Below are 60,948 nucleotides of genomic sequence, written 5' to 3'. Positions count from 1 at the left end.
GTTAGGCTCCTAGGGTGGATTTAAACCCTGCATGCCCCTTGGTGTAGTACAAAAAGGATGCTCATAGTTAAGCATTTGAAAAAAGCCTAGCATCCAGCAGTACTTTATAATAAGGTTTCCTGATAAACTTCACCAACCATAGTTAAGATAGAGGAGCGGCTCATCCATACACCCAGTAAAGGTCTACACAACTGGACAAAATCTCAGCTTAAATCCAACATGAAGCTATGAAATTTAAAGTTTTGCTCTTTTACTTTTAGATACTTACTTAATTTTCTTTCTGGAAATCTCTTTTTACCATCTCCCACTAGGGGGAGCCTTTAATCATCGTTCATCCTCATAACAAGGATACTGTAGGCTGCAGTGGAAACTCAGACCACAAGAAAGCATACAGTAAGTGGAACCAATACTTTAGGATCAGCATAAGAACACCTCTATCAATTACAACTGTTTGTGTGTAAGCCTTATTTTGTAAAAAAAAAAAAAAAAAAAAAAAAAAAAAAGAACAAGAATTTAAAAAACTTTATTAAGCACGCAGTGTAAGGTATAAAAAGCAAACCTAAACCTTAAAATACAGGATAGACTTGAGGCTAATATTTTTTTCCATCTTATTTTAAAAAGGTTTGGGTGTCCATCTCTCTCTCCTGCTCCTCCTCCACCTCCTCCTTCTCTTCTCCTCTGCCTCCTCATCACAAATGGCACTTTTTGTCCTACCCTACTTGCAGCAGATTTTTTTTGCCTGTGACTTAATAAAAGATTTAAGTAAAATAGAGTTGCTTTTATTTGTAATATTATAGTACTTAGTGCATAATGAAAAAAACAGAATTAAAATACAGATACGCACAGGGCAATCTTATTTCCCTGGACTCTGTCCAATTTTCTTAAAATATTCCTTTTTCTTCATGCAATATAGTTTAGCATGCTTTTAAGGATAGAAATTGGTACTTTAAATAGAGTAATTCCATTATTTATGGTGATCCGGATTAATATCTGGCTGCAGGTGCATAAATGGGCTGATGCTTTCGATTGCCCTTCCAGTGCAGATGGAATATTGTCACTGCCAATCCTTCCAGCATGTCCAGAGAGTAAAACACTGCTTATCTAACACTGCTGATAGTGGGAGTGTAGATCTGTTCACCTTGGCTGCCCTTATAGAGGCGCTACAGGAGTATAGAGTCAGTGACTCAGTTCTCAGCTCCACTAATCTGGAACAAACTAGAAAATATAAGGCAACCCAAGTCGCTTTAAATCAAGTTAGAAAACATAATTATTTAGAGTGATATTTGACTACTATCCAAACATTATGTTTTTGTGACCGAGATAATGTTAAAGGAGAGACTTGGAGTAAAGATGCTTCTCCTTCTTACAAGAGGAGTCAGCTTAGGTGGCTCTGGCATCTGTGCCAGATGCCTTTTGGACGCCTCCTTCAGGAGACGTTCCAGACAAACCCCACCTGGAGGAGGCCCACAGGTCCAGCACATGCTGGAGGGAGTCTGCCTCCTGTCTGGAAATGGAATACAGCAGGATTTCCTCAGATGAGCCGAGAGAGGTGTCTAAGGAGAAGAAACTCTGCAAATGTATTCATATTTCCAGCAGTCTGCCACAAAAAGGACATACAGAGAAACAAAGAACTTCGATCCACCATTCAACATGAAACAGTTCCAGTGGAGTTTAACAAGTATGAGTTTTACATACAAACTTATCTCATGTTAATAAATGCTTAGAAAATTTTACTTTTTTATTAAGACTCTAAATACATCGTTTCTACCACTTTGTTCTATTGCAGTGGTCTGAGAAAACAGTTTGGTTTAACTCTAATAACATATGAAGGTAGACTGCAACTTTCCTGCAATCAGAATGTGGATGCCTAATCCAGTAGGTGGCGGTATATCGCTAATTTAAGACTGTTGTATGACCTGTGGATTCCCTTTCTCATAAATAAAGAGTCCAGCAAAATGTCATTATATTTGGCCTCCGGGCAAAATTTCTGTCCCCAGAATATAATTAAAATGAAGTGAATGTAGTTTCAGTGGCTATAATATTAAGTGATGCTTAATGGGAATTGTAACTTAATGAGTAAGCAAGTGAAATAAGGAATACGACATACTATTTTGGTATGTTGTTGTTAGATAAAATCTCAAATAACAACAAGCAAATATCTGATGTTCCTTTCAATTAAATAAAGTTTTCTTGTCATTGTCTCGGCACCATGGGCATTGTTTTACTCCTTCTCCTTTGCTCCTCCCTGGCCTCTCATCAGGTCCACCCGTTTCTCCTGCTATTTATGCCACTGGTGCCCTGCCCATGGTGCCAGATTATTCAAGCTGTTTTCAGTGAGAGTAACTCCAGTGTTCTGATCATATTTCAGATTTCCTGATTGTGACCTGTTTCTGTCAAGTGGATTCTGATTTTTAGTTTTGCCCCTGTCGACTCTGTTTATCTGATCTGTTTCTGGACTGATTCCTGGATTATACTGGCTACCGAACCTGGACTGTTCTTCTTACCTCGGCTTGGAATCCCCATCTCTACCTGATGGGCTCTCTGATCCTCTGGCCAGTGAACTTGGTTCTGCTACGACTACAGCTCTGGATATTCCCTTCTGGACACTGCTACTTCTCGGCGTCGGCTGGCATCAGCTCCGCTCATCTCTCAGTGGAATCTTCCACTTCCTCTGGGAACACTGACTGAACTGTTAACCAGGTCAGTGACCATAGATCTTAGTCGTTATCAGCCCATCATTCTTAGTCATTGACCTGAGTTTTCTATTCCAACAGAAGATCGGGTTTATCCGTTTCAGATGACGAGCAGCCGCACGCCCTTCCTAAATAAAGACCGTTTAAACTGTTTGATCTGTCTGTTTTGAATATTGGATCCAAAGTTTCGAGCTCCTGACAGAATAATTTGGTCCTTCACATTTCTACTTGAATGTCCCGATAAAAGATGAGATCCTAAACAACGTAAACAACTTTTTTATAAAAGCCTCTTATATAAAGAAGTGTCTGCATTTAAATGGTGCAATAAAAGCTTTTATTGGTTTATAAAGTTAGAAAACGAAGCTTATATTATACAACAGCTTTCAGTACAGTAATATATACATTTAAATGTTTCTAGGCACATATTGTCTCATTTCTTCTCAGGGACGGTCATCTCAGAAATAAATGTTTGATGGAAAAATTGTATTTTTGTTATGCATTGAATCTCATTTAACTGGTAATAAACAGAGAAATTTTATTTTAAGTTATTAAAAAGTATATTTACAGAAGAAAGGAAACTGATATACCACTAGGATTAAATTGGTGAAAAAAGTGTCCTTTCACAGTGAGATAGAAAAAAAAAAACTTTCTATAATAGCTGCAATTTTATATTAATATATATACATTCTCATAACAAATTAAAGTGAATAAATTCTATACAGGTCTGGTCAGGTGGACGGCGAATGGACAGCTGATGACATCACTGCCGGTTGTGATGGAGGATCTCTGCTATGGATGAAGCTCTGAAAACACAAACAGTTCAAATATCAAATCTCTGCTAATATCTATGTGATTTTTCATGAGGTGTGTTGTGAATTGTTTATTATAATAATATTTTATAATAAAAATATAGTTTAATACATATGAACTGAACTGATTTTACAGTGAATCAGATGTGATAATGTCTTTTTGGTTTGGTTAAAGACACTCTATTCTCTATGAACTTTAAAAAGATGACAGTTTCACCTGCTTTTGCTAGCCTTGTAATTTGTCTGGCCAGCGGAAGCATATCTCACTGTAAGGTCCTATGTCATGGGGTCTGATGGTTGGTTTCACCTCATCATGGCAGGCATGGATTTACAAGGCAACTGACAGTGTTTCCTTTATTTAATCTCTTTTCTTTTATACTCTGAAAGTCAAACAAAGCTGTTGGCATTTCTATGTCACTAGGTTCCCAGAGATGGAACCAGTGTTGGAACACCACCACCTCCTCGAGAGGGTAGGTCTCCATGATACTGACCCAGTACCCACCGGTACTGTGACCGAGTTCGATGGCCTGCTGGCCCACATTGGAGAATGAATCACCCATAAAACAGAGCGTTAGGTGAGATGGCATTCTGGAGCAGGAGGAAATGAGTGCCAGAACACCTGCAGAAAGAGAACCAGACCCAGGAAGAAGCTGCCAGCTGTGTACCGATCTGGAACTAAGGAACCACAGCAGGAGAATGGAGAGGCCTGCAGGGGAAAGACCACACTAGGGTGGGAAGAAATAGCAGCAGCTTCCCAGTCTAAACTAAGAAAAAGAACAGAGAAGCACAGTGGTAGATAGGGGAAGCTCACTGGGAAAACAGCTCCAGTGTGAAAAAGCTATATAGTGTTGTGGCTAGCTACAGAGGCAAACTGCGATGGCTCATAAGAGCACCACAGCAGATCGGTCAACTCCACTGGGCGACAGAATGCTAAGGACAGGGTAGGAAGGCTGCCCAGAACTATGCCAGTGGTACAATGGAGAAGCCTGTTAGTGAGTCAGAGCTACGAGAGGCGAAGGCTGGCAGGAGTTAGCCTCCAGAGGCCAACTGTGGGAGAGGAAAGGATTGCCACGGAGGACCAGTAAGGCTCCCCCAGCAAACAGCAGTAGAGCTGAGAAGAGAAGGCATCAGCTGACCGGTGTACGCCCTGGAGGTAGGACGAACAAACACTTCTTCGAACTAAATCAAAAGAGCTTTTATATCCCACTTAAAATCCTCTTAAAAGCATTTCAACTTCATCTTGTTAGGAATCCAGTTTGTGTGGGTTGTGTTTTTTTTTGTGTCTGTGTCTTTCTCTTCCTCTGCCCACCAGGTGGTGCCCTGTTCTCATTGGTCCTCTTGCACACCTGCGGCTGGTTGGCTCATCACTGAGGACTACTTAAGCTGTGGACTGTCAGTACCTCGACGCCAGAGTGTTTGCCAGTTTTGGGAAGCCATCCTGCAAGCTGGATGTTTTTGGCCTTCTTCCCGTGGAAGGATTGTTTTAGTCTCACACTGAGCAGGGGATTTACCTCCACAAGTTCCGTTCAAGACCTACTGGATTCCAAGTGACAGTCTGCTCCATAGTGCCTCAGGAACCAACCAAATCAAAACCTGTCCGCCCTCCAACGAGGTCCTCCCTCTGGTTAACCCACACAAGACTGGATTCTGGGAAGAAATTTTTCTCAACTATCAGGTTCACCAGATCCCTTAAGAAAATCATCACACATCTGTGTACATTATTTTCTCTATTTTCCATTTTAATCAAAAAAAACTTTGTCTTGTTGTGCAGCTTCACTGTAACTCAGAGCTACATCTAGTCCTGGGTTGGATTTGGCTACATAAACGTTAACAAAAGTTGTGATTTTTCGTCGGAAAACAAATTTCAGGGAATCCTCTAGAATTGTGCCATTTGCTTCGTTAAATTTGTGACCTGTGTTTTACTCAGCTTCAGTTCACTCCCAGAGCCGCCCTTGTACATAGAGATCACAGGGGAATATTTCGCTCCAGCTCCACATAGTTATTCTGCCCTTGGCCAACAAACTTCACCTGCATTGCCCGATGGTGGTCAAAGAATCTGGTGGCACTAGTGTGTGGCAACCTCAACTTTGTCCATGAGCTTGAGCACAGCTGTGGCTACAAAGAAGTGTACCACTATCACTGTGTGGACAGGTAATGAACGAATTTAATGTAGAGCACTTTCGGGTCTCCTGACTTAAAAAGGTTCTATATAAGTACAGGGAATTAACCATCTATATGTATTATGGTAAACTGAAAAAAGGTGCCAGCATCCCTGAGATACCAGATCCTGTATGTATATTCCCAGCATCTGAAACTGTTGTCCGGCAAACAGGAGGATTACTGTGGACACCATAGTTAAAGCGAGGAGTGGCTGGAGCTCAGGCAGAAGCATGGAGATTACACCTAGAGACTAGGCACAGAGAGCACAAGCAGCGGTGGCAGGTGGCTGAGTTTTTAAAACCCCACAAACCTTTAAGAGTTTCCCACACATCACTGCATGTCAACAAGTTTTTTTGTCTTTCATAATGATTAAAACTGCTTCATCTTGGCTGTACAACTTCACTTTACACTTTCCTCCCATCCCTTTACTCTTGAAGGTGATCCGGGAAGGATAACATGTTAATCACTTGCCCCGGCTGAGTCATTCATATGTGGTGTACATGCCATGATATGAGGTCATCAATCTGAGAAGTTATATAGTGTTCTTAGATAAAACCAGTATGAAGCTAAAGAGGTTTACTGTTAAACACGTTCATCACACACTTTTTATTTAACCTAGGCATGAGGCAAAAATGTTCAGTTCACTAAGTAATGATCTGCCGGATCCCCTTAGATGCCAAAAGGTACTGTTGCAGGTCTACTTTGAGCTCTTTATCCAATGACACTCTATGTCTAAGGAAGAGTTAGGGCATATACTGGTGAGGATTCTCAGTCATCTGGGTCATAATCATTCCAGAAAAGTTAAAACAAATCAACTGGACTTTGTTTCCAAGTTTAAAGACGTTTTGCTTCCCATCCAGAAAGGTTTTTCTATTTATAATATCAGAATTAGAGTTGAGTTCGAAGCTTTATAGAGTGGCTTCTGTAAAAGTAAAAAAAAAAATCCACTGGACTTGGTTTCCAAGATTTGACGACGTTTTGCTACCCCTCCAGGAAGCTTTCTCAATTCAAATGTCTGGATCCGCAGTGAGTTTGAGTCTTTATATAGACAAGGCCTTGTATTGCTTGGAAACATGTAAATGGTAACCGATGAGCGGGTGGTTTGGTTCCATTGTTAGCCTGTAATACCTGCAACCTGTCTATGATTGTTAAGGGTCGGTCATTAAGGAGGTATTGTTCACCGGCTGGAGCGGGGAGGTACTTTGTTCCTCTGTGATGGGGTGGGGGTTGTGGTTTCCATTTGCATGTTTCCAAGCAATACAAGGCTTTGTCTATGTAAAGACTCAAACTCACTGCGGATCCAGACATTTGCATTGAGAAAGCTTCCTGGAGAGGTAGCGAAACGTCTTCAAATTTTGGAATATCAAGTCCAGTGGATTTTTTTTAACTTCCCCCCTTTGGAATCGGGAGTCGTTTGGGTTCTTTGTTAGTCTGTAATACCCGATACTGGTCAATGCCTCTGCGGGGGGGTGGGGGGTCAAAAGTCGGGATTGTTGGGCTGGCTGTCAACAAATTAGGTGCATAGTAGGTTTACAAAAGCTTGTTAACATAAATGGCTTTCTTCACACCCCTTTCAAACCACCTGTCTTCTTTGTCCAAATTCAATGCCCAAATCTAGAATAGGGTTGCTTTGGTTTGATCCTTTCTCCATGATCATAAATGAAGTCTAGAATGTAAAAGGAACAGTATACTTCAACCTCCATTCAACTATCTCTCATTAAATCACAAAATCAGTTGAAGTTCTCTTCCTGAGGCAGAGACCACCTACTCCGTAACTCCATGAGGAGTTTCTTTCTTGTTCCAGTTTAGAAAAATGATTTTACACCATTGTCTCTATGGCAACCCTTTGACCTCCTGCCCAAGAATACCCCAAATAGGATCTATGAGCATTGACCCCACTTGGGAGGGTCTAATCTGGTCCAAAACAGATAGAGAGTAAATATTAGGCTCCCACCAGTCATCCTTAACCAGAGTGAATAAGGCAGGTTAATCTTTATCTTCAGCTTTTAGAGCTCATTTCCTTTACCTTTATGGACTATGGAGTTCTGTTGAATATTCTCCAATTGTCATGATCTGGCCTGTTTGCTCTCCCCTAATTAGTAATTCCTCTCACCTGCCCTCTTCCTTCCCAGCCTCAATTATAATTTATTCCTCTCACCTGTATCCTCTGGTTTATATTCAGTTCAGCCTGAGCATTCAGTGCCAGATCATTGCTTGTCTTTCTGTTAGTCTGTCTGTTTGGTTTTTTTGTCATGGTCCTAGCAGCCAGTGGAAAGAGGGTTTTTGTGTTTGTCTCGTCTTCTGATCGTCCACTGTTCCTCCCCTGCGGAGTCCTCTGGGTTTTTGGCTCATTATGGGGGGGGGTTCAGTTTTTATCTAAGTAAGCCTGGCTCCAGGGTGGAGACCAGTTTAAAGTCTGCTTCAAGTTCCGGTTCCTTTCGTCCTGTCTCGGCTACCCTCTTCCACTGTGCCTGCCTGTCTACACCTGATCCTGTCTGCTCCTGTGCATGACCACCTGGTCATGCTTCTGGTCCCAGTCTGACTCTGAACCCTCCTGGAAGCCTGTGCATGTCTGGAAGTCTGGATCCTGCCACCTGTCTCTGTTCCTGCCTTATCTGGATCCTGCCTGTTCCTGCCTGTTCCTGTCTGTTCTGGATCCCTCACCAGGATCAGCTTCCAGCATCACCTCTGGGACTGCAGCACTGGGGACTCTCGTGGTCTGGACTGTTAAACCAGAGTGTCTGAGATTGGGCGGTGCCCCGCCCCCCCGCCTGCAGTGTCCGCGAGCCACAGCTCCGCTTTTGTTTTGTTTTTATTTTAATAAACCTTTTGAACTTTCCTACTGACTGTCTCTCCTGAATACTGGGTCCATCTGTCCTCGATCCATGACAGAATGATCTGGCCACAACAGGACCCATCGGGGAACAGTCAGTAGGATAAGGTTGGTTTTTCTTTTTGGATTAGTTTTTCGTCCCGGTTCTGACATGCGGGAGCTTCTGTTTCTAGTCTGTGTTTTGGGTCTGTGTCTCCCGATGTCAGAAGCCTGTGTTTTTTTTTGATCTGTGTTCTGTCTTGACCCCACCCGCCCTGCTTGGTTTACTTTTTTCGTGTTATTTGGTTCTGGTTTGGGCGTCTGGAATCTGCCCTTGAGGGGGGGGCTCTGTCATGATCTGGCCTGTTTGCTCTCCCCTAATTAGTAATTCCTCTCACCTGCCCTCTTCCTTCCCTGCCCCAATCATAATTTATTCCTCTCAGCTGTTTCCTGTGGTTTATATTCAGTTCAGCCTGAGCATTCAGTGTCAGATCATTGCTTGTCTTTCTGTCAGTCTTTCTGTTCAGTTTTTATTTGGTTCATGTCCTGGATCCTAGCTGCCAGTGGAAAGAGGGTTTTAGTGTTTGTCTCGTCTCCTGATCGTCCACTGTTCCTCCCCTGCGGAGTCCTCTGGGATTTTGGCTCATTATGGGGGGAGGTTCAGTTTTTATCTAAGTAAGCCTGGCTCCAGGGTGGAGACCAGTTTAAAGTCTGCTTCAAGTTCCGGTTCCTACGTCCTGTCTCGGCTACCCTCTTCCACTGAGCCTGCCTGTCTTCACCTGATCCTGTCTGCTCCTGTGCGTGACCACCTGGTCATGCTTCTGGTCCCAGTCTGACTCTGAACCCTCCTGGGAGCCTGTGGATGCCTGGAAGTCTGGATCCTGCAACCTGTTTCTGTTCCTGTCTGATCTGGATCCTGCCTGTTCCTGTCTGTTCCTGTCTGTTCTGGATCCCTCACCAGGATCAGCTTCCAGCATCACCTCTGGGACTGCAGCACTGCGGACACTCATGGTCTGGACTGTTAAACCAGAGTGTCTGAGATTGGACGGTGCCCCGCCCCCCCGCCTGCAGTGTCCGCGAGCCACAGCTCCGCTTTTGTTTTGTTTTTATTTTTAATAAACCTTTTGAACTTTCCTACTGACTGTCTCTCCTGAATACTGGGTCCATCTGTCCTCGGTTCATGACACCAATATAATGATCAGCTCATGTTTCTGGTGTTTTTTTATGATACCTCATTATGAGCAATAACATGCATTTTTCATGAACTGTAAACTACACATGAGGCCTTTAACCTGGAGCTGTGGAATTTCATGTTTTATCATCCAATATCAGCTGTGAAATTCTACTTAGGTTTGATTTAAGTTATAGAAATACAAAAATTTGTTTTGTCAACAAACTGAATAAAGGTTTTTATATGATGGGAGTAGTTTTACCTACCGTACTTTGGTTTGGTTTGTCGATGTTTCCTTTTCTCACGCATGCATAAAGCACACATGATCCATCCCCTGAAAATGGAAATAAATATGAGTTAGAGTCATGCAGATTGAACGAAGAGGGAATTAGATCTCTAACAACAGATTTTTTTTTTCTCATAATAAGGATGCACAATGTTAAAAATCTCAGGAAGGCGATAACAAATAGAAATATTGTGATGATATACAGTAGTAGCCATTAAAAATGTCCCCACTGTCCTTAATGGACCTTTAGTTAGTCCTTGGCTGGTACCCTGAGATTCCTTTTTTAAACATCAATCTTGGCACTAAAATATTCTCTACATTAAGGTTTTTAGAAGATTGACCTCTCCTGGCCAGACCCTGTAATTCAGTTAAAGGGTGGAAGTAGGCTGACATTTACTGGGAAGGGCCATTTTAAATGGTGGCTACTGTAAGCTGTAATATAAAGCGATTTTCTTGTTTTATCTCTTCCATCAGTGCAAAGATCAGTCTGTGACCTTAAATCTGTTGGGTGGTTTCATTGTTTTGAGACTCCTCTGCCATGAGACCTTTGATTAAATGGTTAAATACTAAATTAGTTTTAAAAATACAAGTTCATACCATGTAAAATATATATTATAATAATTCTTTTTAATAGGTATATTGAGCATCATGATGTTGCCTTGACAACACTTTGGATTAGCATGTCAGGTAAATATTTTCTCTATAAAATGCCTTGAGATGACTTGCGTTGTGAACTGGCACTTTGTAAAATAACTGTATTGGGGGAACAAAAAGGAGTATTTCAGAACTATCTAAACATTAATAGATTAACTGGTTGTTTTTCATCTTCTGCCGTTACCAAACAATAAAGCATTTTAACATGTTAGAAGTTCTCTTGAAACGGATGCAGAGACCACAGTGATGCACTTCTGCCTCAAAACAATGAAGTGAAAGTTCACAGGATAAAAAACCACAGCAACAGTTTGATGCTGTTGTGGTTTTTCATAAATATTACAGGGACTTTTTTTTTTTACTTTTTAAATCTAAGTGTTAAATAAACTGTCAAAACTTTGTTGTTTTAATTCTCTTTGGTCTTTCTTTTCAATGTATCCTTTTTTTTAAACTGGAAAGTATTTTCTTTTCTGAGATGTGATTTTTTTTTTTTATGCATGACGTAAACCTTATGTGTTTGACAGAGAGAAATGAGGACAGATCTTAGATGGAGATAAAGTAGAGCCGCTTTGTCTCACCATCTGTCTGTCCGATGTTTATCTGTTCATCTCTGGTGTCATCCGTTCTCACTGCTGAGTAAATTGAAGCCTGGTCGCTGTCTGGGAGATAAAACCCACACATGACATTAATGCACAAGCAGCAGTTGGTCCAGAATCTGCTGGTCCAGAACCTGCTGGTCCTTACACTACTGCAGGAATTACGAATAACATCATTAAGGTAATCAACTGTCCAACTGTTATAATGAGTAAATATTCATTGTCCACTTGGTTCTGATTGACATCGTGGTTAGTCATTGGTTTCAGCTGCTGCTGCTAAAGAACCATCTGCTGCTGAAACCATGAAAGACAGTCTTAGGTTTGCTTTAGAGGAAATGTGAAAAATAAACCACAAAGCTGCAGACATATTCTGCAAACAGAGTTTCATAAGATCAAGACACAGGAAACCAAAGGTTTTTAGCTCACACGGCATTTATCTCCATTTACTGACACATTGACAACGAACTGAAAACGTTTGCAGTTACTCAATTAAACTGCTAATAATAAAAATCTATGTTTTAGCACACAGGCAGAACATTTCATTAGCAGACGATGGAAGATCTGGATCCCCCCCTGTCCCAAATCATGCAGGAAGAAACTAGTTCTGTCTTGATTTACCTTACGTTTCCTTCTGTGGTAAAACCTGTCACTACATCAAGAGGTGTGAATAAACACCAAACCCACGAAGTTTGCCAAAAAAAAGCTATAAATTTCTTGCTTAGTAATAATAAAAGATCCAATCAAACATGGTGTTTGACTCCATCTTTCAACCCATCCATCCATCCATCCATCATTATGATATTTCTAATGAAACTTTTATTTGTACAGCCCTTCTGAGATTGAACACTTGATGGCCGATGTAGTTAAATTCCCCCATTATTTCATATAATGTTTGCTGCTACATCCTTTTATCACAGCCTTGTGTTGCCATATAAATACGATGCACTTCAACCTAAACCTCTAAAGCGAGGCATCCTGTCCTCTGCTGCCTTGATAGCACTGGGTTAAGGCAACGCTGAGTCAGCGCCTCGAAGCAGGCAGCTAGAACTAATACGGCTTCGGGCTCCACAGAACCTTCTTCAACCTCTGAGGGGGTGAAAAATCCCCCACCTCAAAAGCTTTGAATGTGGCATATCCACCTCTGCTCTCTGTTAATGTTTATGTGTCGCTAAGCTTGTCTCCACTGCTCATCCCCACATTTCCCACCGAGCAAAGATTGGTTGAAAAGACGACATGATTTATGTCCAAACAACGTCTGCATTCGGCTGAAAAGCGAATGGTGAAAAGCCCTAATATTTAGATCGTTTAAAAGACATGGAAACATGGGTTTACATCATTGAATCTATGTCTATTATTGGACTAAAATGGGACTAAATCAGATCAACCAAACATGATCCAATTTTCAACTACTATTTCAGGACTAAATCAAATATGACGGACCAACCAGATTTAACCCACTCCTAAATGACTTCTGGTGTTTGGGGGGGTTAGCCCTGCCATTCAAGCTCTCTAAGCACCATCATTTTTTTTCTTTTTTCTACGTACACTTCAAAGCATAAATCATGATCATCCCAATGCCCTACTTTCACTTAAATTTAACTTAAAAATGCACTGTAGAGGTCGTCCATTCTAAAAAAAACCAGCAACAGTTACCGGTACTCCTTTCGCCTCTGACATGTTTCTTTTGGTTTGACTATGGGCATGGCAGCTCTTGCTTTCAACAGAGATATATCCTTCAACCATGATACTGCAACATGATTGGGTGACCTGTTTTGGATCAGTCTCTAACAGTTTAAGCTGGAGTGGTAATACACTGATTCTCATGTGTTTGTAAAAGCACAAATACCACAAGAATTCAGCATGTGGGTGAAGTTAATGGGCCTCACAAAGATGGAAAACTTTACCTTTCCTGAATCTGGTTGGTTGTAGTTGCGTTTGTACATCACTGTATAGAAGCTCTTCATCTCCACCTTCATTTTCAATAACTAGAAACAGACCAAAGGAAGGTGGTGAATTTATAATCTGAGGAGTAGATTACAGAGAAGACCCAATATGTCTGAAAATGGAGTGTTTTTGTTCTGTCTGGTATTTACCTTCAGGATTCCTCTGGACATGACGTCTCACCAGTAGAAACAGAAGCAAAAGAATTACAAACAAAGGGATACATAGAAGAACAATAAGGAGAGGAAAACGTGAAGAAGTATCCTGAGGAGATAGAGAACTGGACAAAGATGTGGATGGAGGAGGGTGGGAGGTGGTTGGTTTCCCTGAAATGAACCAAAGATAATTATTCAGTTTTTATCTCATAATGAAGGTTGAAGCAGAGAGAGAAGCTGCTGACCTTCAACAGAGATCCAGCTGGATGGAGACTCTCCATGACCCCTGATGTTACACCTGTAGAGGCCTTCATCAGAGCTGGTCACATGGTGGAGGGTCATGTGACCTTTGGGCTCAGTCCCAATGAAGGAGCCATCTTTATAGAAAGCAGCTGGGAGGTTGGAGGGAGTGGTCTTTGTTAGACAGCTCAGAGTGACGTCATCTCCCTCCATCACAGGGAGGACAGGACTCTGCAGGATCACTGATCCACCTCAACACAGAGACAAACTACAGCATTTCATCCATTTCCACACAGCTTCATCAACACTAACTCCACAGTCTGATCTTACCAGTGACAGTGAGCTGGATGCTGCTGCTGGCTGCTCCCTCTCTGGACGAACACCAGTAAACTCCACTGTCTGATGGGATGAGGTAGCTGTTGGTACAGGTAGAACCATTTAGTTTCCCCCATCCATCTCCACACTGAGTCCCGGTTCCATTTGTGTTCCTGCATACAGTCCATCCAGCAGAGCTGTTGTTCTCCTCACAGCTCAGAGACACAGAGTCTCCTTTAAAGAACTGAGATCTGCTGGGACTCACAGTCAGACCAGCTGGGAGGACTGAAATATAAAAAATATAATAAAGCATTGATCATGTTTGTTCCTGCAACCTGATGCTAGCATGTTAATGTTCTTTGCAAATCTTTAACTTGTTTTCCTGTGAGTATTTAGCCTCATTAAAAAGTTAAAGTAGAAATGCCTGACCTGGGTTTATCGTGCAGAACAGCATCAGGCTTAAATCTGCAGAGAAACACAAACTGACTTTAAGAGAAGCGATTCACAATAGTATTTCAGACATTTATAATCCAATTATTGTCTGAGGGGAGCTGTGATAATTTAACACTTCCTTGTATTTTGTCAAAATCATACAGAGGGCAAACCTAATGTCATAGTATGTGTTTTAATGCAGTTTTAGGCAGAAATAAAGAGACGGTTCTTACCAAGCAGACATCTGACTGATGCTTCCTTCATTTCCTCTTCTTAGTGATTGACCTCTTTACATTGATGTTACTGAGACCAAGTGCCGCCCGCCCTCTTCCTCTGAGCCTGTTTTTTTTTCTTCTACTTCCTCCTCTGTTGGCACAGTGGTTGACAGTCAAAACTATCATATGTCATATGAAAATGTGTTTCTTTTTCTTAGAAACACCAGAGCCCTGTTTGAGCCATAAAGCCTGCATGTTTTAAAAGACCACTGATGCAAACTGACACTTATGATAAAAAAACAGATTCAACAACTGGTTTAGCATTAGATATCATTTATTGGAGTTTGTATCAGTGTACGACTACAAAGGACATGAATCACACATTAATACTGATGCAGTAAAGGCTTACACATATCTAGGAAAGGACATAGGTTAAAAGTATTATTTTGCTTAATCAGTTGGCTGACATCTAGTGGTCATAACCTAGACTTCAATTTAAATTTCTCCTTTAATTTTACAAATGCTTTTGTTTGTGTGCTTTGTTTGACAGTTACTTTTTAGCTAGTTTGGATTTCTTCGATGTGCTCTGCTCCATATCCAGTTGTGTATTCTTGGGCTTTTTTCCATTTGATTTAATGTTTCAATCAAGGATACATCCACTAAACAGCCAAAGTAGGGGGTAACCACTTGCCAATCGCTCAGCTATGTGGATCAGCTGTAACACCAGGAGAGTGATACAGCAAGTAATAATAGAAAATTTATAGTTGGGCTTTAGATGAGGGTAGTGGTGATGTGAGAATCCGTACTAAAATATGGATACCTCAGATACAAGAACTAAAGGCTCTTAAATGATTTTGTCAGGGTGCTTCGATGACGTGGCTGATGTGATCAGAACAGCATACCGCGTCGGACCAGTATACACATAGTTATATGCATAAATGTCGTCAGTGGAGGCGTCAGGCTGATCCGCCGGAGAGGGAGTGGTCTTCTTGCCTCGGCGGTGGTTCCTACGCCTGGAGGAGGCAGATGGCAGGGGGGAACCAACAGCAGCAGAAGGTGGAGGTGCGGGTTCGGAGGTTTGTGTTAATATTAAGAGAGGTGGTCTGGGTGGTGAAGGTTTATTGGATAGTTTTGCAAAGGTGTCCTGAATGTTCCAATTAATTTGATCAATGTATCCGGTTTGTTGAAGAAAGATCTGGTGTCCTGGATATTTTTTTGAGTTCGGTGAGAAGTGAACTTGCTGCTGAAATCCGCTCCCAGGGTGGAGTGATGGTGGAGAGGTCTTCTATGGACTGTCTGAGGAGTTTAAGAAATCGATTGAATGGTTCTGCTGGGTCCATGTTGGCTGGATCGTTCTGTCATGAAATGGTGGTGTTGGTTTGAGGACCCAAATGCAGAGACGAGTGACTGAGATAAATTTAAGTAGTTTAATTAAGGTTCTCAGGCACATAGGCTGAAGGTTCACAGGCGCAGAGGCAGGAGTCAAAAATCCAACAAAAATATCTCTTGAACCAGAATCTAGGAGACATCAGGGAAAAACCAAAACCAGGAAGAGAAGTAAGACGGACAGAAGATTGATCAGAGGTTGAAGGGAAGTTAGACGACGATCCAGCAAACAGGAACCGAAGAGGAAGGGCTTTTAAAGGGGACAGAGACAGGGAGAGGCTAATGAGGGAAATTGAAAACAGGTGAGAGCAAAACAGAAAACAGATCAAGAGAAAGAGGACACAAGAGGGCAGCAGAGGATAACAAATGAAAAGCTGGAAGACAGGAACTAATAAGAAAACAAAATAATAACCAAATAACTAGGATAATGAAACATGGTGAACAGGAAACTAAATACTAGAAATCAAGGAGCAAAAGAAAAACATAACAGAAACAGAAATCTAACAGCTGAGGGCTACTTCATGGCTATCGAATCATAGGAAGGGCTACCAATACTGACGATGAACAAGAGGGGTCAGCGTTCACCTAAACTTAATCCAAATTAAACACATTTTTATTGTTAACTTTTAATTTCTTATTTTCCTTTACACATTATAATTTTAAAATCTCTATAAATGCTAAAATGCCCTATATGATTACTATGATGAAATGCTCTATAAATGATTAAAAAGAAGAGTCACAGAATAAAATAAAATTTCAAACTTAGCCCACTGCTGAGTTGCTGTTTTCAGAAGGCGTTGAGGGCACCCCATGTGGTCCTTGAGGGCCCCGCGTTGGTGACCCCTGTTATAGCACATGCATTTTGACTATGGGTATGCTGGGTTTACTCTGGGCGTTTCTTGTCAGTCCAAGGCTTTCCTCTCATTGTCAAAATGCTCAGAACGTAAAGCAGTTTGCTTCTTTTAACTCTTTGGCAGTTGCAATTTACATAGTGATAGCAGTGGAACTACAATGAATGACAAAAACCTAAGCTCAGTGGATGCATAGACATTAGAGGTAAGCAAGTGCAGCGAGGGCACACGCTTTGGCATTAGCGGAACACATCTCACAGACGACACGAAGAACATCAAAAAGATCAGATAATGTCCTTTATAATTCAAAGCTCAAAGGCTGTCCTCTATCTATAATTTAAGTCAACATGTATGTATGAATATTTGCAAATTGTAATGATTTGTAACGGACATGATTGTAGAGCGTGTTAGACAGTTAACATTTATGGACGTTGGAGATCGGCCGGTTTCCGGTGTAGGCCTGTTTCTCTGACTGTAATGTGCTCTCTTTGTCCTCTGGCATGGGAGCTGTTTCGGAGCTCGTCTGCCTGGCTGTGTGTTTCCTGGACGGGGCCGCCTTTTACAGCTGCTTTTTGTGTCTCTGCTTCCGTCTCCTTGAACCCCAGTCGGCCTCAGCAGATGGCCGCTCACACTGAGCCTGGTTCTGCTGGAGGTTTCTTCCTGTTAAAAGGGAGTTTTTCCTCTCCACTGTCGCTAAAAGCATGCTTAGTGTGAGGGATTGCTGAAGAGTCAATGAGCTGATGCAATCAACTTGTTTTCCATAGATAAAAAACTTGGAATCAATTTGACTGAATGATCTGGTGATAAAGTGCCTTGAAATCACATGTGTTGTTAAATGGGGGTAACCACTTACCAATCACTCAGCTGTGTGGATCAGCTGTAACACCAGCAGAGTGATACAGTAAGTAAAAATAGAAAGTTAATAGTTGGGCTGTTTTTACATTTATTAAAAGCACTCTCCTCTCTGTAATTCAATTTGTAGATCACTAAAATAAGATTCTTCCTGTTAAAAATCCCATTCCTAATCAGAACCAGAGGTGGGTAGTTGTAATTATTCAGTTACATAAAAAAAAAAAAACATACTTGTAGAATCCTTTAACTACTGAGTTTTGTCATTTTTATAACTCAAAAAATATTAGATCAGTTGATATGATCATGGATCTTAAGCTGACCAGTTAGCTTTTTTACTCTAATTTGAGTAACTTCTTTAAAGAGTATTTTACTTTTAACTGATTACAATCAGGATGAAGTAGTGCTACTCTTACTGAACTACCATTTTTGGGTACTCAACCTACCTCTTGTGAGAACTGTAATAATAGAGGTTCTAATTTACATCTTTTCCACAGAAACTGAATTTCAGAAGGTAAAAAAAATTAGTTGTACTAGTAAGAAATAAGTTTTATATATCTAGAAATGTTTACATACTTTAAGTGGATGTTTTGACATTTATCAGCTTGATTTATTATTCATTTATGATATCTGAAATAAATGTATTCATAGCCAAAATAATACAAATGATGACCAGTAACATTAGGAATAGGGAGATCTGACATCTATTTCTAGACATCCAGAATGTTTATTCCAGATGTGAAGAATGTAATTCTGTTTGAAATTGTCATTTTGACAAGGAAAATAGTTTTTTTTTTTTTTTCGCAGATATCAGGAATACATATTCAGTACTAGTACATATCAAAACATTGTTCTAATAGATGAAATAGATTGATGTTACCATGCCAATAAATGGTCATTATTAGCGACTATCAGTCCCATAGAATGGCTTCAACATGTGTCAGTAGACTCCGAAGATTGTTATCACCAAGTAAATCCTAATCCTAAAGTAATTCCTTTCTCTCTGTGGAATTAATGAATTCATCTATGTGTAATCTGAAAACAATTTCAGAAGTTCTTCATCTAATGTAAAAAAAAAAAAATATATATATATATATATATATATATATATATATATATATCTGCATCTCACTCATATCAAACAAACTAAACACAAGTAATCGCATGCCCTGTCAATGAGTTGTAGAATCGTCTCCCTACAAATACTTAATTCTCTATGAAAAGGGGTTGATAATTCTTTAATAAGATCCTGGTCTAATGGACATGCAATGTTTATTTTTAAAACTATTGTGTCTAACAGACCTAGTGAATGATTTTTTTTTTTTAATGCAAAAAATTACAACAAAAATCTGACTAAATCAAGAAATAAAACAACGTGATTGGCTGTAAGGAGAGCAGACAGAGGACACTGAGTTTACTGAAGAAAACATGCTGCTGACCAGGTTAGCTCTGAGGAGAATGTTACTATGGCAACAGAAACAAAGGTTGAGTAATCTCTACTGGTGAAACAATAGTCAGAAGCTGGCTGCGAATTTAGACGCAGCTGGGGGTTTCCCTGATTTCAGATTTAGAAAACTTCACTAAGCCTGCTTCTTGAAACGAACCCCAGTACAGAGTGAACAATGAGCTTTGGACTCCGCCACTCCAAAGAAGTTTGATACTGGCGACATCTGCTGGAGAGAAGAAGTATTGCACACAGAAATGCTTGAACCCTGAGAAACTTTAGTTAAAATTAACTAATTATTTAATGTAAATATAATCTAAAAAAAAATGTATATTAACTGAATATAAAATATTATTAAAAACTGCTCTTAACATTTTTTTTCCATTTGGGATCAAATAAATAAATAGTTTCTAATTCAAAAATGTTCTAATGTGTTGAAGGTTTAGATAAAATAGTTTGTTTATAATAAATAACCATGATCAGGTTTGACCAGTCAGGTTTGACACGCCAGTTAGGTTTGACCAGTCAGGTTTGACACGCCAGTTAGGTTTACGTTGTTTTTCCTGTTGTTGGGGCGACAGTGGCGTTGGATGTGGCTTGCCACCATCAGTGTGTGAGTGTGTGTGTGAATGGGTGAATGAATGTAGTGTAAAGTTCTTTGGTCAAGTCTCCTGACTTGAAAAAAGGCGCTATATAAGTACATACCATTTACGTTCTAATGTTAAACAGCTAATTGTTTTGACCATTCATCTGTTGTTTTAGTCTTTAAATTCGGTAAAGCTGAAATAAAACCCTCCCTTAGTGATGATCTAAGGGCCTCTTATTCAAATGAGAATCCCTCACAGCCAAACTGTTTTTTTGCAGCTGCCAGTTGGAACTAGTCCTGCTAAATGTAAGGAGCTGCTCTTACGTCCTCATGGCTGCTTTAGCACTGCTGTTAGTCTGGGTTCTGGTGTCAACATACTCTGATGGTTCAACAAATCCTGGTAAGTTCTGCTAAACACATGAAAAACTCTTTGAACTAACATTTATCGCTGTGGCTTAAACTAAGCGGGAAATTGTTACAGAAATGTTGTTTTAAGCAGAAATGTTCACTTATTGGTGTTGATGCAACACTTGGTTCTGGTAGAGTCCAAATGGACTGACAGAATGAGTTGATGCACAGGTTAATGGAGGTCAGACAGATCTTAACCTGTGCAGGTTATGTTTTCTTACCCGAAAGCAAAAGTTGGAAGAAGCAGAAACTGAATTGGCTCCATCTTAATTTCTTCTTTTCATTTTCATGAAAACAAATCTTCTGCTTGTTTTTTTCTGCTGAGAAACAAAAGCTAGGTTTATTGATGTATCAAGAAAAATTTATACATTTTGCAAACTTACTGAGATGGCAAAAAAAAAGCAACAGTGCTGAATAATAACAATTGTTTAATTAAATCTAAGCTGACTTTGAACAATTTAACAAATTGTAATTAAAACAAACAATTATCTGTTATTTTTAGCTTTTATTATTGTGTGTTGTCCTTATATTTTAGCAGTGAAATAGTAAAGTTTAGACTAACTCTAACAGCTAAGGCTTTAATGTTCTCACCTTTTACTAAAGTTAGAAAAACATGTATGAACAGATCTTGCTTTTCAAGGGAATAATCCAATATAATGTGAACATGTCTGAACCAAGCCTAGAGCCAGTGAGTCAGATCGCACAAGCCTCAGGTGACTGACTAGAAATCAACTCAAACTGAAAGAGTTTAGGTGCATTTTCAATCTGGAAGATTTCCTCGATAAAATGGCCATTTCCAGATGGCCATGTTATTGAAATATCTCGCCAAAGTTCTTCTGATCTCCACGCCTCCTAGGCAGCCAATAGCAGCCAAGATTCATTTATAATTATTCATATATGGTCAAGTGTGACAGCCTTCAAATCAACAGTTTATCGTCCAGTCCACCAACAGTATTCAGGACATTTCCAATCTCATAAATAATCTTTTTTTCTTTAGCAATGCTCAGCTCCACATCTTCTGCTGGTGTCTGTGCACTAGAATCTATACAGTAGCAGCAATTCAAATCTGACCAGGAGATTATGCTTCTCTTTAGAGGTTAATGCTCACAAAATATGACACAAAGAATATTCTAGTGCAAATATTGATGTTTAAAAAGGAATAGTAGGGGACCAGCCAAGGACCCATCAAGGAAAGTGGGGAAATTTGAATGGCTACTATTGATAATTTATTAAATGTCAACAAATCCTCTATTTGCCCCATTTTTTCATTGTTAGTCTCTCTAGGTTAGATAGTTATCATCAACTTTTTAATAAATGTCAGTTTTTATCATTTGTTATTACTGTGTGAGCTTTTATTGAAAAGAAGAAAAAAAACATCAATCACACTGACACAATACAAAACTTAACTAAAAAAAATAAAACGTTTAATAGCCACCTTAATATTTTAAACAAGATGCCAACCTTAGTTGTCTTTATCTGTAAAATAAAAAATGTTTATAATTTTTAGCTCGGAGCAGAGGTCTGACTGACAGGAACAGGAACAGATTGATTAAATCTAAAGGTTGGGCAATAAAATATTTAGTTAACTTCATGAGTTTAATTTTTATAATTCCGTTAAAGCATGATTGAAAAGCAATGTCTGACTTTCATTTGTTTATTTACATAAAATTTGTTAAATCTAAACACTTCTGAGACCATTGAACTTATATTTTATTAAATGAGGGGTACCTCACCAACTATTTTGTCCATGTTTGTGGCACATTTCAGTAGCAAGACATTTTTAAGGGCTGTACATGAGGAAAAAAGGTAAAAAGAAGTAAACTGCTTAAAGGTTTTTAAATAATTAATTAACAAACATCGTTAAAGAAAATACAAATTAAATGATTGAAATAAAGAAAAGAATATAGAAAAATAATAAAATGGCTGATCAGATAAAATAGGAAAGTTGGAAGGAAACTTAATATCTGAGTAGCTCAGCAAAAGGCCAATTTAATCAAGTGCATTTTTAATCTAGATTAAAAACAGCTGAAGGTTTAAGCACCAGATTAATGGACCATATCCAGCGAGCAAACGTTGGTTGAAATGACATGATTATGTTCAAACACCGTCTGCATTTGGTTGAAAAGTAAAAGGAGAAAAGCTATAATTTTTAGATCATAGAAAAGACGTTTTTTCAACATATATTATTCGACTAAAGTGGGACAAAATCAGGCTGACCAAACAGCCTAATTTTCAACAACTTTTTCTGGACTAAATTAAAAAAAAGGGACCAACAACATTTAGCCTAAAAAACAACATCTAAATGACGACTGGTGTTTTTTAGAGGTTAGAACTAAAAGCTGCTTTTCCTTTTTTGGTTCTGGAGATTCCAAGTAGATTTGATCCAGAAGACCTGATAGGTCTGGCTGTTGATTCACTGACATCGAGTCTGCAGTGTATTTACCAGCTCAGCCATTCAGAGATTTCTAGACTAACAAGGATTTTAAAGTCTGTTCTCTGAGATAAAGGGATCCAGAGGAAAGACTGTAGAGCTGAGCGGATTTGCTGTACTTGCTTAGTTCTAGAGAGAACAAGGGCAGCAGCGCTCTGGATCAGCTGCAGCTCTGATCCACTTTCTAGGCAGACCTTTGAAGACACCACTGCAGGAATCAATTCTACTAAAGATGAATGAATTAATTTATCAACATCAGTCCTTTAATCCTGCAGATGTTCTTTAGGTGATAGAAGGTGTTCCTGTCTCTACGATCCTCTGAAGGTTCAGGTCTGAGTCCATCACTACACCCAGATTTACAGCCTGATTGCTGCTTTCTAGCTGGATTAGCTGAAGCTGGCTGCTAACTTTAGAGCAGTCTTCTTTTGGTCCAAAAATTATTAAATCTTTCTTTTTTTTTTTTGTGGGGTAAAAACCTTTATTGGATCACACTGCCTTCACTGACCATCACTGCTGCAAAGAGAAGCTCATATTAAACAGATCATATATACATATATTCTATATGTAGCTTATTTCACTTCAGATGTCAGCTTTTAGTTATTATTTTCTTCTTCTTTTTCTCATACTGATGTGGAGGTTTACTGCAGGATTCTACTCTGACCTCTTTGCTCTCTGTTATTTCCTCTCCTGCAGTTCTGGAGAACATCAATGTAAAACTTGGAGAGGACACCCTTCTGCCATGTCAGATTAACGCCAGCCAAATTATCAATGCTGTATCTTGGTCCAAGAAAAATCTGGACCCAGATGGTGTCTTTTTGTATAGAGATGGACACATTGATGACTCAGAGCAGCATTCCTCTTTCAAGAACCGGGTGGAACTAAAGCACAAAAAGATGATGAATAATAGCGTGTCTTTGGTTCTGAGAAACATTTCGGCTGGTGACAAAGGGACATATGAATGTAGGGTTACGCTGCGACAAAAAAGTGTTTTTCCTAACTGCATCATCAACCTGAACGTCGCTCCACGTAAGTCTGACAGTGTGTGTTTGTCTGGATCATAGGGTTCAGCAGCTTCCTTGTTGCTGAAGTGAGGCTGAAACATTCATGTTTATGCTTTCCCATAATACTGTAAAGACCCTGTGTTATGGCTCTGTGGTGGGGTTTATTTTGTTACATGTTCTTATTGGTGCGCATATTAGACTTAGACTTTAGACTTAGACAAATTTTATTGTCAATTTGTATACACAGAATGTATTCCAAACGAGATTGGGATGCATACAGCTTTTTAAAAGTGATGAGCAGCTTATAATGGTAAAATTAACATTTTCATTTATAAAGTCCAGCAATGATCAGAAATATAAACATTGAGTTGAGTTCTACTTAAAGGGACTGGAACATACACCATGTAGTGAAAATATGGTGTTTTCAAGTATGATGCAGAATCTTGATTTGTGTCTTGATTAGAGTTTCAACGTTTCAACAGTCTGATAGCAGTGGGGAAAAGCTGTTGCAGAAGCTGCTAGTCTTGCACTGAATTTTGTGAAGCCTCTAAATGATTTAAGCCATGCTTCATCAGGATGACAGCACAGCAGTTACTTATCTCCTCCTTTGAAGAATGTTCGACTTTTAGATGATCCATTTTGTTGTCCAATGAGAGTAGTTGTATTTACGATAGGGATGGAACGGTTTATGAAAACCGTCCGAACCGTTCGGTTCGACTGTCTCGGTTCGGTTCGCGTGTTTCATTCGGTTCATGCGCTGCTCCTTTTTCTCATAGGCGAAGCGTTTACACTCCAGAGCAGAAGGTGGGGGTACTGCGACCAAAGCCAACCAACAGTAGTAAACAAGAAGAAACAGAAGCGAAGCAGCGTAGCCGGGTGTAGCAGAAAAAAATCAGTTGTTGTGGAGAATTGTGTGGGTATGGCGAGTGGGAAAGAACAGGAGTTGGAAGTTGCATTTAGAGTGACCTACGATGACGGCGGAAAGAAAGTGGTGGATAAAAGTGCAACAGTGTGCAAGCATTGTGCAACACGTGTTGTACTATACAAAACACAATAGATTTTCCTAACAATCAACACAACCGAAACGAAAACCGTGACCACGAAACCGTGAACCGAACCGAACCGTGGATTTTGTGAACCGTTCAACCCCTAATTTACGAGTCCAGAGAAAACGCTTGATAACTGTAACATCAGCAGGTGGTAACTGATCCTGAACTGATGCTTATTTTGCAGCATGCTAGGTGGCATATTTGGGAAGAAATCCTTGCAGTGCCCCTTTACTGGCCAGCCGCCGCTGACTGAGCCTCCACTGTTTCAGAGGTCAACAGCTGCCACTGCTGGGAATTCTAGCTAGAAACAAATAGAACTGGACCAAGGAGGATGCTGAGTGATAAAAGAAGCATTTTGAGGCTAATATCTAGTCCTTGTGCTCTGTGTTTTTTTTTGCAGTCAGTGAATTACTGGAGCTTATCTTTACTATTGTGATGATATGAAGGGGATTGTGTTCTGTATATAGATGCCTTTATAGATTTAGAGAAGCCTAATGGCCTTTTGGGTTCCAGATCAAATGTGTTTCCTTTGCACAGATTAGAGTCTGGGGTGAAAACCAAAGACAGCAGTTTGATACTAAAAGGGATTCTATTGAGTTCTCCAGTCACCATCTCTTGACACCTCATAATGACCGCTGTTTTTACTCTACAGGATCAAGTGCCGTTAGCAGAGAACCCAGACCTGGATCTGCTGGATTGATTGCGGCTCTGACCATCCTGCTCTGTATTAGATAGTGATTTTTAATTTTATTTTTCCTGATAGTATTACATTTCACAATCATTGGTATAGTCTATATAATTTTCTTGATACACTTTACTTGCTTGTTTTCTCCTATAAAACTTCAAGTTTCAGAAGGAATCAAGAATCGTTTATAATGAAACATTTTAATGTAAACTATGTATATTTTTGCATAGTTGATATCTTTTCAATTGCTTTAAACAACATATGATGGGACACACTTTAAAAATTAACAAGTCAAGAAGAACAGGACTCATGCCTGGATACTAGTTTGACTGAGATGCCTCGTTGAGGAACATCTGCCTCTGGATCCAGGCTTTGTCTTATTGCCATGTATTTTCCAGACTTTTTATAAACTCTACAACTTTCTGTTGTCTCCGCATCAGATTTGACGTTACTGATATCTTGGATCGATCTACTCATCTTTGTTCAAAAGATGTTCAAAATATTATTGTGATGTTGCGCCATATGCCAGGATCATACTTTTTGGATATTGGGAACCAATGTCCATATTTGATATTGACATGATGATGTGGAATCAGCTGTGGAATCTCTGCAACAACCCCCGTTTAAGGCAAGGCCTCCACAGGCAAGACATATGGAAAGTCACAGAGGTGTGAACAACCACCCCCCCCCCCCCCCCCCCCCCCCCCCGTCTGTGCGAGGACAGACAAAACCACAGAGCACAGAGCATTCTCCCCTTTTTGGCTCCTTCTCTCCTTGCCTCCTCTCCCTTACCCAGGGAGCTAAGGTCCACCTTGGCTGTTTCACCACCACAGTGGATATGCGGGCCCCAGAGGAACCAGATCCCCAGAACCATCAAGGATAGGTCAGAACCTTTCAGAACCAAACTGCTGCAAAACAGACCTTTTTGCAACACATTTCTCTTGAGTTTCAGAACTTATAGAGCCAGACTGGATGAAAGAAGGACTGCCTTGACAAAGAACCCCTGCTGTGCCCTGACTGCAGATTTCTTTTGATGATATTAATCATATCACGTGTTTACTGCTGAGTAAAGACAACGCTAATTGATGCTAAGGAATGGACTGCATGCTACGCTATGCTACAGGAATACGTGTTAAGCTGTTGCTAAAGCTTAGACAAACTTTATTCACTAAGGATTTAAATACTGATATAACATTAGTGTTCATGTGTTCCTCAGATGCTTATTACATTTCAATTACCAAGTATGACCAAGAGTCATTTAATCGAATCCTGATGTCTATTCGCTGCTAGCTATTTCAAGGAAGGTAAAGAATCATTTAACTAAAGGTTATTGGTTCTTGATTAAGCAAATCTTTTAATAAAACATTATTTGGCCAAATAATGTTTTATTCACCTCATGGATTTGCATTGTGAATTGATCTGAAAACATTCCAATTTCTTTAAAATTAGTGAAAAGCTAATTTGATCATATCCCAAATTTTTCCAGATAAACTTTGGTTTCAAACACAAAATCCATCTTAAACTGTAATATGTTTTTCAGCCATGTTTCCCTTCCTCTTTGTACATAGTAGTTAGTTTAGTTTAGTTGAGTTTTACTAGTCTTAGTTCAGAGTGTTAAACTGAAATATGTTTGACTTGGAGCTGAATGATTTTTGTTAATAAACTCTTATAGTATATAACAGCTGAAATAATATCTGATTAAATAAGATATTTTACCCCCCCCCCACACCCCCACACCCCCCCCACCCCCACCCCCCTACAGGGGAAGGCAATAAACATCTTAAAGTATCAGAAATATAAATTCCCGGCTGGCTGGGAATTGAATTGAACATAAAATCACAACAGTCATTAACTCTAAAAACTATGGAGGACCGATCCTGCCATAATTAAAAATATGTACAGAAATAAATGAAGGACTTAATATAAATTGCTTGAAAAAGTAGCTAATAATATGAATTTGTGTGCCATTAACTGTGACAAAATCATAAAAAGAAGATATTTCTTCAACAACTGATCAATTATTCATCAAAAAATATATATTTTAACTTTTTTGATAAATAATTGATCAATTGTTGAAGAAATGTCTTCTTTTTATTGTTTTCTCACATTTAATGGCACACAAATTCATATTATTATCTACTTTTTCAATTAATTTTATATTATTCAGTCCTTCATTTATTTCAGTACGTATTTTTAATCATGGCAGGATCGGTCCTCCTTAAAAAACAGGTCAGTTTGCAGTTAATGTTTGCCATTAATGTGGTTCCATCTATAGTTTCTCCTATTTACTGGTAGAAGATCATAACTGTGATAATGAATATTCCAAGAAAAAAATTCTGTTTTATTTTCCGTTCCTGTTGAACGGCTTACCTGCCTCTAGTTTCCATTTTCAGCTTCTGTGAAATCGAGCGACGTTCCATAAAGTGCCTCCAGGCTGCAGGTTGGAACAGGTTTTCTGCCTGCAGCTCATCCTGTTCCTATAATTTTTATGTGTTGATCAAAAGATTTTATCTGAATCTGGTTTAGGGAAATTCCTATGCTGCTACTGTAAACATGTCTGAACTTGTGGAGGCTTTTCTTTTTCCTGTTTTAAAAAAGATGAAAAGTTTTTTAAAGTTCATTAAATGTAATTTTTCTTTTAACTCTGTGATTCTTCTCCTTTATACTTAGACCGATTTATTTTGTCATTTTGTAGACACAAGTGTAAATAAAAAGAAATTTCGTTTAAAACAGCTCTAGACAATTTCATTTTTAAAGTGCAACATACAACATATAACAGAATGAAAAACTGTGTGAAGCTATTTTTTGTGTCTGTTTTACTTTAACTCAAGTCTTCTTGTTCAGTTTCTTTACCAAAGCAGTGAAGCCTCAATTCACAAAACTTAATTCTTATGTTCTTCTGTTTCTCTGACCCAGAAAAGTTGGACCAAATCTAAAACATGCAAAGGAATCACAAGATTTTATCTAAAAAAATGAAACTACAGCCATTTGCAATGATTCAGCTTGCAGTTTTAATTAATTTTTTTTTTTTTTTCTGTCCAGAGCAACAATCAGAGCATTGATGCATGGTGATTTGGAAATGCACATTATGAATGATAATAGAATCAAATAAAAATATAATTATATATTTTTGCAGCTTAAAGCCTTTAAAGACTAAAGTTTCAGTTAAAACCTTGCTTTCCTATTGTTCCTTCAGGTTTTAATCAGTCTGATCTCTAGCTTTGTGCATAGAAACATATACTGTAAAATCTTGGCATAATTTCCTTTGATAAACAGCTTCCTAAAGTATACCTGTTTTGGGTTTTTATTTCACCCAGTGTGGATAGATAGTGGGGATATATTATTCTTACAGAACATAGTGAAGCTCTTAGTGTTTTAAAATTATTTACTTCTAATTTGTAGGACTATCTGGGAATTAATGTAATGAAAAATATGAAAATAAATGATATTTAGCTCTGACTTTAAAAAATAAAAGTTTTCATAAATTGTCTGCATATGATACATCTGCAGGAAATAAGCAGCACATTTAAACAAACCTGTTGTTTTGACTCAGTTTTTCAAAACAGAAATGACATGAAATTAGTCGGAGATCTCCAAAACTTTTGTCATTTTTCATGAGTTGAGTTTCTTGTTCACTTTGTGATATTTCCATTGTCTTTGTACAGGTTTCAATTTACAAAGTACATGAAGGCAAGTGATTTAGTACATGTAGCTTACAATTTGTATAGTAAGCCTGCTTTTAGCAAATCTCTCAATAAAAAATATTCTGTATAAACTGTTTGGTTCTCTCTGAGTCTAACGGTTTTCCTCTCAAAACCTCATCAGCATATTTTCATTTTTTAAGTCAAAATATGCAAAATACTCAATGTCAATTCTTAAAAATAATTAAAAAACATGATATCATCAAACTCCTATGGGTTTCAATGAATTGATAAATTGACAGTCTGGTGACGCTAAAACTTAACTAAAAAGAAGAGTTTTCTGGATCTCAGACAACCAATCAGATGGTATATTTATTTATTGTCATGATTTATCTAAAGATCTGACCCACATGCAGAAGACCAAACAGAGAGACCAGGGAAAAGTTTAACAAGTTTTTATTTAGAGTGAATGAGATGAGTCCAGTGCTGCTCTGAACACTGTCAAACCGGAACTGGAAAGTGAGGGGAAGACACTGCGGTTAGTTCAGGCTCAGTGGGAAATTAGTGTCTTAGACTTGAGGAAGAGGAAATAGGTTGCAGACTCACGTTTCCAGAAAAAGGTGTCTCTTACTGAATCCAGTCGGTGTGGGTTGTACCAGTGAATGTCTTCGTTGGAGGGCGGACAGGGTTTACCCAGAATGCTGCTGTTCCTTGGTGAACGGAGAAGCTGACTGCCACTTAGTTTTCCTGCGGTACTTGAACAGGTTATTGTGGAGATGAAAACCCTGCTCAGAGAGAAGCCCAAAAACAATCTTTGGGGGGAAAAGTTGATCCAAACCACAAACTTGAATCCTCAGCTCAGATTGGTGCTCAGAGAATCCTTCCAGGGGGGAGAAGGTCCAAAACATCCAGTTTGGGGGTTGACTTCCTGCCGAGAGGCAAAGACAAAATCAGCAAGGTTAAAACTCAGGCAGAAAAAAACTCAGTTGCAATCAGCAAAACTCAGCTTCGCTAGAGTACCAAAAACTGGCAAACACTCTGGCGTCGAGGTAGTGGCAGTCAGCAGCTTAAGAGTCCTCCGTTAATGAGGTAACCATCCGCAGGTGTGTGAGGAGGCGGACCAGAACCAGGCGCCGCCTGCTGGTGGAGGGAAGACAAACAAAAACACAACCAACACAAACTGGAATCCTAACATTTACCTTACCGATAATTGTGAGCCTCCCCTTTTTCAGCAGCTGCCACTGCTGGGAATTGTAGCTAGAAACATGGAGAACTGGAACAAAGAGGATGCTGAGTGATAAAAGAAGCATTTGGAGGCTAATATCTAGTCTTTGTGTTCTGTGGGTTTTTAGCAGACAGTGAATCACTGAAGCTGTTCTTTACTGTTGTGACGTCATGAAGGGGATTGTGGGAGTTTATTGTTCTGTCTACAGGTGCTTTTATAGATCTTTAGAAGCCTAAGGACCTCTGGGGGTATTTGTGTCATTTTAAAGGAAAATCTCTTCCTGTATAATCAAAGGCAAAATCAGCATTCTTGGCTCCAGATCAAACATATCTCCTGTGCATTGATCAGAGTGTGGGGTGATAACTAAAGACAGCAGTTTGATGATAAAATAGATTCTATTGAGTTCTTCAGTCACCATCTCTACAGGATTAAGAGCCGTAAGCAGAGGAAACAGACCTGGATCTGCTGGACTGATCATTTCTCTGACCATCCAGCTCTATATTAGATACTGATTTTGTGATATTTTTTAATCTGGATGCAGGAGTTCATTCTACACTGAGACGTAGATGCTTTTCAGCCTAGCTTTTTTTGTCTCTGCCGTTATGTCCTTGGGCAACACAACTTATCCAACTTACCTACTGATGATGGTCAGAGGGCCCAGTAGCACCTGTTTATTGCAGCCTCTCTTCTTTCATTGAGCTTCAGGACAGCTGTGGCTACAGTGTAGCTCATCAATATAGGTGTGATAGCTAATGAGTGAATGTATTGTAAAGCCCTTTGGAATCCTGTGGCTCTAAGGAGGTTTGTAGTCACACTATTAACCATATTTTTAGCTTTTACTACTCAGGTTTTATACATCCTGAAATGTCCACTATGAACTGTGAAACATAATTCAAATATTTGACGTCAAAAAGGCGATAAACACCAGTAACGCTTCGAATAATGTATGAAGCTGAAGCCTCTGAAGCTGGGGAGTTAATGGACACAAAAAATAACACTATTGTGATGAACACTTGGCATATATTGGTTTATTTTATTTAAAGACATCAAATATGACTGTTCCCTTTAGAACTACATTTTTCAGTACTTAAAACTCCAGCTGGGTTTGTCGCCAAGCAAAGGATGAATATGTAGAAAAAAGCCTCATCTTCATAGTTAAGAACAGATCTGTGATTCATGAAAGTAATTAAAAGCAGACATGTTGAGTAAAAACATGTTGGACTATGTAAGGACCCAGAAAAAGGGACGCCACTAAGCAGGATGCTGATCTTAAAACACAGAGATGTTTGATTTTCTGTCTCAGTTTTCCATCTATTCATCCAATCAAAGGCGTTTTTCATGAGAGTCTTAGCATTGGTGTGTCTGGGAGAATCCTAACCAATCAGCTCACATCCTGTGATTTCTGTAAAACATCTGGAGCTGATTTCTAAGCATTTCTACGGGTCTTTTTTATCCATGTTCCCTAAAGTTACATAATGGATCAGCTTTGCTTAAACTGCTGCAAGTCGCCCTGCAGACTTTTGATTGTTTGAAATAATCAGTCTTAATGGAAATAAAATCTCCTGATATGAACTGACGTTGAATCAAACATGTGGCGAAAAAAATAAAATGAAAGAATTAGAGTTTTCTTCTCTCACACTAATCTACACTCCATTGGGTGCCTGTGGAGGAGCTGTGGTGGGTTTCTCTGATGGAACAAAACATTATATTTAGTTTTTGTTTCATAATGAAGGTTAAAGCAGAGAGAGAATCTGCTGACCTTGAACAGAGATCCAGCTGGATGGAGACTCTCCATGATCCCTGATGTTACACCTGTAGAGGCCTTCATCAGAGCTGGTCACATGGTGGAGGGTCATGTGACCTCTGCGCTCAGTCCCGATGAAGGAGCCATCTTTATAGAAAGCAGCTGGGAGGTTGGAGGGAGTGGTCTTTGTTAGACAGCTCAGAGTGACGTCATCTCCCTCCATCACAGGGAGGACAGGACTCCGCAGGATCACTGATCCACCTCAACACAGAGACAAACTACAGCATTTCATCCATTTCCACACAGCTTCATCAACACTAACTCCACAGTCTGATCTTACCAGTGACAGTGAGCTGGATGCTGCTGCTGGCTGCTCCCTCTCTGGAGGAACACCAGTAAACTCCACTGTCTGCTGGATATAAGGTGATCTTACAGGTAGAACCAGCTAGTTTCCCCCATCCATCTCCACACTGAGTCCTGGTTTCTCTGGTTGTGTTCCTCCATACAGTCCATCCAGCAGAGCTGCTGTTCTCCTCACAGCTCAGAGACACAGAGTCTCCTTCAAAGAACTGAGATCTTCTGGGACTCACAGTCAGAGCAGCTGGGAGGAGTTAAAAAAACAAACAGCTGCTTAGTTTTGACCTTCTCAGGGCTCCAAAACACTAAATCCTCAGCTGCACTGTTGCTGTATGAAATGTAATCTTTTAAGACTCTATGTATTTTGAAGGAAGTCAAAATTCTTTCCATCAATCCTTAAACTATCAAAGATTTTATAGGATGTATGGCGTATTACAGCCACAATGAAAATCATAGTTGTTCCTTCAAATAATCAGAAAATCTGTGTTCCTTCCATCTTATAAACACTATAAATGTTCTGAATCAGACGGATAAAATACCTTTTAAGACATCAGTAAAAAACAGGAAGTTAACCAACCTTGTTTAGTAGAGCAGCTCGGTACAGCAGCCACAACTACAGAGAAAACAAAAAACATTTGGATGAATATTTCCACTTTTATTAATTTACTCTTTGACCTGCAAAAATTGTTTTATGTGCTTAAAATAGCTTTAGTTTTCCATTGTGGATTCCATCCATTTTCTCCCACTTAGTCCTTATCTGCGTCATGGTGGGGGCGGTGCCTATCTCAAGCTGTCAATGGGTGAGGGGCGGGGTCATCCTGGACAGGTCACTAGTCTGTTGCAGGTTTACACAGAGACACACAAAGACACACAACCATGCGCCAACACACTCACAGCTATGGAGGATTAAGAGAAGCCAATAATGCTAACATGTTATTAGACTGTGGGAGGAAGCCAAACACCTGGAGAGGACCAAGCATGCTCAGGGACAACCTGCAAACTGTATGCAGAAAGAGCCCGGTCCAGGAATCGAACCCAGAACCTTCTTGTAGCAAGGCAACAGTGCTACCCCCTGGATCACCTTGCAGCCCTCCATTATTTCACACCATACTTTTAATCAGCAGAAGAACTTCTCACAATCTCAGCTTTGTTATTACGAGGTTAACTTGCTAATTCCCACTTCTTTAAGGTGGTAGCGATTCTGGAATAGCGCCCCCTTCATTTCCAGAGTGCAATGATGTCTCATTCATTGCTTCTTTCTGTTTACTGCAGTGAGGTTCTTGTCATTTCTGTCTTTGCTGGGGTTTGGTTCAATATAAGTTAGTGATTGTCTCCCTCTAGTGGTCTGGAGCAGTTCTGCTATGTAGAGCCATTCTGCAGCCTTTCTTGACTTGCAGTTGTTTTTGTGACTAGTTGCATTTTCTCTTTGCACGTATTTTTTTATTTGTGTCTTATCCTCTTTTATGTATTAGCGAGGGGAGTTGGACTTGCAGTCCATTTGCATGTTGCTACATTTTTTTCTCTAAATTTCATTATTTGTCTTCCACAACAACAGACTCATCTACTAATTCAGACAAAAGCAAACCTTATATAGGTGTAAGAACGTCCTAAAATACCCATTCACAAGCTGTAGTGCGAGGTCTTCAACAGGGGGTCCGCGAACCCCAGGGGGTCCACGGAGGTACTGCATGGGGGTTGCGAAAGTTTTGGTTGATTAGACTTTTTTTTTATATACTTCTTTCCACTATTTGAAATGTCTTCAAATCCACTTTGACATGAATTCAACACACTGCAGTAAAGATAAAGTCATCAATGCACACATTCAGCGACACACAGGAGCTCTTTCAAGCTGGACACCGTTTCATTCACAACACCTGTCCCATCAACCAGGAATCAGAATCAGAAATACTTTAATAATCCCAGGGAGAAATTACTTTCGTTACATGAATTCCTATCTAATAGAGTGACTATAGGACCAGTTTGACATAAAACCATTTCTTACAATATATATGATAAGGGGGCCCCGCTCCATTTCGCCATCAGTTTGGGGGTCCTTGGCCTGAAAAACATTGAAGACCCCTGCTCTAGTGTATGAACACTCTGGTATATAGAGGGAGTTTGATTATATTAGGGTTCTATTTTGACTGATTACATTTCTGTGCTGCTTTTTTACACTTTTCTATTAGTAAACAGGTACACAGTAAACAAAGTTTTTTATTTCTTTACCAAAATAAGACCGTGTGATATAGATGCATGTAAAAAGTAAACAATGAAGCAATGGAGCTTAGCAACTCCCAGTGGAAATCTGAGAAAAAAGTGGAAACATCCAAGATGGACTTAAACATGAGGTTATTTGACATCAAAAAGGCGATCAACACGAGTAACGCTTGGAATACAATATGAAGCTAAGGCCTCTGAAGCTGGTGAGTCAATGGACACATCCTGCCAGCAGATAATACAGAGTACAATTAGGTTTATGTTGATTGTTGCTAAGATGCAAACATGTTTTATTTTAAAAAAATAACGCTATTGTGATGAACACTTGGCATATATTGGTTTATTTTATTTAAAGACTTCAAATATAACTGTTCCCTTTAGAACTACATTTTTCAGTAAACTCCAGCTGGGTTTGTCGGCAAGCAAAGGATGAATATGTAGAAAAAACGCCTCATCTTCATATTTAAGAAAAGATCTGTGATTCCCGAAAGTAATTAAAAGTAGACATCTTGAATAAAAACATGTTGGACTATGTAAGGACCGAGAAAAAAGGGACTCCACTAAGCAGGATGCTGATCTTAAAACACTGAGATGTTTGATTTTCTGTCTCAGTTTTCCATCTATTCATCCAATCAAAGGCATTTTCATGAGAGTCTTAGCATTGGTGTGTCTGGGAGAATCCTAACCAATCAGCTCACATCCTGTAATTTCTGTAAAACATCTGGAGCTGATTTCTAAACATTTCTACTGGTCTTTTTTATCCAAGTTCCCTAAAGTTACATAATGGATCAGCTTTGCTTAAACTGCTGCAAGTCGCCCTGCAGACTTTTGATTGTTTGAAATAATCAGTCTTAATGGAAATAAAATCTCCTGATATGAACTGACGTTGAATCAAACATGTGGCGAAAAAAAATAAAATGAAAGAATTAGAGTTTTCTTCTCTCACACTAATCTACACTCCATTGGGTGCCTGTGGAGGAGCTGTGGTGGGTTTCTCTGATGGAACAAAACATTATATTTAGTTTTTGTTTCATAATGAAGATTGAAGCAGAGAGAGAAGCTGCTGACCTTCAACAGAGATCCAGCTGGATGGAGACTCTCCATGACCCCTGATGTTACACCTGTAGAGGCCTTCATCAGAGCTGGTCACATGGTGGAGGGTCATGTGACCTTTGGGCTCAGTCCCGATGAAGGAGCCATCTTTATAGAAAGCAGCTGGGAGGTTGGAGGGAGTGGTCTCTGTTAGACAGCTCAGAGTGACGTCATCTCCCTCCATCACAGGGAGGACAGGACTCTGCAGGATCACTGATCCACCTCAACACAGAGACAAACTACAGCATTTCATCCATTTCCACACAGCTTCATCAACACTAACTCCACAGTCTGATCTTACCAGTGACAGTGAGCTGGATGCTGCTGCTGGCTGCTCCCTCTCTGGACGACCAGCACCAGTAAACTCCACTGTCTAAGGGATATAAGGTGATCTTACAGGTAGAACCAGCTAGTTTCCCCCATCCATCTCCACACTGAGTCCTGGTTTCTCTGGTTGTGTTCCTCCATACAGTCCATCCAGCAGAGCTGTTGTTCTCCTCACAGCTCAGAGACACAGAGTCTCCTTTAAAGAACTGAGATCTGCTGGGACTCACAGTCAGAGCAGCTGGGAGGACTAAAGAAAAACAAAACAAGAAAAGAAACAGCTGCTTAGTTTTGACCTTCTCAGGGCCCCAGGGTCCTGAACATCTTATTGAACGTTTAACCCTAAGATGCACAATTGCTGTATGACATTTAACTCTAAATGTATTTTTAAGGAAGTTGAAATGCTCTCCATCCATTCTTAAATTATCAGTTTTTATAACATGGTGTATTAGAGCAAGAATGAAAATTGTAGTTGTTCCTTCTAATGATAAAAATATCTGGGTTCCTTCCGTCTTATTACTATTAAATATTCTGAATAAACACATTGGCGTAATTTTGCATAGGGACCATAGGGACGTGTCCCTACCAACATTTTGGACCAACCTACTTTTCCCTACCAACTTTTTTGCAGCAGTAGAGGAGCTCTGGATGGATAATGTTGACAGACAAAAACAATTTTGGTCTAAAATGCATTTTTTTTTTTTACAATTTTGTTATAGTTCCTGCTGTAAGTGGGTCCCTCTGTGAGCTAAAGACATGTTTTAGAGTCTCTATACTCCAGTTAACGATTAATCGATTAAAAGATTTATTGACATTTCAATAATCGATTATTCCAATGAATTGGTTGAGCCCAAGATAAAATACATGATATGGGTTAAATAGAGTAACTACAGCCTAGATGACTTAAACAGTGAAATTGATATTTTAAATGTTTAGTGTCAGTTCCACTGATCATGTAAATGCAATACATTTATTTGGTGTCCCTCAAATCTATTATTTTGCTTTGTTTCATGAGCATGTTCACATAGCGAATATTTAAAAGATAAGAGTGGGTTTTACCTCTGCACATTTGTATATCTTCAAAAGAAAAAACAGGATAAATCCACATATTTAGACTATATTTTAGACTATATTTTGTTAAATAGGCACAGATTTACTTTATGTCTTAGTCGCTGGTAATGTCAAATGCAAACCTTTTCAAAGTGGAAAAAAGTCTAATTCCACATCAGAGCTAGTGATGTTTCAAACATTGATAAACAGCATCTAGTTTGTGTAGTGCTTATAAAATTTGCACAAATGTAGCAAGAAATGCTGTTTTTCTCTTTAAACAAAATACACCCTGATTTTCACGTCAAGCATAAAAAAAATGGCAATGCATATTTTTGCATAGGACGAATGACATCAGACCAAAAGTGCCCCTACCAAAGTTTAAATCAAAGCTATGCCCTTGGATAAACAAACTCTTTAAGACATCAGCATAAAACAGAAAGTTAACCAACCTTGTTTAGTAGAGAAGCTCAGTACTGCAGCCACAACTACAGAGAGAAAAAAAGGTCTTAGGAAAAACTCCTAGATGTCATTACTGCTCCTCTTCTAGTTTTCTGCATCATATGCATGAGGAAACCTTAACAACAGAGAAAATATCTACTTACTGAGCAGAACTCTGACCGATGCTTCCTCCATGGTGCCTCTCAGGGATCTGGATTGCTGGCTCATACCTCCTGTTATACAGTCCATCTAAAACCCCCCCTCTTCCTCTGTGGTTCAGACATTTCCCCCTGTTTTTAGAAGTTAAATATTACCTGCTGCCGCCCCCAAGTGTTGATCAATTGCGTAGCGACACAACAATAGATCCGTAAGCAACATTATCTTGGTTGGCCCCGTATGAAGTACAACACGTCATAAAGGTTCAGGATAGAGCAACAGCTTTATAAATAGGCCAAGAAGATACAATTATACAATTCTTAGTAGTATATTATAACACATCACTCACGGAAAAACAGTGACTACGCACCTTGGATGGAACTATTGGTGCACCACAAAACGTTATAGACATCCCAAGTTTCAAAAACTCATTTCAGGGAGATGCTCACCAATAATTACGCAATGAGTGTTAATGTGAGGCACTCAGAATGCTGGACCCAGAATTAAATAGACAGATCAGTTTGAGAAACAAGCATTTATTTATCGAGGCATGCGGCTGCTCGTCGCCTGGGGGGGACTGTTTGAGTTCTGAAGTCACTGACCTGAGACTCTGCTCCTCCAGGTCAGTGACTTCAGAACTCAAACAGTCACCAACCTGGTAAAGTTCAGTCCAAGCTCTGAAGATGGGGTCAAAACCAGAGGAGTGGTTACTCCATAGCTTGTTACGGAGCTGATTCCAGACATCCCGGAGAGAAGTGGTACAGAGGGTTAAATCTAAAGCTGGGGTCAGAACACAGGTCCGAGATCGATAACAAGTGGAACAAGCAAACAGAGCATTACAGGATTGGATTATATATATATATATATATATATATATATATATATATATATATATATATATATATATATATATATATATATATATATATATATATATATATATATATATATATATATATATATATGTATATTTATATACATATACAGTGGGGCAAAAAAGTATTTAGTCAGCCACCAACAGTGCAAGTTCTCCCACTTAAAAAGATGAGAGAGGCCAGTAATTTTCATCATAGATATACCTCAACTATGAGAGACAAAATGAGAAAAAAAAAATCCAGAAAATCACATTGTCTGATTTTTAAAGAATTTATTTGCAAAATATGGTGGAAAATAAGTATTTGGTCAATAACAAAAGTTCATCTCAATACTTTGTTATATACCCTTTGTTGGCAATGACAGAGATCAAACGTTTTCTGTAAGTCTTCACAAGGTTTTCACACACTGTTGCTGGTATTTTGGCCCATTCCTCCATGCAGATCTCCTCTAGAGCAGTGATGTTCTTGGGCTGTCGCTGGGCAACACGGACTTTCAACTCCCTCCAAAGATTTTCTATGGGGTTGAGATCTGGAGACTGGCTAGGCCACTCCAGGACCTTGAAATGCTTCTTACGAAGCCACTCCTTCGTTACCCGGGTGGTGTGTTTGGGATCATTGTCATGCTGAAAGACCCAGCCAAGTTTCATCTTCAATGCCCTTGCTGATGGAAGGAGGTTTTCACTCAAAATTTGACGATACATGGCCCCATTCATTCTTTCCTTCACACGGATCAGCATTCTCTCTCCTCCAAACACGACGAGTAGAGTTTTTACCAAAAAGTTCTATTTTGGTTTCATCTGACCATATGATATTCTCCCAGTCATCGTCTGGATCATCCAAATGCTCTCTAGCAAACTTGAGACGGGCCTTGACATGTACTGGCTTAAGCAGGGGGACACGTCTGGCACTGCAGGATTTGAGTCCCTGGCGGCGTAGTGTGTTACTGATGGTAGCCTTTGTTACTTTGGTCCCAGCTCTCTGCAGGTCATTCACTAGGTCCCGCCGTGTGGTTCTGGGATTTTTACTCACCGTTCTTGTGATCATTTTGACCCCACGGGGTGAGATCTTGCGTGGAGCCCCAGATCGCGGAAGATTATCACTTTTATTTCTGTCAGGCTTAACTGACAAAAGTTGGAAAAAGACAGATTCCCTTGATCTTTAAAATTACACAAAACAGCATAAGAAGACCTTGTTTGTTTATTTATTTTAAGGTTTTGTAAACAACCATTGCAGATAAAACTGGATGTTACAACCTTAACATGATTACCGGTATACAAATTGTTTTTACTCAGAAATGATCAGAAGCTCAGTGGAAATGATCAGGTCCGCCTCTCTGGCTGATGTGTGCTCCCGACACGGGAGAACAGATTTTCACAGGGGAACAGAATTTGGCAAAAAACCGAAACATGGTCTCCGTTACAGCCGGAATAAAGTTAAGTAATGCCTATGCTTCTGTAATCTGTTCAGCAGATAGATGAGCAATAAAAAAAGCTTTTCAGTCGTGTATATGAAAGTTTTTTAGTGGTCTATATGAAAGCCTTTCAGTAGTGTTTATGAAAGGTTTCCAGTTGTGTATATGGGATTACTGTGTTTTCATTATTTTATGATGAGTGAGCTGGTAAACATCATGAATGCTGTGTAATGTTAAAATGTATCACATTCGACTTCAGCTTTTAAACATACAAGGTATTTTTTTGGTGATGAGGTACAACACAGCAATGGAGGCTGTTGCTTGATGCCTCCACCACCGTAGAAGAAGGATGTATGCTAGAGAAGAATAAGGAGAATCAAAGAAAGTGATTTTCCTTTTGTTTGAATGCGCTATATTGCAAATGTTTTATTTTTATTTTTATATGTTCTATGTTATTAGCTTTGCTACTATCTAATGTCGGACTGGTAAATCGTTATATTAAGTTTTTTTTACATTTGGCTGACGTACTTTTGGGCAAATATGAGACAAGCCACATGCTTCAATACCTCAACTGTGCGGCAAATTGACCGAGATGAGTGAAGAAATCCATGGTAACTTACAGTATGTTGATAAAACAAGAACATCAACATTTTTTACTAGATATGTAAAATGTGAAATTCCTACTAAATATAAATAATTACATTCTAAAGTAATAAAAAACATCCCTCAAAGGAGTTTATAAGGGAAAGACTTTAATTAATTTAGGTAATTTCAGTGTCTGAGAAACACATCAAGAAACAACTAAACATGTTTTATGAGTGAAATTTGTGGACATTTCTAGATATTTAAGTTAATAACTTAATTACAAATCCCTCGACGTGTTTTTTTTTTTTTTTTGAACATATCCAGGTTAGCTTATTCCTAAAATTAAATAATTTTGAATTAATGGTCAATGCTGTATACATAAATGTAGATTTATTAAATACCCTCTTTTTCTTCCTGCTGTCAAAAATTATACATGTATATACACAGTGCCCTCTACAAGTATTGGCAACCCTGTTTAAGATTTGGTCGAGGACTTCTAAAATTTCTCCTTTTATTTTAAACGGCCTAGAACTCAAATGCAAAAAAAGAAAATAATCCAGCCTTTTATTTAAGTCCATTATTTTGGTGGTAAAAATAAGATAAAGTGAAATCATGTGTCCCATAATTATTTGCACTCCTAACAATTCTGCAGAAAAGATTTCCTTTAAATATATTTTCCTGTAGTTGCTGAAGTTGGTCAGGGTATCTGGGGATTTTCAAATAATAAGGCACTACTTCCTGTCTCCCCTGAGGTATAAATATGACATGAACTCAGAGGCCTAATTCTTTTGCCCATTTGTCAACATGGCAAAGACAAGAGAACACACCATTCAAGTAAGGCAGATCGGTGTCGACCTTCATTAGTCATGCAATGGCTACAAGAAAATAGCCCCCACCTTAACTTGCCCGCATCTACAGTCAGAGGTATCCTTAAGAAGTTTAAAACAAGTGGAACAGTGACAAACAAGGCTGGAAGAGCTCCCAAGTTTATCTTGCCAGAACTGACAATGATTAGGTTGGAAAGAGAGGTTAAAACAAGTCCTAAACTCACTGTCAAAGAATACCAGCAATTAGTGGAATCTTGGAAACAGCCATCAGATGCTCTCTACATGTCAACAAGCTGTTTTCGATGCATGCAAGGAAAAAGCATTTTTTCACAAATGTAAAAGTCTGGAGTTTGCAAAGTGGCACTGGGACTTCACCTGGCATCCTGTACTTTTGTCAGATGATTGAGCTTTTTACCAACAAACATTATAAGTGGGTCTGGTGTAAAACAAGAGATTAGTATGCCGCAAAAAACCTAATGCCCACTGAGAAGTACGGTTGAGGAGCTGTGATGCTGTGGGCCGGTTTCTCTCCCAAAGGCCCAGGAAACCTTATTAGGGTGCATGGTATGATGAACTCTTTGAAAAACCAGGACATTTTAAATAAAAACTTAATGACCTCTGCCAGAAAGCTGAAAATGGGTTGTGACTGGGTCTTTCAGCAAGAGAATGATCCAACGCATGGGGCAAAATCTACACAAAAAAACTTCAGCTTTCACAAACGTAAGGTCCGCAAATGGCCATCCCAGTCCCCAGACCTCAGCCCAATCTCTAGGGGCGAGATAAAGAGGTGAGTATTAGAGCATCTCTTATGCACTTATAACAGTATAAGAGAAGGCCTAGGACTGTGGATAATCTAGGAAGATTTCTCTGTGTTCTCCAATCTTGTGAAATGTTATAAGAGGAGATTAAGTGCTTTATTTTTGGCAAAAGGGGGTTGCACAAGTATTAACATCAGGGGTGCCAATTCTTTTTCTAAATGTGTGATTTTATTTTTACCACAAAAGTAATGTAAGTAAATAAAAGGTTAGATTTTTCTCTTTTTTTTTTGCATTTGGGTTCCATGTTGTTTTTAAAAAAAATGAACATTTTTAGAAGTCCTCTACCACATTTTACACAGATTTCTAGAGGAAGCTGAGATAATGCCAGGACTGGGAATTGGGGTATGTTGCTTGCCATTGGCTTTTCTTTTTCTTTTTTTTTTTTTACTGTTTTCTCCCTCCTTACTTTAATAAGTTACCTGGCTAATGATGAAAAAGAGACAAGCTAGACTGGTATAAGACAGTTGAGCCATTAGTAAGATTTAAAATATTTAACAGACTTTATAAGCAGCTAGATAAAGTTAGATGAATTATTGTTAGTATTGTTATTACTACAGCTCCCCCTGCTGGGAGCTGGGAATAACGACATATTAAGAATTATCAGTCTGATAAAACCACAACTTCCTTATCTTCAGGACATCATATCTATAATTTTATGAAATTTGACAGATTACAATGAAAACGTAGAACTCACAGGTGATCTAAATGTAGTTTTAACAGTTTTTTCATTTAAACAAAAAATTTATCAAATAAAAACAGGAAAGTTTCTCGGTTTCAAGTGATAACTTACCATTATATTAAGATTAATATCTTGTTTAAAGGAGAAAATGTGCAAAGTGTTGATGTCATTTTCAATGGCAACAACTTGGGGAAAGTTTCAGTTTCACCAAACATACAAGGGGAACCAGAGTGAGGGCTTTTATGTTTTTAAGCAGCCATAATTTGCCAAAAGAATGCATTTCTGCACTGAGAAGCAATAAAGTAAGTGATTCTTATCCTAAATAACATTTGAAATGACGGTTTATATTCGCACCGTTAACTAACCTAGTTTCACTCACTGACATGCTTTATAAAGTGGAGAACTAAATACTAATTGTGCAATTATCACAACTGTATATACAATTAGTTTTTTTCTTCTAATGTCCAGAAGCACTCCATCTTACTCCAAAACACACACACACAAACTTATCCCACTATCATCGCGGGCACTTTCCATTGACTTACCCTTACAGTAACCATAACAGGTTCATACCTAACCCTAACCCCAACCTAAACACAGTTAACATATTAGTCCTAAACGTGACCTCTGACACCAAAGCAATTCTTTACATGGGGTCCAGGCATTTGGCTCCACAAGGAGCAGAAAACCCACAACGTGCCATATTTCCTGAAAATGGGCCCACAAAGTACTTAAAACAAGAGCATACACACACACACGTGTTGTGTCACACTATCTTTGTGGGGACTTTCCATTGATTTCCCACTCATTTCTATTGTTTAACCATGAAGCCTAACCTAAAGTTAGTTCCTACCTTAGACCTTAACCTAAACCCAAGAAGAGAAGCTTTATAAAAAGCTTTGAAAGCTTCTTAAAAAAACACAGTGGTTAAAATACATGTAGTTTGTATAAACGTAATGCCTGATTTTATCAACCAAGACATCCACACACAAAACTAGACTGCAAAATGAATGCAAACAAAACTGATCATGATAGTGTGACAGCAAATGTTGAAAACCGCACGCTAGTTTAAAATAATGACAGAAAAAAAGGGCATGTGGAGAGGAAGAGGGCGGGCTTTGCTTTCAGCTTCACAGCTAAAAGGAGAAACAGTCAAAGTACTGAGAAGGACGATGAGGGAAACACCTCTGCTCTGTAAGTAAAGAACTAGCTTTTATAAGTTCTAAATAGTGATTTGAAATTTGACCTGTTCTTTTTTTATTCATTAATAGTGTCTTATTCTGTTATATGACTGTAAAAGTAATTATGGGGAAGGTTTTGCTTTCTTGGAAGCTGATAATATGAATTCCTTTTTTGGGAAATCTAATAATGCTTCATCACCTATTTAAAGCTGTGTCTCTGTGCCCAAGTTCAAAGCAGAGTATATTTACCATAAAACCAATTCAGAGCTTAGAGATATAAAAACAGTAAGGAAATTGTCATATAGAGTGTATATGACCTGGAGCTGCATTTCTATGATCATTTGTAGAAGGAGCTACATGTTAATTTGGTGGTGTTAATTAAATGAACTTAAACATGTTATTTTTCTCTAGTTGTGATCATTCTGCTTTGCTGCACAATAAATCAAGGTTAGTATCATGTTTTTCCTTATAAGCAAAGTTTTTTTCAGAAGTCAGTGGTAAAAGTTTTCTATTTTAAGAACAGTCAAGGCATTACAATAACAAACAATAATTACAAAAAAAGGCACAGTTAATACAACCTGTTAGATAAGAGTGCAAAAAGCGATTATCTATATAATTATATACATGTTTATATTAATAATATGTATTCAGTCCTCCCAGCTGCTCTGACTGTGAGTCCCAGCAGATCCCAGTTCTTTGATGCAGAATCTGTGTCTCTGAGCTGTGAGGAGAACAACAGCTCTGCTGGATGGACTGTATGGAGGAACACAACCAAACGTCAGTCAGAGTGTAAGGATGGATGGGGAGAACCAGTTGGATCTACCTGTAACATCAGCAGCCTCTATAAACATGACAGTGGAGTTTACTGGTGTTCGTCCAGAGAGGGAGCAGCCAGCAGCAGCATCCAGCTCACTGTCACTGGTAAGATCAGACTGTGGAGTTACTGTTGATGAAGCTGTGTGGAAATGGATGAAATGCTGTAGTTTGTCTCTGTGTTGAGGTGGATCAGTGATCCTGCAGAGTCCTGTCCTCCCTGTGATGGAGGGAGATGACGTCACTCTGAGCTGTCTAACAAAGACCACTCCCTCCAACCTCCCAGCTGCTTTCTATAAAGATGGCTCCCTCATCAGGACTGAGCCCAAAGGTCACATGACCCTCCACCATGTGACCAGCTCTGATGAAGGCCTCTACAGGTGTAACATCAGTGGTCATGGAGAGTCTCCATCCAGCTGGATCTCTGTTGAAGGTCAGGATCAATAATCTTCAGCTCTTTGGTTCCTGACTTCAATTCATAAAATCGTATTGTTTGTTGATCGGATGATTAACTATTGCTTTTATTTCAGGGATTCCCACCCCTGCTCCTTCAACCACAGCTCCTCCTACTCCTCCTGCCTCCTCTTCATCTCTTAATGCTATCTTGTTACCTCTTACATCTTTATTCATTGTGGTTCTACTGGTGTTAGTGCTTCTGCTGGTGAAGAGACATTGTCACAATTCAAAAGGTGAGAAATGAACATCTTGAGTTTCTAAATACTACTTTTATGTCAACAATGCAATCACTGATGCTACAGTCAACAAGAATTCCAAACATTTTAACGGTCACTAGAGTTTATTCCTTAAGGTTGAACAATAGTATAAAGAACTGAATTGTGGGTAATCTGTTTCATTTCAGCTGGTAAAGAAAATGACATCACATACTGCGAAGTCCAAATAACTCAGCTACAGCAGCAGAAAGCCAAACCCAGCAGAGGTGAGGATGATTACACCAATTTTGTGCCAGTTCATAATAAAAAGGAACGAGCAACAAGTTCAGTTCACACACATGAAAATTAATTAGTTCACGTTCATAGTTCACTTTTTTTAAAATAGCTAAGTTCACCAACCTATACATGAGCTAGTTCAAGTTCATTTGGTAAATGAAGCCAAAATCCTACAAAAGAATCCTGATATCAGCCTTTAAATGTGTGGTCATAATATATAGAAAGACGTAGAAAATACTGGATGTAGTCCAGGTTTACCAGACGTGCCATGTAGCCTTTATTTAGCCAAATTACACAGAACTTCAGAAACATTCAGGAACATTCAGGTTCTGCTGAAAAGATCTGGATCCAAAATGATTTGTCCGTTCCTCGTTCAGTAGCAGATATTTCCCAAGATAGCTCAGATGCTTTAACTCCATGTGTTCGCCTTAAATTTGAAGTGGGCATGGCTGACACTCGGACTTGCTTGTCAAGTCCTGGTTGGTATAGTTTTCAGGAAAGCGTGAGTCTTTTTTCCGTCCCAGTCTTCCTTTGTTAGTTGATCTATCTCTGCTAAGCGCTCTGTTAAACTGGCATTAGAAATCCCAGTAGATGAGTCTGATTGGTGCAGACTAGCATTACTAGTACTAGCATTAGAATATGCTGCTCTGTCAGGCTGTTTGCCGTAATAAGTGCCGTAAACCTGACCTTATCCAATGAAAAGTGTCATTATTAATTGAACTCGAACCTGAGCTGTGTGTGTCGCTAATTATTCTCAGAGTGAACGTCGCTCTCGTTCACGTTCATTACTTTAAAACTCAACCGTTCAGTTCACCGTTCACTAAGAATATGACAAATTTATTGATAGAACGTGTTCATGCACCACACTGCATGGCGCTGTGATGAAAGATTGTTGGTGTTGTTGAAATCCAGTCTGAAAACATTTTTTTTTTGTAATATTCGGCAAACGGGTATGACTGCTCAGCATACCCGAGCCCTCCTTTGCATACCTTGCCTTCTGGTGTTGCTGGCAGGATCCTAGTGCTATGCTGGTAAACAGCCCATGGATTCATAAATGGTTGTGGCAGCATGTGTGGAGCACAATGATGTGCTTGTGAAAAGAGAAGAACAAATGTGACAGTAGAGTCCTGTCACGTGCCCAAGTGATAATACTTCCTGGCTACTTGGCCACATAGATTTCTCTTTGGCTAGCGGGTCAGCATGTACGGCTATCACCTGGCAATCTCTGGGATCAAATCCAGCCCTGTGTTGCATACCTTGCCAAATTAGTTTATGACCTTTTTCTTGCCATTATCTAATCTTAATATATCAAAGTTTTTTTAAGTATAGTTCTTTCACTGTAAAGTGAGCCACTTTGAAGACCAGAGTTTCTCTGCTGACTTGGTGTGTTTAAAGGAGTCAGTGAGGACACAGGTTAACACGTTAGAGACACGTCTGTCTGCAGGCTGTGGTTGTTCTGTTTAACAGACTAGCAGCTCTGTGGTCGTCCACTTTCCTGTTTCTGCTCAAAGCGCTTCTGCTAAAAGACCACCTACAGAATCTAAACCGCCCAAAATAAAACAGAGAAATGTTAAAAACCTAAATACATTTAAAGGCTACAGCCTTTATTAATTATCTTAAGTTCAATGATTCAGTTCAATGACTGTGTTTTAGTTTTATAGAGAAAAACTGCTCAAAATAAACTAAATGTTTGTATCTGAACCCCAAATTCACCGTATTGAAGTCATTAAAATTAGTGACATTCAGACATAACTGTACATCTGCATACTTTGCTTGTGGCCTCAGAATATCTAGTTTAGCTAGTTTCTGCAACAATAAGCTGCAACTCTTTATAGCCACATCAAAGTAACATAATTTCCTTCATTGTCTCATAGATGACATCTATGTCAGTAAACATAGATATAGAAAGTACAGAACCCCTTAAAAATGATCCATATTGTGGAAAAAAAAGATTTATATCTAGCTATGGAAGTATAAATAAATTTTGGTTTCAAAAATGTAGGTTCGTAAAAGAAGGACTGAATACACAGTAAGGGATTTTCAACAACAGCTTCCTGCAGGAGGGGGAAAAGCCGAACCCAACACTCCAACTCTCTCTCCCCCGGACCTCCTCTGCAAAGCGCTTTTATTAACAGAAAAATAACACATTGTTACAAAACAGAGTATTGTTTCTTAAAGGACAATTGATCAGGTCATAAGACAGGATGCTCTACTGACTGAATCACAAGACAGAGTTGTCTCCTAATTTTTATAACCAGCATTGCTGTGTTGGGAAAGTTCTCTTTCTACATGAACTAGTTCAAAGTTCAGTTCACACATTTTAAAATGAACTAGTTCAGTTCATAGTTCATAATTCAAATTTTTGAACTAAGTTCACAGTTCCAAAAAATGAACTAGTTCATAGTTCTTTTTTTTTCCATATATTTCTCAATTACACCATAGCCTACTGTAGAACCACAGACAGCAATTATTTTATCAGTTGTAACACTGAAACTGTGCGTCAGATTTCATCTTCATATCCAGTTTTGAATCCTTATCCAACCAGGGTTTACATTAGCATTGAGGGGACAGCATTTCCCCATTGTTGCTTTAATGCTTTGTTGCTGTCCATTCACTTCACACTAGTAGCAGCTGCAGCTTTCACCCCTACAGTATATTCTCAAAAACATCAGGAAAAATACAGTATGCTGCTTGAATGGTCTTTTTTATGAGGAATTATTAAAAGAAAATCAGGAAAGGAGTCTTTAAGGTGCAAATGTTTTTTTTAATTTTGATATTTTTTTCCATTTGAAATTTCATTTCAGTACATACTAAAAAGGAATCCTGGAAAATTATACCAGGCAGGTTTAAATGCGGATTTTTTTACTGAAAGCCGGCGGACAAAGTTTGCAGAGACATGTAAGATTGTTGCCATCATCCTCACCGACCACCTGGTCATAGACCTGTTTTAAGTGATCATACTGCTGCTTTGTCGCCTCCACGGTCGCCTCCATGCTGCTGTGGCTTCCACGCTGCATTTTGTTTTGATGACGCACGCGGCTGTAGGCTACGACGCTGGTAGCTGGTGTTGCCAGATTGGGTGTTTTACCCGCTACATATTAAGGCTTGTTTACGGTGTGATTTATCCGGGGTTTCGCCTGGAGTGCTCTATAGAAATCTGGCAACCTATTGAACGGAGTTGAACTGAGAGAGCGTGCCGTTCTCAGATGCCAGAATGAACGAGTTCACAATAGCGTTCATCAGGCAGTAATACAGTACGTTCCGTTCACGTTCGCCCAAAATATGAACGAGTTCGTGAACTTTTGTTCAATGAACGCGTTCAGGCACAACACTGCATCATTGAATAAACCTAACAATAAATTGAATAGAAATGTGAACTTCCATAGTCAGATGTATCAGTTTATGTCCAGGCTAACGTACACACAGTAAGGGTGTGTCCAGTTTCAGAGGCTGCATCCTCCATCCTACTTGGAGGTCTTTGAAAATTAGGAGGCAGGCGGAGTATTGCCCGTGGATTCAAACAGGTCCAGCCTTCCCCGGCTTCCACCGCCCTTACGCTCTGTCGCCTAGCAACCAAAGCAGGCAAAAAATTGACTTCTTTTCTCAGTGCTAATAAAATTTTCAAGGACCTGCAGCAGTAGTACTGTTGTAGCGAATATCAGATTTATATTCCCTATACTGCAGAGGTATTAGAATCTGTCCTGAAATGTCAGCCGAACCAATTGACACAGTAACAGATGAAACCTTTCAATAAAACAATCATTAGCTGCAAAATATCTGACTCAATAACCATTTGAAACATCTATTTTCCCTTATTAAAGACGGAACTATTAAAATACTTGTAGTATATTAAACCGCACAAAATATGAAAAAAAAATCAAAATAAATGAAAGATGGAATCCAATTATTATTTTATCTTATGATAAAATTAAACTATTAAATCACTTTCTAAATCATTATTTTAAGGCACAAATTTTAATAAGATCAATTGAGACCCAGGGGATTTAGAATAGAACTTTAAGGTTCTTCTTTTGTCAAATAATGAAAGGAAAGATAACTGACTCTGGCTAATAGCAAACTGAAATTCGTCCTTCTTTTTGCAGCGAACTAGATGTGAGAGTTTGGAGTTTTAACTGTATTCAAAGACAAGACGTAGAACATGTTCCCATGTTTTAGATATGTGCAAACACTTTAGAGAAGTTTGATTTCTGTCATTGAGGTCCTTTCAACTGTGTTAAAAAGTTTGCAATGTAGTGGGAATATAACAACGTTAAAAACATTTTAGTTAGTATTATAATGCTAAAAAAACAATATTATAACTAAATTGTGCATAAAATGCAGAAAAACACTCGATTATCTGATTTTTCTTTACATATTTTGTTCCATTGTCTGTAGGTTTATAAAGGGGTCTCAGGCCAGAAGTCTCCTGCTAAACGGAACAGGGGCTTGTGATTCATTGGCTTTGTAGCCACTCTTGTCTATTATCTTCTGCCCTATGCAGTGGTGGAAAGAAACAAAGTAAAATTGACTACTTAAGTACTTTTTATACTTAAGTAGTCAATATATTATAGTTTACTTGCGTGAAATATTGCATTTTCTACTCCATACCATTTTATGGAAGCCGAATTTTCAACACGAAGCTGCAATTTCAACATGGAAGATATCAGCACTTAGGACTGAATTTGGACATCATTGTTTTACAGATTTGCTTGACATTCCACACATCAGGGGTCTAGGTTTGATATAAACTTTGGTAGGGATACTATTGGTCTTACGTTTCATTGGTCTGATGTCCTACGAAATATCCATTACCCTATTTTTTTTTATGCCTGATCGAGCACCAGGGCACATTTTAGTCAAAGAGAAAAGGAGCATTTCTTGCTACATTTTTACAAATTGTATAAGCACTACACACACTTGATGCTGTTTATTAATGTTTGAAACATCACCAGCTCTGGTGAATTTAGAATTGGGACTTTTTACGTCTTTGAGAAGGTTTGCATTCAGCAACTTACCAGCAACTAAGACAGGTAGTAAATACGTGCCTATTCAACCAAACATAATCTAAATATTTTTAGATGGGGATTTTTTATTTTTGTAATTTTGTATTTTTGCATTTTCTTTTTTCCTTTTTTTCTCTGCATCATAAAAAAATCAAAGTAATACATTCAAGGGACAGCAAATAAATGTATTGTATTTACTTGAGCACTGGATCTAGAAGAGCAACTGACACTGAGAATTTAAAATATTAACTTCAATATAAAATTGTATAACTGGGCTGTAGTTACTCTATCTAGCCCATTTCACGTATTTTATTGTAACATTTCAAACATATTTCTTACATAATACATCTGCAGTGTAGATACAAGCACCCAAAAAAATGAAAATTAACTTGAACCTAACTTTATTTCAACACATTGAAGCTGGACTTTAAATACTCTATTCAGTGTATTCTCTTTCTGTTAAACAGTCCAAAGACATGCCTACGTCTGTCATTAAGAAGCAAACAAACAAACTGCTGGCAAAGATCTTTTAGATCAAGCTGGTCCAGAACGGTTTGATGAACATGACAGACTGCTACTGATTAAGGTTTTACCGAGTCATGTCGACCTTCACCATGTTTTTTACCTTCTTATTGTGTTTGTACTTGTCTTTATCCCACACATCAATATGCAAATGATTTGGTGAATGACTGAATGTAGTACAAATCGCTTTGATCATGTCTCCTGACTTGAAAAAGCGCTTTATAAGTACACGTCATTTCCCATGTACCATTTAAGCAAAAAATCGCGGATATTTAGACACCATCTTGTGTTGTTATGCTCTATAAAGAAATACACCAGCTGTTCATTCCTGAACTGCCTCAAGGGGTTGTCAAAAAATGACGGAGTATTAGTAAAAGAGACCCTCACATTTTCTTTTTCAGTCGGCTGTGGTCAAAAATCAGCACTTTTGATAGCTTACAGTCTTTACTTGTCCATTTTTGTCCAGCAGTCTTCAGAATTCCTAAAGGGTTTTGTTGATAAAATGTAATATACTTCAGAATTAAATAATATTTTCAGATGATAAAATTGTTTGCTTACATTTCTCAAGTTCCACAAATCAAAACAGTCTTTCCTGCTTCTTTAGAAAAGTACAATCAGCAGCTTTCGGCTGCTTTAGCTTAGATAATATTTAGTATTTTAATTTTGACTAGTTTCATAGCTTTATATTAATTGTAGTATCTGTAGTATTCTAGCATGAATAAAATTTTAATTTTGAGCTACAAGCATAAACGCAAACATACAGATTAGAAAACAGTAAGAGAGAAGGCGGAACTTAAGACAGAAAAAACAATGAGAGTGGAGTAAAACAGCACAGTTATGTGCGCTGCTAATTAAAAGGGACATCAAGTGGTTTCTGAAAGTTACAGGTTCTTAAAAAATTACTCAGAAGTGTACTGATATTATGGACGTGATCAAATTAGCTTTTCACTAATTTAGAAAAATTGCAATGTTTTCAGACCAATTCACAATGCAAATCCATGAGGTGAATAAAAAAATATTTGGTCTGATAATATTTTATTAAATGATTTGCTTAATCAGGAACCAGTATCCTTTAGTTAAATGATTATTTACCCTCCTTGAAATAGCTAGCAGCAAATAGACATCAGGATTCCACTAAATCCCTCTTGGTCATACTTGGTAATGGAAATTTAATGAGCATATTAGGAACACATCAACACTAATGTTATATCAGTGTTTAAACCCTTAGTGAAATAAAGCTTGTCCAAGCTTCAACAACAGCTCAAAACATATTACTATAGCGTAGCATGCAGTCCATCCTGTTAGCTTTGTCTTTACCCATTCAGTAGGCACATGAAATTATCTAAATCATAAAAAGACATTGTTTGTTCTGTCCCTAATTGTGCCACACCTGCAAACCTTTTTGTCCATGTCCATTTGGAAGGTTGAGTTTCATCCAGCAGCAGCTTAGCACAGCAACCAGGCTAACAGCAAGGCAGGCTGGAAAAAAATCTTTGTGTTCTGTGGTTTTTACCGAGAGGGCTGGTTTGTCACACCTCCGTGACTTGCAATGTGACTTGCCTGTGACTGTCTTTGGAGGCATTGGTTGAAAAAGGGGTAAGTGGGGGGGGTTCAGAGGTCTTACAGCTGTTTATTCACCAAAGATGTGTCCTCTTCTTTGGTCATCATGTAAAGCTGAAACATGGAAACTGGTTCCCAATGTCCAAATGTGATATGATCATGGCATATGGCACAACAGTCTAATGGTTTAATCACTGAGTTCTGCATGTAAAACCTCAGCTGTACTTTCCTTCTGTGGGTGTTGGTGGGTTGTTGTCTGTCTCTGGCGACTGTTTTCACTGCAGGGTGGTGTGCAGATATATCTGTTGGCCTTTGTATTGTGGTTACATGAATACAGCTGTGAGGCTCTGGGGTTTTAGCACTTCATGTTTATTCCTACCACTTGTCTCTCTCATTATTTATTTGCTCTAAACATGTAAGAAAAAAACATCGTTAAAGTGTTGCCTGAATGATATTGAATACTTTACTTTACAGAATGAAGTAATAGTATAAATGCAGTATTTAAACTAATATGATTTGTATATATTTTACACAGAGAGTTCAGAACCTTCAATCTACTCAGATGTTAGAACAGAGGAACTCAGCTATGGACAAATCAACATCAGAAAACAAAGAACCAGAGGTAAAAATTGTTCTGATTTATATAATTAAAGCTTGGACTTATAGAATGATTAACAGAAGGTCTGGATCTTGTGTTTGGATTCTAAAACTTTCTAACCATGACATATCAGGGTGCCATTAACATTTATGCATCAATATTATTTATGAAAGAAAGCCAAGCTTCAGTTGTCCATACTTGTAAGACCTTATGGTTCTATGCTCTCCTTCAAATGAAACACACATTTCCTTTTTAAACATTGCTTGTGTTTTTTCTTTTTCTACCTTCAGTTCATGGCATCTTTTACAGCCATGGTCTTCTGCTTTACTATCAATGTCTTTCTTGTTACCCGTCCTCTGTTCATCAGTCTGGTTCTTAAAGACTGTAAAGAGTCTAGAGGTATCATTTAGAGGAGAATCATCAGAAGAGAATAATTAGAATAATTTAGAATCCAATTTGTCCTCTCAATTTGACTGTCCATGCTGTCCTCAGAAGTTGGTGCATGGTATTCCAGCCATCTCGTTGGTGTTCTGAAAGCACCCTTATCGTAAGTTTCTTTAACTTTGGTACTATGTGCTGTGATCCTTAACGGGTGTCATAGCATCTTTGTCTTGCTTTCTGTACGATTTGATCAGACTCTGTTTTCCAATTTTCAGTTACTATCATGAATTTGCAAAGCATTCAAAATGAAGACTAGCTAAAAAGGTTTACATGGATCAAGCATTTATCTGTCATGATTTTAGGTATTTGTCTAACACACACGCAGAACACTCTCAGGAGGCAATGTAGTCTTTTAAAAGTTTATTTGAACAGAAATTAAGTATTGCCAAGGTAGTTGATGTTGCCTGAGTGCAGGGGCAGCAGGAGACTTTGGAAGATGAGATGAATCCTCCAGGTAGGAATGAGATGTGGTCCGGGTGTTTAGGGAGAAGAGGAAGGAGAGTCTTGTGAGCATGGTGGAGGATCAGTTCAAACACAGTAAACTGTGGAGAGAAGTCTGTACCTGCCAGCCAGTAGATTCACCAAGACTTCACAACAAGTCTGTAGAGAATTGTGGTGTAAGAACAAGGGCATAGGTTTGATTTCCACTTTGGTAGGGACACTATTGGTCCAAAGTTTCATTAATGTCATTTGACCTATGCAAAAATATGCATGCTTTTTTATGCCTGACATGCGCATCAGGGTGCATTTCGTTTAAAGAGAAAAGCAGCATTTCCTGCTACATTTATACAAATTTTATAAGCACTACACACTAGATTCTGTTATCAATGTTTGAAGCATCAACGGCTCTGATGAATGTGGAATTCGTTTCCTGAAGGGATCAAAGGAGAACAAGCAAAGAGTAGAGAAACCAGGGGCTAGAAGTACCACTTAAGGTCAACAGTCTGGCATTGAAGTGCTGGCAGCAAACTCCTTAAGTAGTCTGTAGCTGATGGAAAACTAGTGTGAGAGACTATGGGAGTGTGAAAAGCAAGACACTAGCATGCAGAGAAGGAGCTATTCTGTAAATGTTAAACCTTGTGGGTGGAAACAAAAAATCTATTTCATATTAATTCCCTTTTACATATATTTATGTAGGTATATATATATATATATATATATATACCTTAAATTCCGGACTATAAAGCGCACCTGATTACAAGCCGCACGCTCTAATTTTAGAAAGAAAATCAATTTTGTACTTTTATAAGCCGCACCGGATTTCCCACGTTGTATGAGATATTAACAAATAAAGATATTACACGTGAGCATTTTTTTAACATTTGATTTAATCCGTATGATTAAAAAAAAACAAATACGGTACATATTATGAATGCTTTTTTTTTTCAAACTACCTGTACCACATTTTAAAACACATATGTCGGTAACACGCAAATAACGCTGCCTGTACCGGTACTTTTAATTGAACAAAGCATTGAACAGAACATTGCAGCCGACCAGGAAAAGTCATGATTCACTTTCTTCTTCCTCCTGCGCACTAAAACCCTCAAAGTCCTCTTCCTCGGTGTCTGAATGGAACAGCTTCAGGATGCTGTCACTGACTTCAGTCTCATCCTTGTCGCTCTCACTTGAGCACTCGCGGTCCTCTTCATCCCGCAGCAGCCCAGTCTTCCGAAACCCGCCGGTGATGCTGGATGTTTTTACACGGCTCCACGCATTGAGAACCCACTGGCAGACATCAGTGAAAGATGCCCTTCGCATGCGGCCAGTTTTGGTGAAGGATTTCTTGCCACTGGTCATCCACGTCTCCCACTCACTGCGCAGTGCCACTTTAAATGCACGGTTCACACTGATGTCCAGTGGTTGCAAATACTTGGTGGTGCCCCCAGGAATCACAGCTGCAATTGAGTTTGTACTCTTGATGGCAGCTTTTACAGAATCTGTAATATGGGCCCTCATGCTGTCCATCACGAGCAGTGCTTTTTTTTATGAAAAAATCCCCCCGGACGCTTGCCATAGCACTCCGTAAGCCATTCCTTCATTAGGCTTTCTTCCATCCAGCTTTTCTTATTAACTTTCACCACGATTTCTTTTGGGATTTTTTCCTTTGGCATTGTCAGCCGCTTAAAAATCACCATGGGTGGAAGCTTTAGTCCGGATGCTGTGCAGCTCAGAACACAGGTGAAGTGCGTCCTCTCGTGACCCGTGGTTTTCACAGTGATAGACAACAGTCTATCACGGTCCGGGTGAGAGGCATGTCATAAGTCAAAGGTACTTCATCCATGTTTATAATTTCATTTGGCCTGATGGAATGCTCTGCTATCTTTGTTTGGGTGAAAGTACGGAAGAGAGCGAGTTTTTCCTCATAGTCGGGAGGGGAGCTGCTGACACAGCGTTGTGTGCGTCCAGACCGACAGGCTTTTTCGTTTCATAAATCTGAAACACCACGATGGCCCACCTCTGAAATCTTGAATTTTCATGTCGGTGGCTATTTCTTTAGCCTTCAGCCTGATCTGCATGGTGGAAACACCGCGGCATCCCGCTCGCTGTGTGTTCACCCAGTCTTCAAGACAGTTTTCAAGCTCCGGCCACCTGCTGTGATTACCTCTGAAAGCTTTCGTCGTGATTTTTGCACTGAGTCAGTTCCTCACGCTGTTGTCTCCACCGTCTCACCATCGACTCATTTATCCCAAAATGACGTGCAGCAGCTCGATTTCCGTTTTCAATCGCCAGATTTATTGCCTTTAACTTAAAGCGGCATTGTATGCTTTTCTTCGAGTATCCATGTTGAGGGTCAGTATAAATGACTGATTTACAAGACTGCAAATAAGAGTGAAAGTGAGAATTATGTATCGCACAATTTTCATTTGACCTCTCTGAATACTCATTTTTCGTGCCATGAAAAAAAAAAAAAACATGTATTAGCCGCACTGTATTATAGCCCGCAGTGTTCAAACAGCGGGAAAGAAGGTAGCGGCTTATAGTCCGGAATTTACGTTATATATATATAAAAAAAACCTTTTTCTTTTCTTTTTTTTTTATATATATACCGTAAATTCCGTATGTATATATATATATATATATATATATATATACACTCACCGGCCACTTTATTAGGTACCCCATGCTAGTAACGGGTTGGACCCCCTTTTGCCTTCAGAATTGCCTCAATTCTTCGTGGCATAGATTCAACAAGGTGCTGGAAGCATTCCTCAGGGAGTTTGGTCCATATTGACATGATGGCATCACACAGTTGCCGCAGATTTGTCGGCTGCACATCCATGATGCGAATCTCCCGTTCCACCACATCCCAAAGATGCTCTATTGGATTGAGATCTGGTGACTGTGGAGGCCATTTGAGTACAGTGAACTCATTGTCATGTTCAAGAAACCAGTCTGAGATGATTCCAGCTTTATGACATGGCGCATTATCCTGCTGAAAGTAGCCATCAGAAGTTGGGTACATTGTGGTCATAAAGGGATGGACATGGTCAGCAACAATACTCAGGTAGGCTGTGGCGTTGCAACGATGCTCAATTGGTACCAAGGGGCCCAAAGAGTGCCAAGAAAATATTCCCCACACGATGACACCACCAACACCAGCCTGAACCGTTGATACAAGGCAGGACGGATCCATTCTGACCTACCATCCGAATGTCGCAGCAGAAATCGAGACTCATCAGACCAGGCAACGTTTTTCCAATCTTCTATTGTCCAATTTCGATGAGCTTGTGCAAAATGTAGTCTCAGTTTCCTGTTCTTAGCTGAAAGGAGTGGCACCCGGTGTGGTCTTCTGCTGCTGTAGCCCATCTAATAAAGTGGGCGGTTAGTATATATATATATATATATATATATATATATATATATATATATATATATATATATATATATATATATATATATATATATATATATATATATATATATATATATATAAGGTCCTTTGTGCTTAGTGGCCTACCTCAGGCATGAGTGAAACCGCAAATACAAGAGCCATACCAGTTCGGACGTCGTCCGGGTTAACAAGGTCCGCGTCAGTTGCTAGGGAACCAGGGCAACTTCATGACAAATTGGCTACTGGAACAAGACATAAATGGACTAGAGCAGAAAACTTGGAACTGATGAAATGCTACTACACAAGTGTCCCCAGTGAGAGAGGTTACATGCGGAGACTATGGGAATTATGGCAGCTCCAACAACCATCATCAACACTGACAAAGAAACAACTACTAACTCAGTGTTCCAACATCCACAAATGGCAGCTCCTATCACAGCTAGAAATTGATGAGGTACAACTGACATGCTGCGGCAAGGGGGAGTCAGGACAACAGGTCAGTAGGGAGATATCATCATCCCAACACACAGAGATTAGGTCCCCAGCAACAACAAGGGCTGGGGCAGCTGACCTACGACAGCAGATTATAACCAAACTGGATCCCCTATTACGATGACCAAGACTGCCAAGGCTAAGTGACAGAGTACCCTCTGAAAGTCTTCTAGAAGATGTAAATGCAGCGCTACGTACTATCCCTACTACGCCACAGCTAGAGTGATCCTAGAGATACTTGGCTATAAACACCACAGGCCAAAAAGCAGAGATCCCATGGAGAAGGCTGTAAGCCAAGATCAAGGCAACATGGAGAGAGGTTAGTCAGCTCTCAGACCTGCAGAAAGGTGTACTTAGGTGTTACCTAAGTACAAGAAAGAGCGGCAGGTATGAAGAGCTGGACAGCACCAGGCCCTGACATGATCCACACCTAATGGATGAAAAAACTAACCGCACTTCATGCACACCTCGCAGCACAAATGAACCAACTGCTGATGAATGGGACCCACCCAGAATGGTTAACCCAAGGACGGACAATCCTGATCATGAAGGATCCCCAGAAGGGAACAATCCCATCCAACTACCGGCCAATAACTTGCCTATGTACAACATGGAAGCTCATCAGGCATCATAGCGGCTAAGATGAATAGGCACATGGCTCAATACATGCACCCTTCCCAGAAGGGAATAGGCAGTAACACCAGAGGAGCCAAGCACCAGCTACAAGTGGATAGAGCAGTCACTCGAGACTGTAAGACCAGGCAGACAAATCTGTGCACTGCCTGGATTGACTATAAGAAAGCCTACGACTCAATGCCACATACATGGATACTGGAATGCTTGGAAATGTACAAGATCAACAGGACTCTAATAGCCTTCATCAAGAACTCAATGAAGCTGTGGAAAACAAGTCTGGAAGCCAATGCATAGCCAATAGCACAAGTCACCATCAAGTGCGGCATATACCAGGGCGATGCACTATCCCCGCTGCTGTTCTGCATAGGCCTGAACCCCCTCAGCCAGATCATCACAAAGACTGGTTACGGATACCAATTCAGAAGCGGAACAATCATCAGTCACCTCCTCTACATGGATGACATCAAGCTGTATGCCAGAAGTAAGCGAGACATCGACTCACTGATCCACACTACCAGGATCTACAGCAACGACATTGGGATGTCATTCGGACTGGACAAGTGCGGTCGCATGGGCTCAAAGAGAGGGAAGATCATCAGAACCGAGGGGGTTGAACTACCAGAAGGCCACATTACAGATGTTCAGGACAGCTACAAATACCTTGGGGTGCCACAGGCTAATGGAAACCACGAGGAGATAGCAAGAAAGACTGCCACAGCTAAATAATAAAGAGTAAGGCAGGTCCTGAAAAGTCAGCTAAATGGGAAAAACAAGATCCAAGCCATCAACACATATGCCCTGCCAGTCATCAGATACCCAGCTGGTATAATAAACTGGCCAAAAGAGGAGATAGAGGCTACTGACATCAAGACGAGAAAGCTCCTCACAATGCATGGAGGGTTTTACCCCAAATCCAGCACCCTGAGACTGTTTACCAAGCGTAGCGAGGGAGACCGAGGGCTAGTGAGTGTCAAGATCACTGTCCAGGATGAAACAACTAAGATCCAGTAATACATCAGGAAGATGGACCCCAAAGACAAATGGCTTGGCGAATACCTCAGGCAGGAGAAAACCAAAAGTGAGGACAAGAAAGAGGAAGGAGAACCATCATGGAGGGACAAGCCGCTGCATGGCGTGTACCACAGACAAATAGAAGAAGTGGCTGATATCAAAAAATCCTACCAGTGGCTGGAAAAGGCTGGACTGAAGGACAGCACAGAGGCACTAATCATGGCAGCACCAGAACAGGCACTCAGTACAAGATCAGTAGAGACTGGGGTCTACCAGACCAGGCTGGACCCCTGGTGCAGACTGTGCAAAGATGCCTCTGAAACAATACAGCACATAACAGCATGGTGTAAAATGCAAGCAGGAAGAGCGTACATGGAACGCCATAACCAGGTAGCTGTCATAGTGTACAGGAACATCTGCCATGAGTATGGGCTGGAAGTACCAAGGTCAAAATGGAAGACACCTCCTAAGGTAGTTGAGAATGACCGAGCTAAGATCCTATGGGACTTCAAGATCCAGACTGACAAACAGGTGATGGCTAACCAACCAGACATTGTGTTGATCGACAAACAGCAGAAGAAGGCAGTAGTGATAGATGTGGCAATCCCAAGCGACAGCAACATCAAGAAGAAGGAACACCAGAAGCTTGAGAAATACCAAGGGCTGAAAGAGGAGCTAGAAAAGATGAAGAAGTGGAAAGTAAGAAGTGGAAAGTAAGAGCAGCAGTGGTGCCAGTGGTTATTGGAGCACTAGGGGCTGTGACCCCCAAACTGGGAGAGTGGCTACAGCAGATTCCAGGTACAACATCAGAGGACTCTGTCCAGAAGAGTGCAGTCCTAGGAACAGCTAAGATAATGTGCAGAACCCTCAAACTCCCAGGCCTCTGGTAGAGGACCCAAATGAGGAGTCTCTGGATACAAGAAATACTTATTCCCACAAAAACCCAGATCCTTTGTCAAGATTTATTCATAACATGTCACTGTTTAAACAAAGACTCTGTAATTTGTCTTGACTCTGACTACTTCCATTGCAATTAAGGGAAACAAACTCTGTCCTGATCAGAACAGGGCTGATTACCATGCAATAAGGGTGGTATGATGTCTTGTTCTCTCTTTGCAAAGAATAAATAAAGTGCCGACAGAATGAAATCCATTGATCTCCATTTATTTAACTGGAGTAAATAGTTAAATACTTTTTACCCATGACAACCTTCAGATACGTGTGGAGAGGAGTAGTGTGCATGTGAACATAAAAAAACATCTGCTTGTGTTTATTCAGTATTTATTGCATGTGTGTTGTTTTTG

At 39.4% G+C, this 60,948-nt stretch overlaps 2 protein-coding genes across 2 annotated transcripts; both read right to left on the bottom strand.

Moving 5' to 3' along the window:
- Window positions 1-3,274: 3,274 nt before the first annotated feature.
- On the bottom strand, window positions 3,275-26,040 carry LOC119798643. The gene is made up of 8 exons (XM_038308200.1): window positions 25,959-26,040; window positions 13,845-14,114; window positions 13,520-13,765; window positions 13,272-13,445; window positions 13,083-13,163; window positions 11,161-11,241; window positions 9,912-9,979; window positions 3,275-3,496 (listed from the first exon to the last, which is right to left on the bottom strand). Exons 1-8 carry the CDS (start codon window positions 26,038-26,040, stop codon window positions 3,422-3,424), a joined length of 1,077 nt encoding a protein of 358 aa, XP_038164128.1. The 3' UTR covers window positions 3,275-3,421.
- A 5,710-nt stretch (window positions 26,041-31,750) lies between these two features.
- On the bottom strand, window positions 31,751-37,664 carry LOC119798628 (Fc receptor-like protein 3). Its single transcript, XM_038308182.1, has 7 exons — window positions 37,419-37,664; window positions 37,266-37,301; window positions 35,744-36,016; window positions 35,419-35,664; window positions 32,711-32,746; window positions 32,117-32,377; window positions 31,751-32,037 (listed from the first exon to the last, which is right to left on the bottom strand). Exons 1-7 carry the CDS (start codon window positions 37,501-37,503, stop codon window positions 31,766-31,768), a joined length of 1,209 nt encoding a protein of 402 aa, XP_038164110.1. The 5' UTR covers window positions 37,504-37,664; the 3' UTR covers window positions 31,751-31,765.
- Window positions 37,665-60,948: the final 23,284 nt, after the last annotated feature.

This window comes from Cyprinodon tularosa, unplaced genomic scaffold (assembly GCF_016077235.1).
Source record: "Cyprinodon tularosa strain WSP-4 unplaced genomic scaffold, ASM1607723v1 ctg631, whole genome shotgun sequence".
NCBI lineage: Eukaryota > Metazoa > Chordata > Actinopteri > Cyprinodontiformes > Cyprinodontidae > Cyprinodon > Cyprinodon tularosa.
This window is presented reverse-complemented; position numbering and strand designations above follow the sequence as displayed.

Excerpts from the sequence above, each read along its gene's own strand:
- LOC119798643 (XM_038308200.1), bottom strand. The coding sequence starts at position 26,040 with ATGGTTCTGGGGATCTGGTTCCTCTGGGGCCCGCATATCCACTGTGGT. Across the intron at positions 13,766-13,844 it reads CATCCAGCTCACTGTCACTG|GTGGATCAGTGATCCTGCAG; the intron begins GTAAGATCAGAC and ends CTCTGTGTTGAG. Across the intron at positions 13,446-13,519 it reads CAGCTGGATCTCTGTTGAAG|GGAAACCAACCACCTCCCAC; the intron begins GTCAGCAGCTTC and ends GGTTCATTTCAG.
- LOC119798628 (XM_038308182.1), bottom strand. The coding sequence starts at position 37,503 with ATGGACTGTATAACAGGAGGTATGAGCCAGCAATCCAGATCCCTGAGA. Across the intron at positions 35,665-35,743 it reads CATCCAGCTCACTGTCACTG|GTGGATCAGTGATCCTGCAG; the intron begins GTAAGATCAGAC and ends CTCTGTGTTGAG. Across the intron at positions 32,038-32,116 it reads CATCCAGCTCACTGTCACTG|GTGGATCAGTGATCCTGCGG; the intron begins GTAAGATCAGAC and ends CTCTGTGTTGAG.